This window comes from Lactuca saligna, chromosome 7 (genome assembly GCF_052625555.1).
Source record: "Lactuca saligna cultivar CGN05327 chromosome 7, ASM5262555v1, whole genome shotgun sequence".
NCBI lineage: Eukaryota > Viridiplantae > Streptophyta > Magnoliopsida > Asterales > Asteraceae > Lactuca > Lactuca saligna.
Genome location: NC_136423.1, coordinates 127,261,075 through 127,333,163, shown reverse-complemented (window position 1 = coordinate 127,333,163; position 72,089 = coordinate 127,261,075). Strand labels below are relative to the sequence as shown.

General features: G+C 39.1%; 4 pseudogenes; all 4 read right to left on the bottom strand.

Moving 5' to 3' along the window:
• Positions 1 to 43,138: 43,138 nt before the first annotated feature.
• Positions 43,139 to 44,000, bottom strand: LOC145007215 (miraculin pseudogene; annotated as a pseudogene).
• Positions 44,001 to 45,396: 1,396 nt separating this feature from the next.
• Positions 45,397 to 46,008, bottom strand: LOC145005387 (miraculin pseudogene; annotated as a pseudogene).
• Positions 46,009 to 47,624: 1,616 nt separating this feature from the next.
• On the bottom strand, positions 47,625 to 48,212 carry LOC145006264 (miraculin pseudogene; annotated as a pseudogene).
• Positions 48,213 to 50,218: 2,006 nt separating this feature from the next.
• On the bottom strand, positions 50,219 to 50,808 carry LOC145006025 (miraculin pseudogene; annotated as a pseudogene).
• Positions 50,809 to 72,089: the final 21,281 nt, after the last annotated feature.

Here is a 72,089-nt window from a genome sequence, read left to right as displayed (position 1 = left end):
AATAAGAACATAACGCCGAACCAAACAATATAATACTAGTATCCCGGTTAATTCAAGATTGTTCTTAGTGGTATCAAGGAGTGGATGTAGCCTGATCAACTACATTCTCTCCAAGGTATAACTAACACATGTTCTGATTAGATCGCGATAGCTAGGGAATCAAAAACTATACCCCTTTAGCACCAAAAAGGAGAACATCCATTAAGTCTATGCAATAGTGGTAGAGTCATAGGATAACGATAATTTATTCGTATACCTTCTCCCAGTCTTCATGGAGGGAGAGCAGCAGGGCATTCAGTTTCATCGAGTTCTAGTGGCCCACGGGAAGGTCAAGGATGAGCTAGAGGTAGATCAAGGAAAGGCACACGACATTAGACCTAAAGAGGAACAGGATGAATACGTGATGGTTGATCTCGATTATGATGAGTTGGACCAGGAGCCAGATGAAGAAAAGGGTGTAGAAGAGGCGTGTAGTGAACCTCACCAGTTGGAAGCCCCATCAAATTTCCGCATGTTTCAAGGGGTGGATACAGACTACTTACGTGCCCTCGAGGAGGCAGTTATCAGCCTGAAGGTTCAACTCATCATGGCCAAGGCGAGGGTTGTTCGAGCCGAGCGAAAAGTAGAGGCAATCACCCAAAAGGCTGATGAACTGGCTGAACTTCTGGTGCGTCACCTCGATGATTGAGTGTCGTCGTCATCCTTAATAATAGGACCTACACTACTACCTTCTAGATAGGTCCCACCGTACGAGGGACTAGTTATACTCGTCTTTAGTACTAGTACTAGGATCTATGTTATGTACCCCGACTCTATGTTTAAGTGACTACACTACTCATAGAGCCGTTATGCTGTTAAACTAGTGCCACTCATGTATGCTCTTACGAGCAAAATTTTCATATATCAAATGCGGATAATATTAGTAAACTTTTACGTGTTTTGTTATGATATTACAAATTGCTATGCAATGAGAATCTATGATTGTATGCTGAGTTGTAGAAGTACTTAAACTCGTACCATGCACCTAGTCAGTAGGATCACAACCTCATAGAAACCCCAAACACTCAACATCTTTCCGTTTCACGATAGAAAGATGCCTCGCCGACCTACTCGCGGAAACCCTGGACCAACCCCACCCGAAGCTGACTCCACTGCATTCTAGGCGGTCGTATCTGCCGCGGTCACCGCAACTACGACACAAATTCACCAAGGGAACAACGGAAGAGGCAACGGGCAAGGGGCCGGGAGTTCGAACAACGGAATGAATCAAGGACCCGCCAAAACGTGTACCTACAAGGACTTCACAAACGCCAAACCACGAACCTTTAACAGTACTGGAGGAATGATCACCCTAAAGTGATGGATCGAGAAGGTGGAATCGGTATTCGAGATATGCGATTGTGCCGAGGGGATGAAGGTGAATTTTGTAGCCTGCACTTTTGTTGATGAAGCACTCACCTGGTGGAACAGACACATGGAAGCCATGACACTTCCTGTAGCCAACTCCATGCCGTGGACAGAAATGAAATAAATGTTGATGGCTGAGTACTGCCCTCGTGGTGAGATTCAGAAAATGGAACAAGAACTGTGGAACCTCACTGTACAGAATGTTGATATCGATGCCTACATAGCAAGATTTAGTGAACTATCTCTGTTATGTCCGGGCATGATCACCTCGGGAGGAAAGAAGATCGAGCGATTCATCTGGGGACTAACCTCTCCGATCCAAGGAAACGTGATAGCTGCAGGTCCCGAAACTTTCGACAGTGCTAAGAGATTGACGAAGAAGCTGTACGACCACAACAACAAGAAGGGTGAGTGGCCAGCGGAGACTGAGGCCAAGAAGGAAAGTGATGGCAAGAAGGGGAAGAACAACAAAAGAAAGGGGCGTCAAGGCTCTGAGACTTCCAAGAAGCAGCAGACAGTGGCGATCAATGTTGCCACCGCGCAAGTTCCAGCTACACCACATGCTCCAGCCTCAGCTGCTCCAAATGCTCCTAGACCTTATTCCAGTAATCTTCCCAAGTGCAACAAGTGAGGTTTCCATCATAATGGAGAATGCAAGGAGCTGCAGTGCACCAGTTGCAATCGGAAGGGGCACACGACAAGGTACTGCAGGACTTACCCTCCTCAAAATCAACAACAGGGAAGCAACAACAACAACAACAACAACAACCGCAACAACAACAACACCAACGCTGGCGGCAACAATGCCGGACCTAGCCACACCTGCTACGGTTGTGGAAGGACTGGGCATTTCTGTCGAAACTGCCCCTACAACAACAATCCCGGAAATGGAGGAACCGGAAGAGTGTTGGCTATGGGTCAGGGGGAGGTGATTTAGGATCCCGCTGTTGTTACCGGTACGTTTCCCCTAAACTACACATATGCATACATCCTATTTGACATCGGAGCGGAGCAAAGTTTTGTGAGCAATAAGTTTAAGCATTTGTTAAAACAACAACCCCAGAAGCTCAATGAAACCTTTACGGTGGAAATGGTCAATGGGAAAACTGAATCCACTGGGGAAATCTACATCGGATGTACCCTAACTCTAAATCAACACGTCTTTCAAATAGACTTGATGCCTGTTTCTATTAGGAGTTTCGATGTGATTATTGGCATGGACTGGCTAAGCCCCCACCATGCTGAAATTATGTGTCACGAGAAGTTCGTTCGCCTTGATCTTCCTAATCACGAAACCCTAGTTATTTATGGAGACAAACCTAGCACGAACCTCCGCATCATCTCGTGCATCCAGGCACATAAATATCTACGAAAGAAAGATTTGACATTTCTGGCTCACATAGTGGATAAAACCAAGGAAGAGACTAACATTCGAGATATTCCAGTAGCACGTGAATTCCTAGACGTATTTCTTGAAGATCTTCCTGGAGTACCCCTAGAGAGACAAGTTGAGTTCCGAATTGATCTCGTTCCAGGAGCAACCCCTCTCGCTAAATCGCCCTACTGGCTAGCTCCTGCTGAAATGCAGGAATTGTCCAGTCAACTCAGCGAACTCCTGGGCAAGGGATTCATCCGACCTACTTACTCGCCGTGGGGAGCTCCGGTCCTGTTTGTCGAAAAGAAAGACGGATCTTTTAGGATGTGCATCGATTACAGAGAGTTAAATAAACTCACTGTCAAAAATCGCTATCCACTCCCACGAATCAACGATCTATTTGACCAGCTCCAAGGAGCTAGTTGCTTTTCTAAGATAGATCTACGGGCCGGATACCATAAACTCAAAGTCCGGGAAGAGGATATTCCAAAAACCGCTTTCCGAACTCGTTACGAACATTATGAATTTGTCGTAATGCCCTTTGGTCTAACAAATGCCCCTGCCACATTTATGGATCTGATGAACCGAATCTGTCGACCATTCCTCGAAAACTTTGTTATCGTCTTCATTGACGACATCCTAGTCTATTCCCGAAGCAAAGAAGAGCATGGCCAACATCTCCGACAAATCCTAGAAACCCTGCGAACTGAAAAGCTATACGCAAAACTCTCCAAGTGTGAGTTCTAGCTCCGTAGTGTGAATTTCCTAGGTCATGTTGTTAGCCAATATGGAATTCATGTGGATCCCTCTAAGGTCAAAGTTGTCGAAGGATGGGCAGTCCCGAAAACACCCACGGAAATCTGCCAATTTTTAGGTCTAGCAGGCTATTATAGGAGGTTCATTCAAAACTTCTCTAAGATCACCAAGCCACTTACCTAACTTACACAAAAGGGCATACCATTCAAATGCATGGATAAACAAGAAGTTGCATTCCGAACCCAGAAACAAGCTCTCTGTAGTGCCTCGGTACTATCTCTACCGGAGGGAACGGAAGATTTCGTGGTTTACTGTGACGCGTCAAATCAGGGTTTATGTTGCGTTCTCATGCAGCGTGGAAGAGTGATAGCTTACGCATCCCGCCAACTAAAGATGCACGAAGTGAATTATACAACCCATTATCTGGAATTGGGAGCCGTGGTCTTTGCTCTGAAGATTTGGAGGCATTACCTTTATGGTACGAAGTGCACCATCTTCATGAACCACAAAAGTCTCCAGCATATCTTGAACCAGAAAGAGTTGAACATGAGGCAACGAAGATGGTTTGAATTATTAAACTATTACGAGTGTGAAATCAAGTACCACCCAGGAAAGGCCAACGTGGTAGCTGACGCATTGAGCCGGAAGGAGTACTCTAATCGTCGTGCAAAAACTCTCTCAATGACCATCCATTCCCACTTAACCACTCAGATTGGGGTAGCCCAGTCAGAGGCCATGAAGACGGAAAACAGAGCAAGCGAAGCATTACGCGGAATGGAGAAGAATCTAGAGGTAAAAGAGGACGGGGTATACTACTTCATGAACCGTATTTGGGTCCCTAAACTCAGAGGATTTAGGGAGGTAGTCATGAATGAAGCTCACAAGACACGATACTCCATCTATCCCGGCTCAGACAAGATGTATTTGGATATTAAACAACACTATTGGTGGCCTAACATGAAGGCGGAAATTGCCACCTATGTTAGTAAGTGCCTTACTTGTGCCAAGGTAAAGGTGGAGTACCAAAAGCCCTCAGGGTTATTACAGCAACCGGTAATCCCTAAGTGGAAATGGGAAGGGATTTCTATGGATTTCTTAACCAAGCTACCCAAGACGTCGGATGGACTAGACACCATATGGGTAATAGTCGACCGACTGACGAAATCTGCCCATTTCCTGCCAATAAAAGAATCCTACAAGATGGAGAGATTGACACGTTTATACGTTCGAGAAATCATTAGACTCCACGGAGTACCATTGGCTATTATCTCGGATAGAGACAGTAGGTTCACCTTGGAAAGGAGTCATTCGTTTCAGGAAACGGGGAAAATTGAACCCACGATACATTTGACCTTTCGAAATCGTTACTCGAATAGGTCCAGTGGCATATAAACTGCATCTACCGGCAGAGCTAAACGGTTTACACCCCGTGTTCCATGTCTCTAATCTAAAGAAGTGTCTATCGGATGAAACACTCGTCATTCCCCTTGACAAGATTGAAATCAATGAGAATCTCTTGTTCGTTGAAGAACCGGTTGAAATCATGGACAGGAAGGTGAAGTGTACTAAGCAAAGTCGCATCCCGATCGTGATAGTACGGTGGAACGCGAAGCGTGGGCTAGAATTCACGTGGGAACGTGAATATCAAATGAAGCAAAGGTACCCTCACCTATTCTAGCATTCTCAAATCTAGCTTTCAAACAGAATTTCGGGAGGAAATTCCCTCTAACGGGGGGATGATGTCACAACTAGAAATTTTTTTCCTTGTAACTACAACACTTAAGTAAAAACTTTGAATCAAAAACTTAAGAGCATGTAAGATGCTTACTTTATGACAGCAAAATTTCAATCAAATATACCATACAAGCATTACAAATAGTCAACAAGTAATTGGAAACCCTAGAAGTTCTTGTTTAGGTCCATTTTGGACTAGGACTTCCTTATTCGGCCCAATGGACCAATAAGCTTCCAATTTGACTATCTTGGGCTTAGAATCCTTAAATGGGCTCTACTTGGACCCATTTCCATCTATTTCAACATTTTGGGCCATATTAGGCCTAGAATGAAATAAATTAAATATTATGAACCATTATGGACCATAATTAACCTAAACTAGCCTATTAAAGTATAAAAATCACACTTATATTTTATAGGGCCAACAATCATTCAACCTAACTCTAATATGGGCTTAGGGGCAATAAAGCCCTAAAATCTCCTTTTTCCTCTCCAAATCTCAGCCCAAGCCCAAACCCAAGGGATGAGGAGTTGACTTGTGAGATTGCCACCTCATTTATACATCCCATACCTCCATGCATGGACCAACATGCATCTAGGTTAGTCATCTCAACTCCCTCTCTCTTCTTCTTCTTCATTCTCGGCCGAGAGCTCCCAAACACACACACTTCATCCACTTTTTGTGTAGCAAACTCTCTCAAGGAACACCCTCACCTTTCTTCATCAAATTTTCGAGACTTAAGAGCTTTTCAAAGAGATTTTCCACAAGAATCATCATCTAAGGTAAGTTTATACTTAAATATATGATCTAGGTTCCTTGTTATATCAAACATATCATCTTAACTCATGTAAATTTATGGTCTAACTCCCTAGAACCATCTAAGTTCCAAAACCTCCTCAAGAAGTTGCTAGAGCCAAAAACAACATCAAACTTCTTCCAAACTCCTTCAAAACCGAAACCCAACTCAAGGTAAGCTTCATACCTCCTATTTTTTGGTTTTATAAGTTTTGTGGGGGGGGGGGGGGGGGAATACAAGCAAATGTGTAGATCTATGTGTATATGTATGCTTTGTGTGATTTCTATGTTTATATTTATGTTCTTATGTGATTGTGGTGTTGGATCTAGTCAAAAAGTCCTTAAAACCGAGATTTCCATTAGGTTGTATGAAATTAGTATAAATGATTTTATTACATACAAATCATTTCTAGAAAAATAACCAAGTGGTTAATATGAACTTCTTTGGACCAAAAACCCATTTTTGGACTCAAAATGTTAAAAATATAAAATTAAAGGGCCCAAAATGACAAAATATGAATTCTGATGGTTGAGATGGGACAAAACAGTTTCAACAAAGTATTTTCTGGAAATATACTCTTTTGAAGGATTAAAATGTAAAATTTTAAGCATAATGGGCCAAAAATGAACTTTTCAGCCCAATAAACCCAAATTGCGAGATTTTCAAAATTGAGGGGCTGAAACTGTACTGTTCTGTAAAACAGGGGACTACTAGTGCTCCAAGTCCATTTCAAGGGTCAAAAATGCTTTTCATATATAAAAAGGACCAAAGATGCAAAAAATTTCTATTGTGGGCCAAAAGTGTAAAAATTGCGAAAAATGAGGTTTCAGCCGAGAAAACTTCATTTTGAGGGACTAAAACTGTTTTTCAAATAAATTTGAGCCGAAAAATACCTTTTCAACAAGTTTTGATACTAAAGTGTCAAGAAAAATGGTTTAAGGACTGAAATGGAAATTCTATTATACAAAGGGCCAATATTGTAATTTATCTAAAAGAAAGGGGTTGCAAAAAGAAAAATTCAAGTGTTTTTAAACAATAAATCTGTTATGATAAAATACTAGTATCACGACTACCGGTGAAATATAATACACCTTCAACACCAAAATCGTTATCAAACGAACTGATTCGGTCTCGAATCAACAACGAATCCAAAATTAATAACACCACGATACTTCAATACACACGTGGAAAATTTCGGGAAGTCGATACATACGTGGGAATACACCAGACATCGATACACCATCTTTGGGCCCGAAAGTTTCAAATCGTGCTTGTTGGGCCTAGCTAGCCCAATGACATGATCTTTACGCCCGAAGGAAACTCGCTTACATGTCGTTGGGTCTTATATGACCTAATTGCGTGTAAAAGGACTTTCAATGGCTTTTGTGCTGTTGGGCCCCAAGGGTTCTTTGGTACTGCTAGTAAAGTCGAGAATTCACAAATGCGAGTCGGGCCAAGGGCCCTTCGCATTCACGATAGCCTTGAACGACTTATGGAAATATCGGGGGCTTCACACCCTCTTTTCTCCTCGGTTGTGGGGTTATGAGAAGTCAGGGTGGTTGGATTAAGTGAATAGTACGGATGACGCCTAAGGGATCGTTTGTATAGTTGTAAACTAGTCGTTTTCATTAATGCGTGTTTATAACAATTCACAACCCATAATTAATCCGATGTCACCTGGAATTATCGAATACACACGTCGCAACGGTATAACAACCATATAAAATGCGTAATTCAAAGTATTAGGAAAACATCAGGTTTTCCTAGGGTTTTCAATTCATACACCTACGAGATGCATACCAAGTATAACAATTCTTTTTACATTTATAGAAACAAACAAGCATACTTACGGATCTTCACACTTTTTATACAATACTCTTTTTCAGAAAATATCGGATTTTCTGGTGGTTTTCAAAACAATACAAAACATTATATTTCAAACATTACTTTTGAACTCACCAACATTTCATATGTTGATGTTTTTCAAAATGCTTGTATTCTCAGGTAATAGGTAAATCGAAGGGAAAAATGTACTCAGTGATATGTTATTGTTTGTTTAACTAGTATCGAACAATCTACTTTTTGGGAATGTAATGTTTTGAAACAATGTACTAAATGTAAACACTACCAGTTGTACTATTCCAATGCATGGTGATGAATGATGTTATGTTTCATGTATATTCATTGTGATGGTATTCAATTAAGTCACAACAGCCCTTAGACGTTTCCGCTGTCTGGTTCGGGGGTGTGACAGTTATCTAATGCCTTAGCAATTTTTTTTACATAAATCTACTATTTCTAGGCATGAAAAACACTATTTCATGATAATTTTTGGAACTTTTAAACTACCATACACTTATGGAAAAATATTTGAATTTTAGAAACAACATTTGAAACAGGCGGGTTTTAGTAGAAGACTACCTTTATACTAGTAGGAAATATGGGATTTTCTAGGAGTTTTCAAACATCTACAAACAAATTCATTTAAAATTTATACAAACATTGACATTAAATACTTATGAACTTACCAGCTTAAATGTTGATCTACTCTTTCAAATCTACTTGTATTTCTCAGGGATTCAGTAATACATGTAAACTTCAGCTTTTGGAGAAGTGATGCTAAGGCGTCAGTTTTAAACTCATTTGGTCATCATATTGTAATTTGTTTTTGAAACAAGTATTATCCAACAATGTAACTCTTAAATTATATATGTGATGGTTGTGTTTACTTTCTTTACTATGTATTCAACTATTACGATACTACATGAAGTCATCCACCCTCGAACGATTCCGCCATTCTAGTTTGGGGTTTTGACACCTGCCTCTCTGGAGGAACTCCGGGTAACTCCTCCGGAAGCACATCAACAAACTCTCTGAGTACCGGAACCTATGAAACTGAAACATATTTCTTGGCCCGCGTATCTACCATGTACGCTAGGTAACCCGCACACCCGTGCTGAATGTACTGTCGAGCCCTGGCAGTTGAACAAAACCCTGATCCCAACCTGGTGCCCTCGCCATAAACGATCAGTTCTCCCCCACTTAGGGTTCGAACTACAACTCGCTGACACTCAAAATCTATCATGGCACCAAACCGGCTAAGCCAATCGATCCCTACGATTACGCAAACCTCACCCATGGGAATCGGTATCAAATCTATCGGAAAGGACACTCCAAAGATATCCAACCTGCACCCCCGATAAACCGAAGAAGCAGAAACTCCGTGTTCATTGGTGATAGAGACTCGCAACGGACACTCTATCTCGCCTACTGGCGCACTGAACTCCTTACTAAAACCCTAGGATACGAAGGACCGAACCACCCCCAAGTCAAATAGAACCAAAGCAGGCAATGAGTTTACTAAAAACGTACCTAAACACAGGTACAACAGATAAGCATAACACAGACATAATAAATGAGATAAGGAAGGGAAACATAACAGCAACACATCTGGTGTTGCCACTAGCCTCCTCCGTCGTAAGCTGGAAGGCACAACCCTGAGCCTTCGGAGGTTCAGGGCACATCTAACTTTCTTGGTCAGAAGGACATGAACATGTAAAGAAACATCTTTCCACATCGGGGACCCACCACATAGCCTTGATATGGTCCTAGGTCCCATCAAAAGTAAGGGCTTTGTGTTGTCGAAGTCCCTATACTATTAGCCCCGACTGGCTCCCACTCCTCCTCCTGCCACTATTATAGCTGATGTAGCTGCCGCGACAGCCGTCTCCGCAAGGGCTACATATCTATCATCAAAGTACTCAATCATGGAGGACCTAATAGTCCCAAACAACTCCAGTATCTGACCCCAGATAATCTCGACTACCTCATCACGGATGATCTCCCTGATTCGACTCTCTATCAACACTAGCTCCTCCTGACTGATAACCTCAATGGTTACTGGGGCCTCCTGATCACCCTGCCCTGATCCCGATCCGGATCCCGACACGAAACGCCTCGTAACCACCGTACTGAAAAAAACAACATGAAGATATCACATATCCCGCACAAATAACTGGTAGCTAACTCCCAATCCCAACCCTAGTGGTTGTGACTTCCTTGCTACGCATATGGGTCCTGTGCTTTCAGTAATACAGGTAAACTTGCCAAGTCGGTGCCTCCACTAGTCCTTGGCCCCGAGCCTGAGCAGGTTCAGGGCACATCTAACTTTCTTGGTCAGAAGGACATGAACATGTAAATAAACATCCTTCCACATCGGGGACCCACCACATAGCTTCGATACGATCCTGGGTCCCATCAAAAGTAAGGGCTTCGTGTTGTCGAAGTCCCTATACTATGAGCCCCGACTGGCTCCCACTCCTCCTCCTACCACTGTTACAGCTGATGTAGCTATTGCGACAGCCGTCTCCGCAAGGGCTGCGTATCTGTCATCAAAGTACTCAATCATGGCGGACCTAATAGTCCCAAACAACTCCAGTATCTGACCCTGGACAATCTCGACTACCTCCTCACGGATGATCTCCCTGATTCGATCATCTGTCAACACTGTCTCCTCCTGACTGATAACCTCAATGGTTATTGGGGCCTCCTGATCACCCTGCCCTGATCCCGATCCGAATCCCGACACAAAACGCCTCGTAACCACCGTACTGAAAAAACAACATGAAGATATCAGATATCCCACACAAATAACTGGCAGCTAACTCCCAATCCCAACCCTAGCGGTTGTAACTTCCTTGCTACACATATGTATCTTGTGCTTTCAGTAGTATGGGCCCATACTACCTTCCACACCTACCAATATTTGTCTCATGTATCACCAAAACACCCTAACAATATACATAAACATAGCAATGCTCAATCCTCATTCCTAGAGAAAGGCTAACTGTCTCACAACTGACCTACCGGTCTCACACAACCCACTCATCCATGAAACTTCCACCAACCCTGCAGCACTAGTGTATGCTTGCCATATATAACGTTAGACCCAATAGACTTTCGAATATCCAATCCTACCCTAAGCTCCCAATCAAACAAGAACAGAACATCAGGCTAAATCAAACATTCTAAGACTATAAGATCTTAATTATGTATAACCGTGATGCATACACTAAACATCTACAGTAATGATGTCAATTTCATATGAGGAAATCCCTAGGCTATCAGGCATCATATAATTAGGCAATCCTATCCTGCAATTCTTGAAGATCCCTAGCCTAGTACTAGCATGCTGTTCTAACATATCATAATATCAAATAACTGTATGGTATTTTGGGGTCTTCTGACTGGCTCCGATTGATTGTTCATCCTGCATCCTCCTTTACTTATTTTGAAAAGCATTTTAGAAATAATTTTGAAAACCTTTCCTTGATTTGAGACTGGATTCATACGAATGTTCCTCTAATTCACTCAAACCAAGGCTCTGATTGGCCTCCGCACAAAGCAGATAAGCCTCAATCGTCAAACAAATATGTGCACATATATATAACAGATAATTACATAATAGTCTATAGACAACAACTGATCTACCATAGCCTACCACATAGCACATAATACCATCCTATCTATCAAGATACCGATCTAATAGATCAACACATACCACGTAATATTAACCTACCCTCTAGGATATCGATCTAACAAATCATACGAACATAACATAACCAAGTAACAATCCAAAGCCTCGACCAAGGTGCCTTAGACCCTTGAGTATAGTTAGGATAACTCACCTTGCGACTGCCGACTGGAAATACAAAGCTCAACTCTTGAATCATTGCCACGAAGTCCAACACCTATAATCACCATAAAGCCCTTTTCCATAAATTTAAAAATTCACCAAAATATCCCCAGAGGTCAATTGGTCAACCCTTGGTCAAGTCAACAGCCCATGCTGACCTGACTCGTCTAGTGCAGTTCACCGACTCTTCAAGTTCTTCCTAAACTCGATAAGTCGTGAAATCCTTGATTGACTCATTCAGTTTCCTTTTAAGTCACTGAGTTCGTGTGTGTCCAAAGGTTGGGAAAACCCTAGCCGACTCACCGAGTCATAGATTAACTCGTCGAGCCCAAGGCAATCTTCATCGGACTCGCCGAGTTGTTCATCAACTCGTCGAGTTCATGAACATCTTTATATAACTCGCCGAGTCGACCTTGCGACTCGCCAAGTCCCTTTAATCCTTCATCCATACATATGCTTTTCACGCCATGCAAAGAATCCATATTGCAGATCAACAAAGATTGAAACTTTATGAAAAAGAAGGTATAAATGAGTCTAGATCTAAGATTGCAACGTCAGATCTTGACCCAAATCGGATATCCACTCCAAAACCCCAAAAAGGGATCTAAACCCATAAATGATCTAACCAAAGGGGAGTCAAGGTAACAACTAGTTATTTTCAAAACGATACCAAGACAGAGAAGATTCTGGATCTACAACAACCCCTTGCTTCACACCTCTTGAACTCCAAACTCTTTACACCAAGAATCTTCTTTCAAAATGTGAAGCACACAAAATTAGAGGGAAAGCACAAATTAGGGTTTCTGAATCCGAGGGATGCAATAATAGAGGCTTGGGAGAATAAGGGTCCTTAAATAGGGTGCCAATCCCCGAAATTTAGGGTTTCATCTGCCAGCTCCTACTCGTCAAGTCCCTCATTGGACTCGGCGAATACGTTACTAACACACGCAGACCAACCCACTGCTACTCGACGAGTAGAGAAACCAACTCCTCGAGTAGACCTTGAAAACAAGAAAATTATTAATTTAATTCAATACCTGAGTATCGAGGGGTTACAAAAATACTGAATATACATTTATAATCTTATCTTTTTTATGTTACATAGATCTAGTTGTGTGAAGCAAATTTTTCATTTACATGTATTTAGTATTATATTTTTTTTGACGTATACCATTTCATTGGTTAAGTAAAATAAAAAAACCAGCAAAACCAATATCGTAAAATCTTAGAATAGTTTCATTTTTGGCGATTAGTTCTCGTTAGGTGGCCAACGATTAGTTTCCTCTCGTGTGATTCTATGGTATTTTTTTAACGTATATCATTTTATTGGTTAGTAAAAAAATTAAACCATCAAAACCAATATAAAAAATTTTAAGAATATTTTTTATTTTTTGCGATTATTTCTCGTTAGGGGACTGGCGATTAGAATCCACTCGTAGGATTATGTTGTAATTGTCCTGTATGACTATTAATTTCTATTAATTACTAACACGTTACAGAAATTATAGATTTTCACAAATATGTAATATTTCTTACTTAATATCATTGGATTCCATTTATATATATATATATATATATATATATATATATATATATATATATATATATATATATATATATATATATATATATATCGAAAATTAATAATTTAAGTCACTTATGTATAAGACGCATCATAATATAAAATAAATAGATGTTATACTAGATATAAAATAAAATAATAACACATGGTATATGCAAATAATAAAATGGAAAGAAAAAATTTAAGAATCAACATTCATTATAAAAATTATAGATTTTGTTGTAACATTCATTATACAAATTTAAGAATTAACATTCATTAACACATGGCGATTAGAATCCACTCGTGGTATTCTGTTGTAATTGTCCTGTATAACTATTAATTTCTATTAATTACAAACACATTATACAAATTATAGATTTTCACGAATTTGCTATATTCTTAGTTAATATCATTATTTTCCATTAATGTTTCTCTTTATATATATATATATATATATATATATATATATATATATATATATATATATATATATATATATATATATATATATATATATATGTTGAAAATTAATAATTTAAGTCACTTATGTATAAGACGCATCATCATATAAAATAAATACATGTTATACCGAATATAAAATAAAATAATAACACATTGTATATGCAAAATATAAAATAGAAATCACAAATTTAAGAATTAACATTCAATAGAGACTAATATTTTCAACTACTTGAGATTTTAATAAAATATTTTGTACATCATATAACATCAAAGTTATATATTTATTATTTTGGTCGAAACCAACTTAAAACATTTTTTAAGTTGAAAAATACATCTAACATTATAAGTTCATCCTTCAAAATTTCATGTTTTCTTATTAAATTATTCAAGTGTAGATTGACTTGGGTTTTAACAACGACATGTTTGAATTAAATCTATTTTTTCTTTAGTTAAATATGTTATAAACATTATTAACTAAATAATAAATATAAAGAGAAGCTATTTAACAATTAGAATATCATAGTTGATATATTAATAGAAACCGTAATTTGCAATATAAAAATCATAGTTTTAAATTAATATTTCCTAACGTGATTACATAAATATTGGTATACACCAAAGTTTGTTACACTTTTCAAGATAATATTAGAGGAGACCTTTAAAGGTCAATAAGAAATTATACCAACATTGTTTGAGTGTCAAAACATATTGATGAAAATCAAAAATTGATGAGGGGATTGTGGCATTTAGAGAGAAAGAGATGGAGGAAAGGGGATAGGATGTTAACTTTTTTTCTATTTTCTTTTAGGTGCTGAAATATTAAATAAAATGAAAATAAAACAAGAAGGAAAAATCAGGTGTTAGGGTCTGTTAAATTTTTTAGGAACCTAAATTACACAAAAAAAAATTATATATTTTTGAAAAAGCTGGGCGTCGAAAAAAAATTGGACAGGAAGTGCACCGTTTTGTGATCCAATTAGAACATGTTTTCAGTTTACTGTAAATAAATGTCAATTAAACCTTTATTTGATATAATGGCCATGATCATTTATTTATAATTAAAATACATGTATATTAAAATAAAACCATTTCTTGTGAAAATAAAAATAAATAAAATAAAGATATAAAATAATTTTGCCTTCTTAAACATAATCTTAAAAGGCACTTCATTAATAGCCAGACGTCTACTTCCATTTTTAGCAATCACAACACCAATATTTCCACAAATAGTCCTGCCAAAGTCACATCCTTTCAGGTAGAAAACAAGCTTGTAACCATCCTCATACTTTTCTATCTTAAACCAGTTATTGATGGTTTCCTGACTAGGGTTTCCTGCTACTCCATAACCAGTTGTGATAAGTTGTCCATCGTACTCCTTGAGATTCCAAACATCCGACTGAATTCAGGTCGATGCACCAAGGAATATAATGTTTAGATCTGTTGATTCTCGAATGACACCTTTCTTAGGGTTTACCGGTGTAAATGTTAGTGGCATGCCATTATCTAATTCTTGATTGGCTTGGACAATGTCAAGTGGGCATGACTCATTTCTCGTGGAGCCATGTGTAACACCACCACCCATTCCTCTGATCACGGGCAAGATGTCGTACTTTGTACCAGAACGCACCTTGTGCCCATCAAGGTCTCGAACTTGAGATGGAGATGGTTGGCCCATTGAAAGGGAGATTATGGAGAACATAAGTAGTAACAAAATTTTCATCTTGGTTGGTTGATTTTATATAGCCTTATTGATAAATTTGAGGTGTGGTTTAAGTTTGATGGAGATAACACTATTTATAATGGGGAACAAATCGGTATGCATTTGGGAATGGTTATAGGCTACACGTAACTGCTTAGACAAGTCAGACAATCCAATCTCATTAAAGCTATGTGTTAATGTGCCAAATATATTAAATACAATTTGACCACATAATATAAAGCCGATTGGGTTTTATAAATGCACTATGGTCAAAACGTTTTTAACGTATATCATTTTATTTCTTAGGTAAAAAAAATTAAACCATCAAAACCGATAAAAAAAATTTAAGAATATTTTTATTTTTGGTGATTAGTTCTCTTTAGGGGATTGGCGATTAGAATCCTCTCGTGGGATTTTGTTGTAATTGTCCCGTATGACTATTAATTTCTATTAATTACTAACATGTTATAGAAATTATAGATTTTCACGATTTTGCTATATTTCTTAGATAATATCATTATTTTCCATTAATGTTTCTTTTATATATATATATATATATATATATATATATATATATATATATATATATATATTGAAAATTAATATTAAATAACTTGTGTATGAGACATATCATAATATAAAATAAATACATGTTATACGAAATATAAAATAAAATAATAACACATGGTTTATGCCAAATATAAAATGGAAATCACAAATTTAAGAATCTTCCTTCATTCATACAGATGCTTTTCAGGCCCCTTACTTCACACCTCTTGAACTCCAAGAATCTTCTTTCAAGATGAGAAATACACAAAATTAGAAGGAAAGCACAAATTAGGGTTTCTGAATTCGAGGGATGCAATAAGAGAGGCTAGGGAGAATAAGTGGTCCTTAAATAGGGTGCAAATCCCTGGAATTTAGGGTTTCATCTAGTAGCTCCTACTCATCGATTCCCTCATTGGACTCGGCGAGAAGGCTACTAAAACACGTGGACGAACCTACTGCTACTCGACGAGTAGGGAAACCAACTCGTCAAGTAGACCTTGAAAACAATACAATTCTTATATTAATTGAATACCTAAGAATTGGGCATTAAAATTCTCCCCCACTTCAACTAGACTTTGTCCACAAAGTCTGCTGCGACGAACAATTTCGGATAGTGCTCCCGCATTTCTACCTCTGGATCCCAAGTCCACTCGGACCCTCTCCAATACCCCCACTGCACCTTTACTAAAGGTATCTCCTTGTTCCGTAGAACCTTCCTCTTCCTCTCCAGAATGGCCACGGGCCTCTCCACATAATTCAGGTGCTCATCAACCTGAATATCATCCAACGATACTACCACCTCCTTATCCATAATGCATTTTCGCAACTGCGAAATGTGGAAAGTGTTGTGGATCCGACTAAGCTCCTCTGGTAGCTCTGGCCTGTAAGCCACCTTGCCAACTTCGGCAATGATCCTGAACGACTCGATGTAACAGGGACCCAATTTCCCCTTCTTCCTAAAGCGGATCACAACCTTCCATGGTGAGACTTTCAGGAGTACCCTATCGCCCACCTGAAACTCCAACTCAAGTCGGCGTCTCTTAGCGTAACTCTTTCGTTGACTCTGGGCGGTCTGCAGACGCTGCCTAATCTGCTGAATCTTCTCGGTAGTCTGCAATACTACCTCTGTCCGACCTATCACCCTGTATCCGACCTCACCCCAACAAACTAGGGTGCGATATCTCCGTCCATACAACAGCTCGAAAGGTAGGACGCTAATGTTGGAATGCTAGTTGTTGTTGTAGGCGAACTTTGCAAGCGGTAGGTGGGAATCCCAACTCCTACAGAAATCAATGAAACACGCCCTCAGCATATCCTCGAGGGTCTGAATGGTACGCTCGCTCTGACCATCTGTTTGCGGATGAAACATTGTGCTAAAGTGCAATCGCATGCCCACCTCCTCGTGGAACTTCTGCCAAAAACGAGAGGTAAACCTAACATCCCGGTCGGAGACAATGGAGACCGGAACCCCATGGTGAGCCACGATCTCGCATACGTACACGTCAGCCAACTTCTTGGCTTATGAACTCTCCCATATGGCCAAGAAATGGGCATTCTTGGTTAATCAATCAACAATGACCCAGATGGCATCAAACCCCTTTTTCATTCTCGACAACTTGGCAATAAAATCCATAGTGATCTGTTCCCATTTCCACATGCGAAGCTCCAGGGGTTGTAGCTTGTCGTGCGGCCTCTGATGCTCGACCTTGACCATCCTACAGATCAAGCACCTCTCGACATACCAAGCGATTTCTCGCTTCATGCACAGCCACCAGTAGCTCAAACTCAAATCCCGGTACATCTTGGTGGCCCCCGAGTGTATAGAGAAGTGATAATTATGAGCCTCCTCTATGACTATCTGTCTGACCCCACCAAACATCGGAACCCACACCCGAATGCATCAGGTTAATAATCCTCGGCTATCCTGCACAAACTGGTTATTCTCACCCTTGATCCTTTCCAACTTCCAGTTCTCATGCCGCATGCCCTCGACCTGAGCATCTCTGATCAAACTCACAAGCGGGGAATCCACTGATATCCTCACATATATCATTGGGGTAGAAGTCCCAGCTGACTTGTGGCTCAGAGCGTCCGCCACCACATTCGCATTACTAGAGTGGTAAAGGATCTTGTAATAGTAGTCCTTGACTACATCCAGCCACCTGCGCTGCCTCATATTCTGGTTCGGCTGATCCATGATATGTCTCAAGCTCTTGTGATCCATGTAAATGGTACGACGGACCCCATAAAGGTAATATCTCCATATCTTAAGGGCGAACACCACCGCCCCCAGCTCTAAATCATGCTTAGGGTATCTCGTCTCATGCGGCTTCTACTGCCATGATGCATAGGGTATCACCCGTTCCCTCTGCCATGAGGACCGCCCTAAACCTATGATGGATGCATCACATAACACCACAAAATCCTCAACTTCCTCCGGGAGTGTCAAAACCAGAGGCTCAGACAACCGCTAATGGAGGGTCTCAAAAGCCTTCTGCTACTCAGGGCCCCACCAAAAAGTCACCCCTTCCTTGTCTGAAGAGTGAGGTGTACTGCTATCTTGGAGAAATCCTGAATGAATCTCCGGTAGTACCCTACCAATCCAGGAAAACTCTTGATATCTGAGGGAGATTTCAGAACCTCCCACTGCCTAACTTCCTCGATTTTGGCCGGGTCGACAAAAACCCCATCCTAATTAACGAGGTACCCGAGGAAATGGACCTCTCGTCACCAAACTCGCACTTCGAGAACTTGACGTATAACCGCTCTCATCTCAAAACTCCCAACAACTCCCTAAGATACTCCTCGTGCTGCTCTCGAGTCTTGGAATACACCAAGATATCATCTATAAACACGATGACCGAGCGATTTAGCATCGGTCTGTAGACCCGGTTCATCAGGTCCATAAATACTACCGGTGCGTTGGTGAGCCCAAACGACATCACCACGAACTCGTAATGACCATAATCTAACAAAATGATTTTCAAACAAAAATTTTCATTTTTATTATTAATAAAAACACATGTCTCAACATTAATTCTCAAAAACTCAATACAAGTTTTCAAAACAATTGTTCAAATCCAGGATCCACAAATATAACTCCAAATCCCAAGTGTGTGTACAATCACACCGGTGCCTTCCCGCGATCCTCTGGGGTACTTGAAACACATAACACATAACACAGTAAGCATGAATGCTTAGTGAGTTCTCCAAAATACCACATCCAACAATTCGCCACTCGAGGCTATACTCTATACAACCCTTTGGTCAGTGTGTCACGATGCGACCCTCTAGTCCCGTAGCTCGTTGGACCCTCCGGCCCGGTCTGGTTGGGCCTTTTGGCCTCATAAATTGTTAGACCCTCCGGTCCGTTCTAAATGGCACATAGCATATAAAATCACAATATACATAATCTCAAACAAACACATATGACCTTCCGGTCGACATATAGATACTACCTTAGGTAATGTACAGTTAGAAGACTCACATCGGTAAACTCAAATGATCTCGAACTCAAAACACTAATCTAGCCTCCACCTAATCATACACAAAAATTATCTCAAATTAATAATGGTTCTCAAAGGCTAGCTGATACCTCATATGCTCTTTCAGAAGGGTAAAAGACCATTCTACCCCTCCAATGGTCCAAAAGTCCACTTGTTGAGTAAACCCTAAAAGTCAATGAAAGTCAACCCTAAGGAGTACGCGGCGCGTACTCGATCCCTACACTGGGCGTACTTGACCACTATGCAGATTATAGACTGATTTCACCCTACGCCCCGCGTACTGGGATTTATGCTCAGGGTATGTCCCAGTTTCACTATTAACATATTTATGGTCTTAATCAGTTAAGACCTTGGCTCAAAATACAAATCTGGACCCCCTACAGCCTCCTAATCCATAAAGTCAAGGACTTTACGCCCCTGCATGGCTGTAAAGGTCATCATCAACCAAAACACACCACTTTCTTCAATAAAGAGATCATATCTCATGCATGGCTTAGTATTAACGTCCAAGTTCGGATTTTTATGGATCTATAACACTTAATACACTGAATAAGGACATATCAAGGTATATGGAGCTCCCTTTGCTCATAAAGTCTCCACCTTTGTGATAAAAAAAACACTAGAAACAACCCATAATGCACAAATCAAAAAGATTGAGAAAACTTTGAGCTTTTTACCTCCAACTGATGCTCCAACCTCTGAAAAGCTCAGATCCAAGGCTTGCACACCAACTCTAGCTTCTTTAATGACACCTTCTTCTCTTCAAAGGCACACAAGAACACTACCAAGCTCAAACACACACACACACACAAGGTCTAAAATGAGGGTTTGGCATACTTAGGGCTTTGCTCTATAGAAATGGTGGCTAAAAGCAAGGCCAAAATGTTTCTTGTATAGGGATCACCCCCACAAATAGGGTTTCCATCTGGACCTAGTACGCCCAGCGTGCCGGGTAAACTCTGCATCAAGAACACGCTGATGAGTATGCGCAGCGTACTCTCCCTTACGCCCAACGTACTCAAAATCCACACTTTTCTTTCAAGGAGTAATTTTAACATCTTGGGGAAAGAAAAGGATCAAAGGAATATACCTGAATTTTGGGATGTTACAATTCTCCCCCACTAGAATCAGACTTCGCCCTCAAAGTCTTACTCCACAAATAACTTAGGGTATTGCTCCCGCTCTGGTTCCCAAGTGAAATTAGACCCCCTCCGGTGTTGCCACTGGACATGAACTAGATGCACTTTCTTGTTCCTCAAAACCTTCACCTTTCGATCTAGGATCGCAATCGATCTCTCGATGTAATTCATGCTCGCATCCACCTGAATATCCTCTAATGGTACTACCGATGTCTCGTCAGCCACACACTTCTGCAACTGGGACACGTGGAAGGTGTTATAGATCTGGCTCAACTCCTCAAGAAGCTCCAACTTATATGCTACCTTGCCAACCCTGGCAATCACCATGAAAGGTCCAATATATTGAGGCCCCAACTTGCCCTGCTTCCTAAACCGAATCACTCATTTTCATGGGGAAAACTTCAGAAGCACAAAGTCTCCAACCTAGAACTCATGCTCGGATCGTCGTCTGTCCGCGTAACTCTTCTGACAACTCTAATATGTTTGCAACCTCTGTCTAACCTGTTGAATCAGCTCGGTTGTCTTTGATACAATCTTCGTGCCACTCATAACTCTCTGCCCCACCTCTCCCCAGTATATGGGAGTATGACACCTCCTCCAATAAAGAAGCTCAAAGGGAGGCATACCGATGCTCGAGTGGTGGCTGCTGTTATAAGAAAACTCAGCCAAAGGTAGGTACGAGTCCCAACTCCCACCAAAATCCATAACGCATGCCTGAAGCATGTCCTTGAGTGTCTGAATCATCCGTTCACTATGTCCGTCTGTTTGTAGGTGGTAGGCGGTACTAAAATGCAATCGTGTTCCCAACTTGTCATGGAACTTCTTCCATAATCTAGAAGTAAAACGCACGTCCCAATCCGAAACTATAGACATCGGCACCGCATGCCGAGCTACCACCTCTCACACATAAATCTATGCTAGTCTCTCGACAGAAGAGCTGTTACTAATAGCATGGAAGTGATTGCTCTTCGTCAACCGATCCACAATCACCCAGATCGCGTCAACTCCACGTGTGGTCCTCGGCAATTTGGTGATAAAGTCTATCGAGATTTCCTCCCACTTCCACTGGGGAATCTACAAAGGCTGCAATGGACCATGAGGACATTGGTGCTATGCCTTAACCCGAAGGCAAGTCAGGCACCTCTCTACTAACAACGCTACGTCTCTCTTCATACAGGGCCACCAATAGTCTCTCTTCAGATCCAAATACATCTTAGTGGCCTCGGGATGGATCAAAAATATCAATCTATGCGCCTCTTCCATAAAAGTGCAACGAGCTCCGCCCGTATAAGGCACCCAAATCCGACCTCGAAAGGTTATAAGTCCATAGCTATCCATCACAAACTCAGATACCTGGCCAATCCCCCGCTCCTTCTTGCAGTTCTCTGGTCTCACGGCCTCCGCCTAGGCCTCTCGTATGGTATCCAACACCGGAGTCATCATTGTCATCCTCATGCATATATCCCGAATCGGGGCACTCTCCGCCTTGCAGATCAGGGCATCAACTACCACATTAGCCTTGCCCGGCTAACCCCAGAAAACACCTAATCTTGGTGGGGGATCTTGGCACCACCCACCTCAATCTTGGCCGGGTCGACCAAAATCCCATTCTGATTAACGAGGTGTCCCAAGAATTGGACCTCTCGTAACCAGAAATCACATTAGAGAATTTGGCATATATCCTCTCCAATCCCAATACTCTGAGAACCTCTCTCAAATGCTCCTCATGCTGCTCTCTAGACTTGAATACACCAAAATATCATCGATGAACACGATCACCGAACGATCCAACATAGGTCTGCATACTCGGTTCATGAAATCCATGAATGCTGTTAGTGCATTGGTGAGCCCGAAAGGCATCACCATAAAATCGTAATGCCTATAACGAGTTCTAAATATTGTCTTCTGAATATCCCCCTCACGAACCCTCATCTGATGATACACATACCTCAAATCAATCTTGGAAAACAAAGATTCACCCTGCAACTGATCGAATAGATCGTCGATCCTTGGGGGTGGATAACGGTTCTTGACCGTTAGCTTGTTCAACTCCCGATAATCAATACACATTCGATGTGAACCATCCTTTTTCTTGACAAAAAGGATCGATGCTCCCCACGGAGAGCTACTCGGCCGAATATATCCCTTTCTCAATAGCTCCTGAAGCTGTGAGAATAACTCCTACATTTCTGGCAGCGCAAGGCGATAGGGCGCCTTGGAGATAGGTGTCGCCCGTGGAAGCAAAACAATGTGAAACTCTACCTACCTCTCGGGAGGCACACCTAGTAACTCATTGGGGAAAACATCCGGAAACTCACTAACCACCGGAACCTCAACAATAGTACTCGGTCTCTCCATGACATCCCATGTATCCGACACATACGCCAGAAAACCCATGCAACCCTGATGCAAGCTTTGCCTCGCCTGAACAGCCGAACAAAATGCTGACCCAAATCAGGTACCCTCGCCGAATACTGTAAGTACTCCCCCACTAGGATTTCGGATGGTCACCATATGACGCTCACAGTCGATCACAGGCCCGAATCGACTCAATCAGCCCATGCCCATGATGACACAGACATCCCCCATCGCGATAGGCACCAAATCTATTGGAAACACAACTCTAAAAATCTCAAGGACACATCTACAAATCACATCAGACGCAAAAGCAGCATGCTCATCAGCTATGGAGACTCTCAAAGGTAAACTCAAGGCCTCACGTCAACTACTGATGTGCTGACTAAATGCAAGCGATATGAAAGACCGACTCGCACCCGAGTCAAACAACACTAAAGAAGGTACAGAACTCACAAGAAAGGTACCTAAACATACCACATATAAGCATCATATATATATATATATATATATATATATATATATATATATATATATATATAAGAATAAGTAAAAGATCACATACGAGCCACAACATCGGGTGCTATGCGGACCTCCTCCGCTCTCAATTGGAAGGCTCTACCGTGAGCCTTCGGTGCCTCGGCCTTTAGTGTCCGCCCATCTGAAGCCCGAGTAGAAGAGGGTGCAGATCCGTGCGCTTATCCCTGAATTAACTGCGGGCACTCGGCCTTCCGATGGCCAGTCTAACTACAATGAAAGGAAACTGAAAATCCCTTGGGGCAATCCCTAGCGATATACCCCTCCTTCTCGCACTTGTAACACACACCTGCTCTACAAGCTCCATCATGGCTCTTTCCGAACTTCCCACAAGTGCGACCCTTCTAACCTCCCGATCTCGCATCAACGGGCTTTGCCTGCTTGGCTGCCAGCAAAGACTGTGTCGGTTGTCTGTCCCTCCTCTGAGACTCCGCCTCCTCCCTTGCCTGACTCTCCAGCTGAATCTCCTTCTTCCAAGCATTTGCTTGGAGCTCGGTAAATGTTTGTTATGTCGAGTTCGCCATGAATTCATGAATGTCTCTCCTCAAAATACTCAGATATTGGCTCATACGTGCCTGCTCAGTAGATACATGCTCAGGGCAAAACATCACCCTCTCATGAAACATCTGGGTGATCGCAGTCACAGACTCAGTCCCATACTTGAGGGACAAGAACTCCTGGGCCAACCATTCCCTCTCCATCGGGGGAACGTACTCATCTCGAAACGTAGTGGTGAACCTCTCCTTAGTCACCACATTAAGCTCTACAGTAGAAAAATCAGTTGTCCTAAACTTCCACCAATCCTTCACTCCCAAGTGAAGCTGGTTCAATGCAAACCATACCCTCAGATGCTCCGGACAAGAACACGTGTAGAAAATCCCTCAATGTTAGAAATCCATCTCATCGCTGCTATCGGATCCTTAGTCCCATCAAACTCTGGTGGCTTCGTGTTACTGAACTCCCGGTATAGCAACAAGTCACCCCTTGTGGCCTAGCAGTAGCAATGGTTGTGGTGGCTGCAGCAATAGCAACATCGGTAAGAGAAGTGTACCGCTCATCAAATGTCTCAATCAATGTGGTCTTGATAGACCCAAACATCTTCGGTATCTCAGCCCGAATGGCTGCAGCCACCTCATTAAAAATTATCTTGCGAATCTCATCATCGCTAACACTACTACTCGCTAGAGTGTGGCGCTTACCCACCATGATGTCTCTGAAACACAACATAAAAGAAATTAGAGAATCGCTCGAGTATTGTCTCACTCGACTACTCAACCCTACTTGTTCCTTAGGACCCTAAGGATTCTTACTTGGGATGCTTGCTGATCCGATGTTTCCAGTAGTACGGACCCTATACTACCTTCCACACCACATCAACATTCACCCCCCAAGTCCTCCTCCTAGGATCCCAGATCGTAAGTACTTTGTATCTTGTTGAACGCAGGCTACCCTCCAGTGGACCTTTCATAAGCTCCTCTTTGCTACCTACTCACACTCGATGTACTTCATAGTAGTAGTAACTCCTAGGCTAAGGCATCACAAATCAAGCGACTATATTCATAAATATGAATACCCAGCTTACTCTAGCATGCATAACACATCTCACAATATCTCATAGCACATAATGTAATGGTATTTTAGGACATCACCTTCCGAGCGTTGGCTGAATGTACACGATGCTCTTTTCTACTCTTTTGAATCTTTTTCTCTTTTTTAGAAAAATTGTTTCTTTTGAAAACTTTTCTCAAATCCTCAGTTTGAGTTCAGAAATGCCCGAAGGTGTATCTGAATCCCTCAAACCAAGACGCGGATACCAACTTGTAACAACATGATTTGTCAAACCAAATTTTTCATTTTTATTATTAATAAAAACACATGTCTCAACATTAATTCTCGAAAACCTAATACAAGTTTTCAAAACAATTGTTCGAATCTACAATCCACACATATAACTCCAAATCCCAAGTGTGTGTATAATCATGTCGGTGCCTTCCCGCAATCCTCTAGGGTACCTGAAACACATAACACGTAACACGGTAAGCACGAATGCTTAGTGAGTTCCCCAAAATACCACATACAACAATTCATCACTCGAGGCTATACTCTGTACGACCCTCTGGTCAGTGTGTCTCAACAGGAACCTCCAGTCTCGTAGGTCGTTGGACCCTCTAGTCCGGTCTAGCTCGTTGGACCCTTCGGTGCGGTTTGGTTGGGCCTTTCGGCCTCATAAATCGTTGGACCCTCTAGTTCGGTTAGAATGGCACATAGCACATAAATTCACAATACACATAATCTCAAACAAACACATATGACCTTCTGGTCCATATATAGATACCACCCTAGGCAATGTATAGTGAGAAGACTCACCTCGGTAACCTCGAATGATCTCGAACTCAAAACAATGATCTAGCCTCCGGCTAATCACACACATAAATTATCTCTAATTAATAATGGCTCTCAAAGGCTAGATTGATCCCTCCTATGTTGTTTCAAAAGGGTAAAAGACCATTCTACCCCTCCAATGGTTGAAAAGTCCACATGTTGACTAAACCCTAAAAGTCAACGAAAGTCAACCATAAGGAGTACGCGGCACATACTCCTTCCGTACGTTGGGCGTACTCGACCACTATGCAGATAACAGGCTGATTTCACGTTACGCCCCGTGTACTGGGATTTATGCTTAAGGTACGTCCTAGTTTCACTATTAACTCATTTATGGTCTTAATCAGTTAATACCTTGGCTCAAAATATAAATTTAGACCCCTTACAGCCTCCTAATCCATAAAGTCGAGGACTGTACGCCTTTGCATGGTTGTAAAGGCCATCATCAACCAAAACATACCACTTTCTTCACTAAAGAGCTCATATATCATGCATGGCTCACTCTTAACGTCCAAGATCGGATTTTTATGGATCTATAACAGTTAATACACAATATAAGGATAGATCAAGGTATATGGAGCTCCCTTTGGTCATAAAGTCTCCACCTTTGGGACAAAAACCCTAAAAATAACCCATAATGCACAAATCAAAAACATTGATAAAGCTTTGAGCTTTGTGTTGGATAAGGTGTCTAAGTCCATAACTATTTCTGGTATGTACTTGACCCGACCCGGCATGGTTCATTTGGGTTGCATGGCACCATGCAATCGGATAGACTAAATGAGAGAAATAACACTTGGAGATTATTAATATATTATAAGTTCTAATATATTAATAATATTATTTGATTAGTTTGATCAAGAATTAATTAAGTGATCAAAAGATAACTAATTAAATATATGGGTTGATTATGTAAATCATCCATATCTTGTATAGTGGGCTAAAAGGCTCCATGGACTATCAAGTTGGGTTCCACCCATAGGATGCTCCATGGGAGTTACAAACCCATGGGTCATGGAAATGAAGAGTCATGACACATTAGGGTTTAACCCTAGATATGTCAACACTATATAAGTAACATGTTCTCCACCCAAAATCGGCTACACTAAGAAATAAGAGGGCTTGGCCGATTTTGAAGAAGTGTGTATACTCTCATAAGTTCTTCCAAGAGCATTTGGTGTTGTGTGAAGCATTTGAGGCATCACACTTGGGATGCTAGGCTCACAAGGTTTCAAGGAACACAAACAACAACAAGGTAAGTTATTCTATCTATACTTTATATTAAAATTGTTCCCCATGTATGCTAGATAGGAATATAACCTTGGAATTCAACTTTGCATGACAGTTAGACAAACATAGATCCAAGCTTATTAGGGTTGCATGTACACTTAGGAAGTGTTAGAATGCTCAAAACCCATCAGTGGTATCAGAGCCTAGGCTTGTTTGCTCTTATTTGTGCTTAAAAGTTGAAAAACAGAATCGGAAATTTTGCTGTCTGCGAATGGACTCGTCGAGTCTATAGGGGGGACTCGTCGAGTCCATGAGTATCTTCAACCAACTCGGCGAGTCAGTTTATGCACTCGGCGAGTAGGGTCGACTGAGTGCAGAATTTCGATTCAGTTGCTGGAAATGAATTAGAAACATTACCCTAAACTGTTTTGGTAATTGAAAACTTGTTTTTTGGTGGTGTAATGTCTTTGCTAATTCATTTACAACAACTAGTTATCAAAATTACAAAGTTTTAAATGTAATTTTTGATAGTGTTCATATTCATGTTCTTGTTCTTATGATGTTTTAGATGATCATAGGAATTATTTGTAACCTATGTGGTAGATTAATTCTTAATCATAATGTGTTTTAATGGAGTCCATAACTTATCCTTAAGTTATGGAAAACCAAGAGTCACACTTGAGTTAAAACCATTAAGAAAACACAAGAGTTAGAAAAAATGAAGAGTCTTCATTTTATTACTCTATTAAACTCATAAGTTACAAGAAATGAAAAGTTTTGAAAGTTACAAAACTTGCCCTCAAGTTTTGGAACAAGTAAAGTTAAGTTAAAACTTTAAGTTCCAACCCCTAGAATTTTAAAAGTTAAAATTCAACCCTTATACTTATATTATGATGATTTAATAATTATATATATATATATATATATATATATATATATATATATATATATATGTATAAGAATAAAGTCGTCTTACCGCTAGTACGCCTCATTCACGAAGCCGGTCTATAAGGTGGGTATAAGGTTGTTGCCTATAAAATGGTGACTTAATGGGTGAATATTCTCACCCACCGCTTGCTTGGCTGGTGGAGGGTCGTTAGCCGAACGGGTAAGACAAGGACTTATAAATTCTCATTCAAAGTATGATGAATATAATAAAGTAACTAAATGTTTATTAAATTCCCAATCTTAGTTACTTTAGGAAAAATGTGAATAAGGTGCTAATCCGTGAAATTACACTTTACACTTTGTCTAAGTCGTTGGTGGAGCGTGTGTGGTTAACCGGCACACTAACTTGGACTTAACAAGGTAGGTAAAGGGTGACTTAAGGTTTATTATAGTATCGGTGGAGCGTGTGTGGTTTACTGGCACATCGATTGAGTGATAAACTTTAAGGGTACCAAGTGATTTGCATGGTTACTTCACACCTCGTTTTGTGATCCTCGTCATCCCAGTCACAAAACCTGGAGGGCACTCCCGGGATTGAAACATGCCTTTGAAAAGTTCATTGGATCTCAAAGAATCTAGGAATTTCTAAAACCAATAAAAACTAAATATCTAATATTTCGGTTTTCGTGGTGGAAATTGGTGAATCGTCATTCACCTACCTTTCAAATATGGTATAGCTTAGATTACGGCATACCTCTTCTAAGTTATATTATATTGTGATTGGATCCTAGCCTTAATATTACATTTGGGTGTTTTATTAAGGACTCTCTTAAATCTATACTAAACTTGTCCTTCTCTTTCAGATGTCTTCAAATAATGCTTCTGGCTCGAATCCTAATGGCTCCTTTACTCTTATGAGTTTGTGTGGGAAAGTCACCTTTGATGGATCCAACTTCAATAAGTGGATCAGAAACATCAGGATGATTACCCGCTATGAGGACAAAGAATATGTCCTTGACAAGGAGCTTAAGGAAATTGACGAGTCCACTGCAACTCCCCAGGAGATCGCTGACTTTCATACTCATGAAAGAGATGCAACCAAGGTGGCTTGCATCATGTTGGCCACCATGACAGCTGAACTCCAAAAGTCTTATGAAGACTTCTACCCTTATGAAATGCACCAAGATTTGATGGAAAGATACCATCAAAGTGCACGACAAGAGAGGTACGAAGTCATCTGCTCCATGATAACAACCATGATGAAGGACGGAGAGTCCATCACGAGCCACATGCAGAAAATGCAAAGGTATGTGGATCGTTTGCTGAAGCTCAATGTGAACTTCCCTGAGGAGCTTGCAATAGATATCATTTTGCACTCCTTACCATCGTGCTATGATCAATTCCGCATGACATATCACATGAACAAGGAAGAGGTCACCCTCAGCAAACTTCAGGGACTTCTCAAGACCGCAGAAACAGGTCTTAAGGGGAAGTCGGTTGCTATCACTCCTACTCCAGACTCAACTCTGGTCTTGGCAATCGGGCAAAGTCGAGGGAGGAAGAGAAAGAGATCTTCAAAGGGTACCAAGGCTCGGACCCTTGATGGCTCTTCTTCAAGTGGAACCAAGAAAGGTTTCATTACTCTTTCTTCTGACCCAAAAGAGGCTGAATGCTTCTATTGCCATGAAAAAGCTCATTGGAAGCGGAACTGCCTAAAGTACCAGCAGGATGTGAAGGATGGGAAAGTCAAACCCAACCATGCAGGTATTTACACTATCATTTCTAATAACTCACCCCATTCGAAATCTTGGGTCCTTGATACCGGTTGCGGTATTCATATTTGTTGTGACTTGCAGGGACTAGGAAGAAGTGAGAATGTGGAGCAAGGAAGAATAAACTTAATCATGGGGAATAGGAAAGCTACACCTGTCACCAAGATTGGAGTTTATACTTTATCGCTAAGTAGTGGGTTAAATTTAGATTTGAATAAATGTTGTTATTCGCCAGAAATGGCAAGAAATATTATTTCCTTTCATGCATTGTACAAACAAGGTTTCACCTTTTCGTTTGATAATGAAGTTGGTTCGATTAATGCTTTCTTTAATAATGTTCTTTATTTTAAAGCATTACCTTGTGATGGTGTATGAAGCTGTATCTATTGTAGATAACTTAGGAAATAATGTTTTGTGTATTGATTCTACTAATAATAATAACTTGGATAAAGCATCATTATGGCATTGTCGTCTTGGACATATAAGCAAGAAACGCATAGGCCAACTCCAAAAAGATGGAGTCTTGCAGTCGTTTGACCTAAAGTCAAATGATAGTTGCGAATCATGCTTACTTGGAAAAATGACAAAGTCACCCTTCACAGGCTCATGTGAAAGGGGTGAAGGTTTGTTGGACCTTATACACACGGATGTGTGTGGACCATTCAAACATGCCACAAGGGATGCTAATCGTTATTATTTGACTTTTACTGATGATTACAGTAGATATGGATATGTCTACTTAATCAAGCATAAGTCAGAGACTTTCGAGAAGTTTAAGGAATTTAAACAGGAAGTCGAGAATCAATTGGGCAAGAACATTAAGATGCTTCGATCCGATCGAGGTGGTGAGTATCTTAGTTCAGAGTTCCTTGACTATCTAAGGGAATGTGGGATTGTCTCACAATTGACACCTCCCAGGACACCGTAGTTGAATGGTGTGGCTGAGAGGCGTAATCGAAGCTTGTTGGACATGGTTCGTTCCATGATGAGTCGAGCTTCGCTACCAATCTCATTCTGGGGGTATGCCTTAGAGACTGCCACCCATATCCTTAATCTAGTCCCTACAAAGAAAGTTGCCAAAACTCCTCACGAGATGTGGACTGGTAAAGTACCTAAACTAGACCACATCAAGATTTGGGGTTGTGAGGCTTTCGTGAGACGCGAGACTCATGATAAGCTCGAACCCCAAAGCGAGAGGTGTATTTTCATCGGCTACCCATAGCAATCCTTTGGTTACCTCTTCTACAGACCTAGTGACAATGTGGTCTTTGTAGCAAGAAGAGGAGTCTTTCGAGAAAGAGAGTTTATAAGCCAAGGAGACAGTGGGAGGCAAGTTGATCTTGAAGAAATTCAAGAGTCAAGTGGTGAAGGAACTTCAAACTCTAGCCCTCAACTTCAGGAGGAAACTCCTGTTGAGCCAATTGACGAATCTGTACCTCTGAGGTGTTCCACGAGAGTTAGGAGTGCACCTGAGCATTACTATGGATTCCATATTACTGCAGAAGGTGAGACACTTATTAGTGATGAGACACTAGTAAGTCAAGATGACCCTAACAGCTACGAGGAAGCCATGGAAGGCCCCGAGTCTGCTAAATGGAAAGAGGCTATGGATAGAGAGATACAATCCATGTATGACAATCAAGTTTGGAACTTGGTTGAGAATGTACCAGGTCGAAAGACTGTAGGGTGCAAATGGGTCTTCAAGAAGAAGACCGACATGGATGGTAAAGTACACACTTATAAGGCTAGACTGGTTGCAAAGGGCTTCTCTCAAATTCCTGGAGTGGATTATGATGAGACCTTTTCTCCGGTAGCCAAGATTAAGTCTATTCGGGTTCTGTTAGCCATAGCTGCATTTCATGACTACGAAATTTGGCAAATGGATGTCAAAACCGCTTTCCTTAATGGAAAGTAGGCTGAAGATGTTTACATGAGTCAACCAGAGGGTTTTGTCAGCAACGAGTACCCTAACAAAGTGTGTAAGCTTGAGAAGTCCATTTATAGATTAAAGTAAGCACCTCGCAGATGGAATCTTTGCTTTGATGAAAAGGTCAAGGAATTTGGCTTTTCTAGGAGTGAAGATGAATCTTGTGTATATGTCAAGGCTAGTGGGAGTATAGTTAGCTTTTTGGTATTTTATGTGGATGACATACTACTCATAGGAAACGACATTCCAACCCTGTAGGAAGTAAAGTCCTGGCTTGGAAAGTGTTTTGCTATGAAGGACCTTGGTGAAGCTGCCTATATTTTGGGGATAAGGATCTTGAGAGATCGGAGTAAAAGACTAATTGGACATAGTCAAAGTACCTACTTGGAGAAGGTTCTGAAGAGATTCAGAATGCAAGACTCCAAGAAAGGAGAGTTACCCATCCAAAGTAGCGCCAAGCTGAGTAAGACACAAAGCCCTAGCACTGAGGCTGAGATAGCAGAAATGAGTCGAGTACCTTATGCTTCGGCTGTAGGATCGATCATGTATGCTATGACGTGTACTCGACCTGATGTAGCTTTTGCCTTGAGCATGGTTAGCAGGTTTCAGGGGAACCCTGGCAAGGCACACTGGACTGTGGTAAAGAATATTCTCAAGTACCTACGATGGACTAAGGACTGGGTCCTTACCCTCGGTGGGAGTGATGACTTGAGAGTTGTAGGGTATAGTGATGCTAGCTTCCAAACTGATAGGGATAATTTCCGCTCTCAGTCGGGCTGGGTCTTTACCCTAAATGGAGGAGCAATTTCTTGGAAGAGTTCCAAGCAAGAGACAGTGGCAGATTCTACTTGTGAATCAGAGTATATTGCAGCTAGCGAAGCGGCAAAGGAGGCGTTATGGCTGAGGAACTTCATTGGAGACCTTGGAGTTGTACCAGCTATTAAAGAGCCAATGGAAATTTTCTGTGATAGTGAAAGTGTTGTTGCCTTAGCCAAGGAACCAAGGGATCACGGGAGATCCAGACACATCGACAGAAAATACCATTTCATCAGACATCGGATCGAAGAAGGACTCCTCGTGGCAAAGAGGGTATCATCAGATGAGAATCCGGCACATCCCCTCACGAAGGGACTGACTCGGATTAAGCATCTCCAGCATGCTCGGAGCATAGGGCTGAAGGATGATATTAGATTTAGTAGTTAGATAATCTCGAAATTTGTAAAGTGTAATTGACATTTGATGATGAATAAAAGTGTTTTATTTATGAGTAAAGTGTTGCTATCTCTTGTCGATCGTTTACTATATTTCTTTTGCATGTTTTGACTTCCAGAATAATTTTGTTTGGTATAACATATTATTCAAACCTCCACAGTCGGTCATATGTCGGAAGTAGGTATGAATCAAGACTGTCATGTTTGGTTGTAGAGGTCTGAGACAAGGCTACAACAATCATGAGTGTTCATAAGTTCTGAGCATTGGACTCAACCCACGCTCACTTGAATCACTTCATGGAATTCTATCTCGAGTGATCGTGAGACGGTAATATCATATAAATCTTTAAAACTAGAGATATGATTTGTTACTTACAAGTTGGTTATGCATTGATTGTACGAAAAACGCATTGGTAACTCGATGTTATAAAATCGCGCTCTTATGTGTAATTCAATGAGTAGTAGAACAAACATATGAGTAGAAGTTTATCTGTTCCTTCTTGGATTAGAAGCTGATATCTGGCCCCTCGATGATTTTGTTTTGACCTATGTACCGGGCCTGGTCAGAACTAAATTGATGTGTTCAATGAAGTTCTTTGTCAAACAAATCGAAAATCGGGAAACAAACTGTTGGACAATAAGTAAGACATTGTTCCATGTATTTGTCCGACTGATATCTAGAACAGAGGATTATATGATCACTTATCTTAAATGGCGTACCATCATCTTCTCAGTTTCGAGAAACCTTGTAAAGAGCTACGATTGCCGATCAGTTCCTGAAGTCATACTTGCAGTAATAGTTATTAGACTTATCCAAGTGGGAGACTGTTGGATAAGGTGTCTAAGTCCATAACTATTTCTGGTATGTACTTGACCCGACCCGGCATGGTCCATTTGGGTTGCATGGCACCATGCAATTGGATAGACTAAATGAGAGAAATAACATTTGGAGATTATTAATATATTATAAGTTCTAATATATTAATAATATTATTTGATTAGTTTGATCAAGAATTAATTAAGAATTAATTAAGTGATCAAAAGATAACTAATTAAATATATGGGTTGATTATGTAAATCATCCATATCTTGTATAGTGGGCTAAAAGGCTCCATGGACTATCAAGTTGGGTTCCACCCATAGGATGCTCCATGGATGCTCCATGGGAGTTACAAACCCATGGGTCATGGAAATGAAGAGTCATGACACATTAGGGTTTAACCCTAGATGTGTCAACACTATATAAGTAACATGTTCTCCACCCAAAATCAGCTACACTAAGAAATAAGAGGGCTTGGCCAATTTTGAAGAAGTGTGTATACTCTCATAAGTTCTTCCAAGAGCATTTGGTGTTGTGTGAAGCATTTAAGGCATCACACTTGGGGTGCTAGGCTCACAAGGTTTCAAGGAACACAAACAACAACAAGGTAAGTTATTCTATCTATACTTTATATTAAAATTGTTCCCCATGTATGCTAGATAGGAATATAACCTTGGAATTCAACTTTGCATGACAATTAGACAAACATAGATCCAAGGTTATTAGGGTTGCATGTACACTTAGGAATGTTAGAATGCTCAAAACCCATCACTTTGTACCTCCAACTGATGCTCCAACCTCTGAAAAGCTTAGATCCAAGGCTTGCACACCAACTATAGCTTCTTCAATGAGACCTTCTCTTCAAAGGCACACAAGAGCACTATCAAGCTCAAACACACAGACACACACACACACAAAAGGTCTAGAACGAGGGTTTGGCACACTTAGGGATTTGCTCTCAGGAAATGGTGGCTAAAAGTGAGGCCAAAACGTTTCTCATATAGGGCTCGCCCCTACAATTAGGGTTTCCATCTGGACCTAGTACGCCCAACGTACACTATGGTATGCCCAACATACTGGATAGATTCTGTGTCAAGAACACGCTCACGAGTAGGTGCAGTGTACTCTCCCTTATACCCAGTGTACTTAAAAGCCACACTTTTGTGTTAAGGACTAATTTTGACAACTTGGGGATAGAAAAGGACCAAAGGAATATACCTGAATTTTAGGATGTTACACATTACGAATCTAAAATGTGGTCTTCTTTACGTCCTCCTCTCTGACCCAGACCTGGTGACATCCCGACCTCAAATCTATCTTGGAGAACCCTGATGCCCCCCTACAACTGATCAAAGGGTTCATCTATTCTCGGGAGAGGATAATGGTTCTTCACTGTCAACTTGTTCATCTCCCTTTAATCAAAGCACATCCGGTGCGATCCGTCCTTCTTCCTGACAAAGAGGATTGGTGCTCCCCATGGGGAATGGCTAGGTCGAATAAACTGCCTTTCCAGTAGCTCCTGATGTTCTGATGACAACTCATGCATCTCTGGTGGTGCCAACCGGTACGACGCCTTGGCGATAGGGGCCGCACCTGGCACTAGGTCGATCCTGAACTCGACTTGCCTCTCCAGATGCACTCTGAGTAACTCCACCGGAAACACATCAATAAACTCTCTGACTACCGAAACCTCTGAACTGAAACCTATTTCCTGACCCGCGTATCTACCATGTACGCTAGGTAACTCGCACACCCGTGCTGAATGTACTGGCGAGCCCTGGAAGCTGAACAAAACCCTGATCCCAACCTGGTGAACTCACCATAAACGATCAGTTCTCCCCCACTTGGAGTTCGAACTACAACTCGCTGACCCTCACAATCTATCATGGCACCAAACTAGCTAAGCCAATAAATTCCTACGATTACGCACACCTCCCACATGGGAATCGGTATCAAATCTATCGGAAAGGACACTATGAAGATATCCAACTCGCACCCTTGATAGAGACTCGCAATGGACACTCTAGCTCGCCCACTAACGCACTTAACTCCCTACTAAAAGCCTGAGATATGAAGGACCGAGTTTCCTCCAAGTCAAATAGAACCAAAGCGAGCAATGAGTTTACTAAAAACGTACCTAAACACATGTACAACAGATAAGCATAACACATACATAATAAATGAGATAAGGGAGAGAAATGTACCAGCAACTCTGGTGTTGCCCTGGCCTCCTCAGTCGTAAGCTGGAAGGCACGACCATGACCCATCGGAGGCTCTGCCTTAGTTGGTCTTCCATATGTAATCCTCAGAGTAGCTGGCGCTAGAGCCGGCACCGACTTGGTAGCTAGAAGAGGACATTGGGCCTTCATATGGACCACCTGGTCATAGTGATAACTAATTCTGACTCGAGAAGTTGGAGTCTACTGTCTACAATCCCTAGCCAAATGGACCTACTTGCTACACCGATGGCACCCACACCCTGATCGGCACATCCCTGAATGAGCCTTTTCGCAGTTTCCACAAGTGCAGCCTGGTTGTCCCCCAATCCTGGTATCGGCGGTGTTAGGCCGCTTCGGTGCCGGCTGCGACTGAGCTGGGGCCTGCCGCTACTCCCTCAACTGCAGCTCGATCTCCAACTCACATCGTATCGTGGCCTCTTGTAACTCCAGAAGAGTATCACATCATTGGGTAGACACAAACTGTCAGATATCGGTCTTGAGCATGCTTAGATATGGGTCATCTGAGCCTGCTTGGAAGAAAACTCTCAGCAAAACATCACCCTCTAAGTGAACATACGGGTGATCTCAGTCACCGACCCCCCCCCCCCCCCCCGCCCATCCTGTCTCAGACTCAAAAACTCTTAAGCCAATCGTTCCCGCTCAACCCTTAGAATGTATCGGGTGCAGAACATATCCTGGAACTGCTCCCAAGTAACAGCAGCTCTCTGCTCATCAAAATACGACCCTATTGTCAGCCTCCACCAGTTCTTGGCCCCGAGCCTGAGCAGGTTCAGGGCACATCTAACCTTCTGGTCAGAAGGACATGAACATGTAAAGAAACATCCTTCCACATCGGAGACCCACCACATAGCCTTGATGCAGTCCTGGGTCCCATCAAAAGTAAGGGGCTTCGTGTTAACGAATTCCCTGTACTAGAAGCCCCGACCGGCTCCCACTCCACTGTTGGATAAGGTGTCTATGTCCATAACTATTTCTGGTAAATAGTTGACCCGACTCGGCATGGTCCATTTGGGTTACATGGCACCATGCAATTGGATAAACTAAATGAGAGAAATAACACATGTGGTTTATTAATATATTATAATTTCTAATATATTAATAATATTATTTAATTAGTTTGATCAAGAATTAATTTAGAATTAATTAAGTGATCAAAGGAATAAATAATTAAATATATGGGTAGATTATATGAATCTTCCATATCTTATATAGTGGGCTAAAAGGCTCCATGGATTATCAAGTTGGGTTCCACCCATAGGATGCTCCATGGATGTTCCATGGAGTTAACCCATTGATTGAGAAATGAAGAGTCATGTTACATTAGAGTTTTACCTAATGCAACACACTATATAAGGACCATGTCTCTCCCCAAAATCGGTTACACTAGTGCTACACAAGAGAAACAAAAGGGCTTGGCCGATTTTGAGTGTGTTAGAGTATTCTCTCAAGTTTATACTTTGCATTTGGTGTTGTGTGAAGCATTTGAGGCATCACACTTGAGGTGCTAGGCTCACAAGGTTTCAAGGAACACTTTCAACAAGAAGGTATGTAATTCTAGCTATTATTTATTTTAGAATTGTTCCCCATGTATGCTAGATAGGATCATAGCCCTGGAAATCAACTTTGCATGATAATTAGACAAACATAGATCCAAGGTTATTAGGGTTGTATGTACACTTAGGAAGTCTTAGAATGCTCAAAACCCAACAATGGTATCAGAGCCTAGGCTTGCTTGTTTGATTTTTGTGCAAACTGCTTGAAAAATCGAGTTTTCTGCTTTCTACTCGTATGAACTCGCCGAGTCCATGAGGGGACTCGATGAGTCCATGACCAAATGCAAGCTACTCGTCGAGTCAGTTCATGCACTCGACGAGTAGAGGCTGCAGTTTTCAGAATTTTGGTTCTTGTTGCTGGAAATGGACTGGGAATATTACCCTAAACTGTTTTGGTGGTTTAAAACTTGTTTTAGTTGGTGTAATGTCCATGTTAATCCGTTTACAACAACAAGTTATCAAAATTACAAGTTTTTAAGTGTAATTTTTTTGATTCATGAAAGTGTTCATATTCATGTTCTTGATCTTATGATGTTTAGATGATCATAGGAAATATTTGTGACCTATGTGGTAGATTAATTCATGATCTTTATGTGTTTTAAAGGAGTCCATAACTTGTCATCAAGTTATGGAAAACCAAAAGTCACTTTGCTTTAATACCATTAAAAGAACACATGGGTTAGAAAAATGAAGACTCTTCATTTTTAATACCCTAATAAACTCATAACTTACAAGAAATGAAAAGTTTTGAAAGTTTACAAAACTTGCCCTCAAGTTTTGGAACAAGTAAAGTCTTGATTAAAACTTTAGTTCCAACCCTTAGAATTTTAAAAGTTAAAATTCAACGCTTGTACTTATAATATTATAAGTTAATAATATATATATATATATATATATATATATGTATAAGATCAAATTCGTCTTACCGCTAGTACGTCTCATTCACGAAGCCGGTCTATAAGGTGGGTATAATGTTGTTGCCTATAAAATGGCAACTTAATGGGTGTCCACTCTCACCCACCGCTTTCTTGACTAGTGGAGGGTCGTTAGCCGAACGGGTAAGACAAGGACTTATAAATTCTCATTAAAATTATGATGAATATTATAAAGTAACTAAATGTTTTATTAAATTCCCAATCTTAGTTACTTTAGGGAAAATGTGAATAAGGTGCTAATCCATGAAATTACACTTTACACTTTGTCTAAGTCGTTAGTGGAGCGTGTGTGGTTAACCGGCACACTAACTTGGACTTAACAAGGTAGGTAAAGGGTGACTTAATATTTATCATAGTATCGATGGAGCGTGTGTGGTTAACCGCCACATCGATTAAGGGGTAATTTATTAAGGGTACCAAGTAATTTGCATGGTCACTTCACACCTCGTTTTGTGATCCTCAGCATCCCAGACACAAAACTTGGAGGGCACACTCGAGATTGAAACATGCCTTTGAAAAGTTCATTGAATCTCAAAAGAATCTAGGAGTTTCTAAGAACCAAATTAAATATTTTAATATTTCGACTTTGGTGGAAATTGGTGAATCGTCATTCACCTACCTTTCAAATATGTTATTACTTAGATTGCGGCATACCTCTTCTAAGTATAATATATTGTGATTGGGTCCTAGCCTTAATACTACATTTGGGTGTTTTATTAAGGACTATTCCTATTTCTAAACTAAACTTTTCTTCTTCTCAGATGTTTGCAAACACTGCTACTTCTGACTCTAATCCTAATGGCTCCTTTTCTCTTATGAACTTGTGTGGGAAAGTCACTTTTGATGGATCCAACTTTAATGAATGGATCAGAAACATCCGAATGATTACCCGCTACGAGAACAAAGAATATGTCCTTGATAAGGATCTTAAGGAGATTGATGAGATAGTTGCTACTCCTCAAGAGATCGCTGAATTTAGGGCACATGAAAGGGATGCCACCAAGGTGGCACGCATCATGATGGCCACTATGACAGCCGATCTCCAAAAGTCCTACGAGGACTACTACCCTTTTGAAATGAACCAAGATTTGATGGAAAGATACCATCAAAGTACACGACAAGAGAGGTATGAAATCATCTCCTCCATGATAACAACCCGAATGAAGGATGGAGAACCCATCACGGGCCACATGCAGAAAATGCAAAGATTTGTGGACCGCTTGCTAAAGCTCAATGTGAACTTCCCCGAGGAGCAATAGATATTATTTTGCACTCCTTACCTTCATGTTATGATCAATTCCGCATGACATACCACATGAACAAGGAAGAGGTCACACTCAAAAAACTTCAAGGACTCTTAAAGACCGCAGAAAGTGGTCTTAAGGGTAAGGCGATTGTTACTCTTACTCTTACCAACACCGCCCCTGTCTTCGCAATCGAGAAAGGATGAGGGGAGAAGAGAAAGACCTCTTCGAAGGGTACCAAGGTTAGGACCCTTGATGGCTCTTCTTCAAGTGGAACCAAGAAAGGTTTCATCACTCCTTCTTCTGACCCAAAAGAGGCTGAATGCTTCTATTGCCATGAAAAGGGACATTGGAAGCGGAACTGCCCAAAGTACCAGCAAGATGTGAAGGATGGGAAAGTTAAACCCAACCATGCAGGTATTTACATTATCATTTCTAATAGCTCACCCAATTCTAACTTTGGAAATAATGTTTTGTGTATTGATTCTCCTAATAATAATAACTTGGATAAAGCATCACTAGGGCATTGTCATCTTGGACATATAAGCAAGAAACGCATAGGCCAACTCCAAAAGGATGGATTCCTGGAGTCATTTGACCTAAAGTATGATGATAGTTTTGAATCATGCTTACTTGGAAAAATGACAAAGTCACCCTTCACAGGTTCTTGTGAGAGGGGTGAAGGTTTGTTGGACCTTGTACACACGGATGTGTGTGGACCATTCAAACATGCCACAAGGGATGTTAATCGTTATTATTTTACTTTTACTGATGATTATAATAGATATGGATATGTCTACTTAATGAAGCATAAGTCAGAGACTTTCAAAAGGTTTAAGGAATTTAAACAGGAAGTCGAGAATCAATTGGGCAGGAACATTAAGATGCTTCGATCCGATCGAGGTGGTGAGTATCTTAGTTCAGAGTTCCTCGACTATCTTAGGGAATGTGGGATTGTCTCACAATTGACACCTCCCAAGACACCACAGTTGAATGGTGTGGCTGAGAGGTGTAATCGAACCTTGTTGGATATGGTTCGTTCCATGATGAGTCGAGCTTCGCTACCAATCTTATTTTGGGGGTATGCCTTAGAGACTGCCTCCCATATTCTTAATCTAGTCCCTACAAAGAAAGTTGCCAAAACTCCTCACGAGATGTGGACTGGTAAAGTTCCTAAACTAGACCACATCAATATTTGGGGTTGCGAGGCTTTTGTGAGGCGCGAGTCTCATGATAAGCTAGAACTCCAAAGCGAGAGGTGTATTTTCATCGGTACCCACAAAGATCCTTTGGTTACCTCTTCTACAGACCTAGTGATAATGTGGTCTTTGTAGCAAGAAGAGGAGTTTTTTGAGAGAGAAAATTTATAAGCCAAGGAGACAGTGGGAGGAAAATTGACCTTGAAGAACTTCAAGAGTCAAGCAGTGAAGGAACTTCAAACCCTAGCCCTCAACTTGAGGAGGAAACTCCAAATGTGCCAATTGACGAATCTGTACCTCTGAGGCGTTCCACGAGAATTAGGAATACACCCGAGCATTACTATGGTTTCCATATTACTGCGGAAGGTGAGACACTTATTAGTGATGAGACACTAGTAGGTCTGGATGAACCTAACAGCTATGCGGAAGCCATGGCAGGCCCCGAGTCTGCTAAATGGAAAGAGGCTATGGATAGAGAGATACAATCCATGTATGAAAATCAAGTTTAGGACTTGGTTGAGAATGTACCGGGTCATAAGACTGTAGGGTGCAAATGGATCTTCAAGAAGAAGACCGACATGGATGGTAATGTACACACTTATAAGGCTCGACTGGTTGCAAAGGGTTTCTCTCAAATTCCTGGAGTGGATTATGATGAGACCTTTTCTCCAGTAGCCAAGATTAAGTCTATTAGGGTTATGTTAGTCATAGCTGAATTTCATGACTATGAAATTTGACAAATGGATGTCAAAATCGCTTTCCTTAATGGAAAGTTGACTGAATATGTTTACATGAGTCAGCCAGAAGGTTTTGTCAGCAACAAGTACCCTAATAGAGTGTGTAAGCTTGAGAAATCCATTTATGGATTAAAGCAAGAACCTCGCAGATGGAATCCTCTCGTCGGATTCTGTGGTAATTGTCCCGTATGACTATTAATTTCTATTAATTACTAAAATGTTAAGGAACTTATAGATTTTCACGAATTTCCTTTATTTCTTAGTTAATATCATTATTTTCCATTAAGGTTTCATATATATATATATATATATATATATATATATATATATATATATATATATATAATAAATACATGTTATACCGAATATAAAATAAAATAATAACACATGGTTTATGCCAAATATAAAATGGAAATCACAAATTTAAGAATTAACATTCATTAGAGACTAATATTTTCAATTACTTAGGATTTGAATAAAATATTTTGTACATCAATTAACTTCAAAGTTATCTATTTGTTATTTTAGTCAAAACCAACTTAAAACATTTTTTAAGTTGAAAAATACATCTAACATTATAAGTTCATTCTTCAAAATTTCATGTTTTCTTTTTAAATTATTCAACTGTACCTTGACTTGGGTTTTAACCACTACATGTTTGAATTAATTCTATTTTTTCTTTAGTTAAATATGTTATAAACATTATTAAATTAACAATAAATATTAAGAGAATCTATTTAACAATCAGAATATCATAGTTGATATATTAATAGAAACCGTAATTTGCAATATAAAAATCGTAGTTTTAAATTAATATTTCCTAACGTGATTACATAAATATTGGCATACACCAAAGTTTGTTACACTCCAAAATCATTACACTTTTAAAATTAATATTAGAGTACTCCTAAATCATTACACTTTTCAAATTAATATTAGAGGAGACCTTTAAAGGTCAATTAGAAATGACACCAACATTGTTTGAATGTCAAAATATTTTGATGAAAATCAAAAATAGATAAGGAGGTGGTGGCGTTTACAGAGATAAAGAGATGGAGGAAAGGGATGGGATGTTATTTTCTTTTAGTTGCTGAAATATTAAGTGAAATGAAAATAAAACAAGAAGGGAAAATCATATGTTCGGGTCTGTTAAATTTTTGTTAAACTTTTTAGGAACCTAAATTACACAAAAAGAAATTATATATTTTGGAAAAAGTTGGGCGTCGAAAAAAAAAATTGGACATAATGTGCACCTTTTTGTTATCCAATTAGACCATGTATTCAGTTCACTGTAATTAAATGTCAATTAAATCTTTATTTGATATAATGGCCCATGGTCATTTATTTATAATTAAAATACATGTATATTAAAATAAAACTGTTTCTTGCGAAAATAAAAATAAATAAAACAAAGATATAAAATAATTATGCCTTCTTAAAGATAATCTTAAAAGGCACTTCATTAATAGCCAGATGTCTACTTCCATTTTTAGCAATCACAACACCAACATTTTGACAAATAGGCCTGCAAAGTTCACATACTTTCGGGCAGAACACAAGCTTGTATCCATCCTCATACTTTTCAATCTTAAAACAGTTATTGATGGTTTCCTGACTAGGGCTTCCTGCTACTCCATGACTAGTTGTGATAAGATGTCCATCGTACTCCACGAGCATCCAAACATTCGACTGAATGCAGGTCAATGCACCCAAGAACGTAATGTTTAGATCTGTTGATTCCCGAATGACACCTTTCTTAGGGTTTACCGGTGTAAATGTCAGTGGCATGCCATTATCTACTTCTTGATTAGCGTGAACAACGTCAAGTGGGCATGACTCATTTCTCGTGGAGGCAAGTGTAACACCGCCACCCATTCCTCGGATTACAGGCAAGATGTAGTACTTTGTACCAGAACGCACCAACTTCCCATCAAGGTCTCGAACTTGAGTTGGAGATGGTTGGCCCATTGAAAGGGAGATTGTGGAGAACATAAGTAGTAACAATGTTTTCCTCTTGGTTAGTTGTTTTTAGATAGCCTTGTTGATAAATTTCAGGAGTGGTTTAAATTTGATAGAGATAACACTATTTATAATGGGGAACAAATCGGTATGCATTTTGGGAATGGTTGTAGGCTACATGTAACTGCTTAGACAAGTTAGACATTCCAGTCTCATTAAAGCTAGGTGTTAATGTTCCAAATATATTAAATACTATTTAACAAGGTAACATAAAGCCAATTGGGTTGTATAAATGCACTATGGTCAAAACATTCTTAACGTATATCATTTTATTGGCTAGGTAAAAAAAATTAAACCATCAAAACCGATAAAAAAAAATTTAAGAATATTTTTATTTTTGGCGATTAGTTCTCGTTAGGAGACTGGCGAACAGAATCCTCTCGTGGGATTCTGTTGTAATTGTCCCGTATGACTATTAATTTCTATTAATTACTAACATGTTAAAGAAATTATAGATTTTCACGTATTTCCTATATTTCTTAGTTAATATCATTATTTTCCATTAATATATATATATATATATATATATATATATATATATATATATATATATATATATATATTGAAAAATAATATTAAGATACTTATGTATAAGACGCATCATAATATAAAATAAATACATGTTATACGAAATATAAAATAAAATAATAACACATGGTTTATGCAAAATATAAAATGGAAATCACAAATTTAAGAATTAACATTCATTAGAGACTAATATTTTCAGTTACTTGGGATTTTAATAAAATATTTTGTACATCATTTAACTTCAAAGTTATCTATTTGTTATTTTAGTCGAAACCAACTTAAAACATTTTTTAAGTTCAAAAATACATTTAACATTATAAGTTCATTCTTCAAAATTTCATGTATTCTTATTAAATTATTCAAGTGTACCTTGACTTGGGTTTTAAACACTACATGTTTGAATTAAATCTATTTTTTCTTTAGTTAAATATGTTATAAACACTATTAAATGAACAATAAATATTATTAGAATCTATTTAAAAATCAAAATATCATAGTTGATATATTAACAGAAACCGTAATTTGCAATATAAAAATCATAGTTTTAAATTAATATTTCCTAACGTGATTACATAAATATTGGCATACACCAAAGTTTGTTACACTCCTAAATCATTACACTTTTCAAATTAATATTAGAGGAGACCTTTAAAGGTCAATAAGAAACGATACCAACATTGTTTGAATGTCAAAACATTTTGATGAAAATCAAAAATGTATGGGGAGGTGGTGGCGTTCAGAGAGATAAAGATATGGAGGAAAAGGATGGGATGTTATTTTCTTTTTCAATTTTCTTTTAGGTGCTGAAATATTAAGTGAAATGAAAATAAAACAATAAGGGAGAATCAGGTGTTAGTATCTGTAAATTTTTTGTTAAATTTTTTAGGAACCTAAATAACACAAAAAGAAATTATATATTTTTGAAAAAGTTGGGCGTCGAAAAAAATTTGGATAGAATGTGCTCCTTTTTGTGATCCAATTAGACGATGTTTTCAGTTCACTATAACTAAATGTCAATTAAATCTTTATTTGATATAATGGCCCATGGTCATTTATTTATAATTAAAATACATGTATATTAAAATATAACTGTTTCTTGCGAAAATAAAAATAAATAAAACAAAGATATAAAATAATTATGCCTTCTTAAACATAATTTTAAAAGGCACTTCATTAACAGCCAGACGTCTACTTCCGTTTTTAGCAATCACAACACCAATATTTCCACAAATAGGCCTGCAAAGTTCACATACTTTCGGACAGAACACAAGCTTGTAACCATCCTCGTACTTTTCAATCTTAAACCAGTTATTGATGGTTTCCTGACTAGGGCTTCCTGCTACTCCATGACCAGTTGTGATAAGATGTCCATCATACTCCTCGAGCATCCAAACATTCGACTGAATGCAGGTCGATACACCCGAGAACATAATGTTTAGATCCGTTGATTCCCGAATGACACCTTTCTTAAAGTTTACCGGTGTAAATGTTAGTGGCATGCCATTATCTACTTCTTGATTGGCTTGAACAACGTCAAGTGGGCATGACTCATTTCTCGTGGAGGCAAGTGTAACACCGCCACCCATTCCTCGGATTACAGGCAAGATGTAGTATTTTGTACCAGAACGCACCAACTTCCCATCAAAGTCTCGAACTTGAGTTGGAGATGGTTGGCCCATTGAAAAGGAGATTGTGGAGAACATAAGTAGTAACAATGTTTTCATCTTGGTTAGTTGTTTTTATATAGCCTTGTTGATAAGTTTGAGCAGTGGATTAAGTTTGATGGAGATAACACTATTTATAATGGGGAACAAATCGGTATGCATTTGGGAATGGTTGTAGGCTACACGTAACTGCTTAGACAAGTTACACAATCCAATTTCATTAAATCTAGGTGTTAATGTTCCAAATATGTTAAATACAATTTAACAAGGTAACATAAATCCAATTGGGTTGTATAAATGCACTATGGTCAAAACATTTTTAACGTATATCATTTTATTGGTTAGGTAAAAAAAATTAAACCATCAAAAACCGATAAAAAAATTTAAGAATATATTTATTTTTGGCTATTAGTTCTCGGCTATTAGTTCTCGTTAGGGGCTGGCGAATAGAATCCTCTCGTTGGATTCTTTGGTAATTGTCCCGTATGACTATTAATTTCTATTAATTACTAAAATGTTAAAGAAATTATAGATTTTCACGAATTTCCATTATTTCTTAGTTAATATCATTATTTTCCATTAATGTTTATATATATATATATATATATATATATATATATATATATATATATAATAAATACATGTTATTCCGAATATAAAATAAAATAATAACACGTGGTTTATGCCAAATATAAAATGGAAATCACAAATTTAAGAATTAACATTCATTAGAGACTAATATTTCCAATTACTTAGGATTTGAATAAAATATTTTGTACATCAATTAACTTCAAAGTTATCTATTTGTTATTTTAGTCGAAACCAACTTAAAACATTTTTTAAGTTGAAAAATACATCTAACATTATAAGTTCATTCTTCAAAATTTCATGTTTTCTTATTAAATTATTCAACTGTACCTTGACTTGGGTTTTAACCACTACATGTTTGAATTAATTCTATTTTTTCTTTAGTTAAATATGTTATAAACATTATTATATTAACAATAAATATTAAGAGAATCTATTTAAAAATTAGAATATCATAGTTGATATATTAATAGAAACCGTAATTTGCAATATAAAAATCGTATTTTTAAATTAATATTTCCTTACGTGATTACATAAATATTGGCATACACCAAAGTTTGTTACACTCCAAAATCATTACACTTTTCAAATTAATATTAGAGTACTCCTAAATCATTACACTTTTCAAATTAATATTAGAGGAGACCTTTAAAGGTCAATAAGAAATGATACCAACATTGTTTGAATGTCAAAACATTTTGATGAAAATCAAAAATAGGTGAGGAAGTGGTGGCGTTTACAGAGATAAAGAGATGGAGGAAAGGGATGGGATGTTATTTTTATTTAGGTGCTGAAATATTAAGTGAAATGAAAATAAAACAAGAAGGGAAAATCATGTGTTCGGGTCTGTTAAATTTTTGTGGAACCTAAATTACACAAAAAGAAATTATATATTTTGGAAAAAGTTGGGTGTTGAAAAAAAACTGGACAGAATGTGCACATTTTTGTTATCCAATTAGACCATGTATTCAGTTCACTGTAACTAAATGTCAATTAAATCTTTATTTGATATAATGGCCTGTGGTCATTTATTTATAATTAAAATACATGTATACTAAAATAAAACTGTTTCTTGCGAAAATAAAAATAAATAAAACAAAGATATAAAATAATTATGCCTTCTTAAACATAATCTTAAAAGGCACTTCATTAATAGCCAGACGTCTACTTCCATTTTTAGCAATCACAACACCAATATTTCCACAAATAGGCCTGCAAAGTTCACATACTTTCGGGCAGAACACAAGCTTGTAACCATCCTCATAATTTTCAATCTTAAACCAGTTAATGATGGTTTCCTGACTAGGGTTTCCTGCTACTCCATGACCAGTTGTGATAAGATGTCCATCATACTCCTCGAGCATCCAAACATTTGATTGAATGCAGGTCGATGCACCCGAGAACATAATGTTTAGATCTGTTGATTACCGAATGACACCTTTCTTAGGGTTTACCGGTCTAAATGTCAGTGGCATGCCATTATCTACTTCTTGATTGGCTTGGACAACGTCAAGTGGGCATGACTCATTTCTCGTGGAGGCAATTGTAACACCGCCACCCATTCCTCGGATTACAGGAAAGATGTAGTACTTTGTACCAGAACGCACCAACTTCCCATCAAGGTCTCGAACTTGAGTTGGAGATGCTTGGCCCATTGAAAGGGAGATTGTGGAGAACATAAGTAGTAACAATGTTTTCATCTTGGTTAGTTGTTTTTATATAGCCTTGTTGATAAATTTGAGGAGTGGTTTAAGTTTGATGGAGTTAACACTATTTATAATGGGGAACAAATCGGTATGCATTTGGGAATGGTTGTAGGCTACACCTAACTGCTTAGACAAGTTAGACAACCCAATCTCATTAAATCTAGGTGTTAATGCTCCAAATATAATAAATACAATTTAACAAGGTAACATAAAGCCAATTGGGTTGTATAAATGCACTATGGTCAAAACGTTTTTAACGTATATCATTTTATTGGTTAGGTAAAAGAAAATTAAACCATCAAAACCGATTAAAAAAAATTTAAGAATATTTATATTTTGCGCTATTAGTTCTCGTTAGGCGATTGGCGAATAGAATCCTATCGTGGGATTCTGTTGTAATTGTCCCGTATGACTATTAATTTCTATTAATTACTAAAATGTTAAAGAAATTATAGATTTTCACGAATTTCCTTTATTTCTTAGTTAATACCATTATTTTCCATTTTTGGCTATTAGTTCTTTTTAGGTGGCCAACGATTAGTTTCCTCTAATGTGATTGTATGATATTTTTAACGTATATCATTTTCTTGGTTAGGTAAAAAAAATTAAACCATCAAAACCGATATAAAAATTTTTAAGAATATTTTTATTTTTGGCGATTAGTTCTCGTTGTTGGACTGGCGATTAGAATCTACTCGTGAGGTTCTGTTGTAATTATCTCGTATGTCTATTAATTTCTATTAATTACTAACACATTATACAAATTATAGATTTTCACAAGTTTGCTATATTTCTTAGTTAATATCATTATTTTCCATTAATGTTTCTTATATATATATATATATATATATATATATATATATATATATATATATATATATATATATATATATATATATATTGAAAAATAATATTAAGTCACTTATGTATAAGATGCATCATAATATAAAAATAAATAAATGTTATACCAAATATAAAATAAAATAATAATACATGGTTTATGCCAAAGATAAAATGGAAATCATAAATTTAAGAATTAATATTCATTAGAGACTAATATTTTCAATTACTTGGGATTTTAATAAAATATTTTGTACATCATTTAACTTGAAAGTTATCTATTTGTTATTTTAGTCCAAACCAACTTAAAACATTTTTTAAGTTGAAAAATACATCTAAAATTATAAGTTCATTCTTCAAAATTTCATGTTTTCTTATTTAATTAGTCAAGATCACATTGACTTGCGTTTTAACCACTACATGTTTGAATTAAATCTATTTTTTTTGTAGTTAAATATGTTATAAACATTATTAAATTAACGATAAATATTAAAAGAAGCTATTTAAAAATGAGAATTTCATAGTTGATATATTAACAGAAACCGTAATTTGCAATATAAAAATCATAGTTTTAAATTAATATTTCCTAATGTGATTACATAAATCTTGGCATACACCAAAATTTGTTACACTCCTAAATCATTACACTTTTCAAATTAATAATAGAGGAGACCTTTAAAGGTCAATAAGAAACGATACCAACATTGTTTGAATGTCAAAACATATTGATGAAAATCAAGAATTGATGAGGAGGTGGTGGTGTTCAGAGAGATAAAGAGATGGAGGAATGGGATGTGATGTTATTTTCTTTTTCTATTTTCTTTTAGGTGCTGAAATATTAAGTTAAATGAAAAAAAAAACAAGAAGGGAAAATCAGGTGTTAGGGTCTCTTAAATTTTTGTTAAAATTTTCAGAAACCTAAATTACACAAAAAAAATTATATATTTTGGTAAAAATTGGGCGTCAAAAAAAAATTGGACAGAAAGTGCACAATTTGATCCAATTAGACCATGTTTTCAGTTCACTGTAAATAAATGACAATTAAATTTTTATTTGATATATTGGCCCATGGTCATTTATTTATAATTAAAATAGATGTATATTAAAATAAAACTGCTTCTTGTTAAAATAAAAATAAATATAACAAAGATATAAAATAATTATGCCTTCTTAAACATAATCTTCAAAGGCACTTCATTAATAGCCAGACGTTTACTAGCTTTTTTAGCAATCACAACACCAATATTTCCACAAATAAGTCTGCAAAGGTTACATAATTTCGGGCAGAACACAAGCTTGTAAGCATCCTCATACTTTTTTTTATCTTAAACCAGTTATTGATGGTTTTCTGACTAGGGTTTCCTGCTACTCCATGAACAGTTGTAATAAGTTGTCCATCGTACTACTCCAGCATCCAAACATTTGATTGAATGCAGGTTGATGCACCCGAGAATACAATGTTTAGATCTGTTGATTCCCGAATGACACCTTTCTTAGGGTTTACCGGTGTAAATGTTAGTGGCATGCCATTATCTACTTCTTGATTGGCTTGAACAACGTCAAGTGGGCATGACTCATTTCTCGTGGAGGCAAGTGTAACACCGCCACCCATTCCTCGGATCACAGGCAAGATGTAGTACTTTGTACCAGAACACACCAAGTTCCCATCAAGGTCTCAAACTTGAGTTGGAGACGGTTGGCCCATTGAAAGGGAGATTGTGGAGAACATAAGTAGTAACAATGATTTCATCTTGGTTAGTTGTTTTTATAAAGCCTTATTGATAAATTTTAGGCGTGGTTTAAGTTTGATGGAGATAACACTATTTATAATGGGGAACAAATCGGTATGTGTGATAACTCAAAATTTTCATTCGGTCAAACCGTAAAATTCAATCACTTCATATTATAAGTCAATATCAGTTCTATTTGTTTTTAACAAATTTAAAGATTCGTTTGACTATTATAATAATTATTCTTTAAATGAACAGGTGAAAGAATGCGCCGTCTTGGGTCTTAAAATTTCTAAACCGCGATTACCATGTAGCTTAGAAGTTCACAGCCAAACTTTTATGTTTGGGCCGTAAACTCCCCTAAAAACTGTAAACTAATGCCTTAAGCATCAGTTTACTCCCCAATGTGTCTCATTCTTTCTTGCAACCTAAAGAGTAAACTCCAAACTCTCTCAAGTATCATCCCGGTTTTCGCCTGACTTCCTGAAAACGTAAGTGTTTCTCGACTTGATTATTTGATATAACATAACATCTAGTGATTATACATCCTTTAATCCATCCATTTATGTGTTTTGACTAGTTTTCCAAAACACCAAGAACACACTAGTGTTCTTGGACTTTTAGTTCATTTCAAGCTTCCACAAAGTAAGTATTTCTATCCTAGAGTCATTTAAAGCTTGCTATACATATTAATATCAAAGAAAAGTCCCAAGAACACCATGGTTTTGGGAGGCTCCCAAAACCAACAACACTAAGAATAGGGCCAAAGTGGTGCCTTAGGGTGCCTAGATGTTTCACAATGCCTTAGGGACTTGTCTAGATCCATCCTTGAGGAGTTTATCACACAAAAAGCCCAAAAACTTTACATTTATATGTGTTTACGGTTTGGGGATCTCCAAAAACCATAAACACCCCAAAAGGTTTTTAAATGTCCCATATTTACTCCTAATGCATAGAATCTAACCTAGACTATTACCATGATGAGCTAAGGACTTGAAATCACCAAAATACCTAAGTCCATGATAGTTTAAGGTATTAAACTCATGGAGAAATGGTCCATAGACCGCAAACTCCATTTAGGAATGTTTTGATGCGACACAACACTTCCTAAGGCATAAACATGAAGTAGGAATACCTGGATTGGCTTAGAAAACTTCAAACATCAAATGGTCACAAAGGGGGTGAGCTTACGACCGTAAACCCAAGGGTTTACGACCGTAAATCCTTTTGCTAGTGAACATAAAACCGTAAACTCCTTAGAGGAGTGTTCCTTGAACCCCAAGCACACTAGCCTTTCCTACAACACTTGGTTGCAACCCTTGTAATCTTTAACACTTGAAACAAAGTGTTACCATGTTATAGAGTGTGTTAACTTATATTATTAGAGATAAAGTGCCTACTTAGTTATATATATATATATATATATATATATATATATATATATATTGATTATATGAAAACTAGGCTCGTTGTGTGTGTACAAAGTCTCCACTTGTCACCTAGCATCGTATCCGACACTTCAATCCAATTCACTCACTACAGGTGAGTTCGTACCCCTAAATTAACCTTTTAATGTTTTCAAATGTTTATAAATACTTTATGGGGGGAATACAAGTGAAGTTACGATAGTTATTATCTCAATCACATGTGATTAATAACTATCGACAAGTGAATCTCTTACTTTCAAACTGTTTTACCAAACAGTTTTACTTCAAATTGTCTTAAAAACTCTTTTACATATCAAATGCTTTTATGAAACTTCTTTTATACTTTTATATTATCAGTTTCATGTATATGTATGTATAGTTATATAAGCAATGTTAAAAAGGCTTAGAAAGGTCTCCCCACCCTATTTCCTTTTCGCCATTGAGATGTGGTTTGGTGGGATATCGGGTACCCGTCTGAAGGTCATTTAAATATTAGTTATATATCATGTGTACATATATAATCATAAAGGTTCTTCCAGTTCATTCAGTACCCTTAGGTAGCAAGGGTATACTCCGATGTTCATACGTACAAGTTATATTACTAGTAAACTACCATAGGGGTAGTTTAGGGTCTTACTAATACTAATACTACAACAATGAATCATACAAAGAGTAGGTTCATACATGAGTCATAAATTATAGTGATGAGAAACAAACATAGAAGATAGTGATGAGAAACAAACTTAATACACAGTAATGAGAAATAAACATAATACATAGTTATGAGAAACAAACATAATACATAGTGATGAGAAACAAACATAATACATAGTGATGAGAAACAAACATAATACATAGTGATGAGAAACAAACATACAGGATAGACAAAGAAAGAACACACAATACAGCTAGCACATACATTACATATACATTACATTCCGTTATTTGAGCCATTAAACGGGTCACGACACTACCTGCCATGACCGTTTTTGTATCCAGAATCTCCTTAATTGTGGAGCGTATGAGTTTGCATATAGATCTATACTAGATTGACTATCCTACACCTTGTTGCTCGCTATAGTGGGACTTGCAAGTCTATGGGTGCCAAATGTCATTTCGTACGACGTCTTACATCGTCGTTATACTATTGAGTCGGTAGCAGGGTACAGGCTGATCACATGGTACTTTAAATAACAATTGGTTTAAGGTAGTTAGTACAACAGTAGTTACTTAATACAACACTACAGTACTATAATATTTTCCTATTACATTCACTTCGTGAACATTCACACGATGCACGGTAATGTAAAAACTATATTTTTGGTTAATGATACTCGGATTTGGGAAAATACACTCTTACAAGAGACACACACACAGTTACGAGATGCCTTGGTATAAGGCTACTTTTAGTAGGAAACATAGGGTTTTCTAGGATAATTCAAACAAATACAAACTTTACAAAACTTATACATTACATCTTACAAATGCTTTCATACAAACACATACACTAATATACTTATGATCTCACCAGCTTTAAAGTTGATACTCGCTTTCAAAATAACTTGTATTCTCAGGTCACCACTAGACAGGTACAGGTGTCGAGCTTTTGAGAAGATGGAGTTCGTTCAAGACTCATCTTTTATTTTGATATGTATATTTTTGGTGTCTATAACTTTGACAGAACACACATGTATGAAATTATACTATTAATGCAATGGATGATGTTGTTGCTTGTTTACTACTATTCATTGTTGTGATACTGTACATGACGTCCTCCGCCCCAGAACGTTTCCACCGTTCACGGTTTTGGGGTGTGACAGATTGGTATCAGAACATTGTTTATAGTGAATTAAGTATATCAACCCATAAAAGATATACAGACTATAAATACAATGGGACTAAAAATACTCTGACCAAGAATTTATACTTTAAATAATAAAATATTTAATTAAGTATACGTGCCTGCATTCATACTAAAATCAGTGTCACTAGGACAGTACAAAAGAATTACAATTGTTGGGGAACACAGGTGGACTTAGAGACATATAGTCAAAACTAGCAAGATATAGCCTGATCAACTATATTATCCGAGGGTTGACTAGCATGTGCTTAAGTGTAGTTTTGTGGTTGCAAAAAGTCTAAAATCTTACCAACAATACCACAATGAGAACAGTAGAACATAACATTAAACTTAAAATACTATAGGAGTATTTGGTGTTACTATAGGTACTTTATACTTGAGAACTAAAAGGGATCTTCATTACTAAGTTGATAGTTGCTAACTTGATACACTAAAGCTATATGTAACTAGGATATTATAGACTTAGAATCTGTGAAAATTTTGCTTTACCCCTATTCTTTATGAATTTGGAGTTAAGGTCACTTATTCAAAGGCCTATCCTATTTCGATTACATATAACTGGTATGCACTTCACAAATAGTGATGTAACTAATGAAGATTTTCTAAATAATTATCTAAATAGTTCATCTAATAATTATTTTCATACCCCAATTCTCGCGTAGATAACATGGTTGGACTCCATCCCCACGACAACCAGTACCTTCCGAACGAAGTCATTGCTGGATGGTTTGGAGAAGAACCAGAGAATGATCATACGATTCCTTTGAATGATCACCATGATGAAGACCTCACAGATGATGGTAACTCCGAACCCAAGGTTGAGAACCTACCCCCGGTAGCTCCCATTCCAAATCCTAACCCTCATCTAGCTTTTCATGGCCCGACGCTTCCATGGGTCGAATGTTTGGAAGCATGGAGCAAATATCAAGATCAACCTATGCCGTTTAATGGAGATTGAAGCTTCTACAACGTAAATGAAGGGAGCACAATAGATAGAGTTCTACCAATCCTGATCATTAGAGTTGCCCGAAACGAAATTAAGGGCAGGATAGCTCTACGTCGTATCGCGGAAGTTGACACCAATGGAGGGATGCATATCCTTCGCACCAACAGCCTTGAACATGCTCATGAGAGATCTGAGAGAGACCACGAAACCCTGCTGCAAGCACTAGCTGAAACCTGAGCCGAAGTCATAGAGCTACGAGTACGACAGAGAGTATACAAACGATACCTTCTTGATATGGAACGTCAACTGGCTGAACGGAGAGTTCACTAGAGGGATGACCATTTCTAGTAGTAGATGCTTTACTTTATTTTCCTTGTTAAAAGGAATCGTTTTTCTGTCTATGCCCTATGTGGCATTTTCTATGAAACCATCTTGTACTGTAAGTACTTTAGTTAGGCCTTTATTCTATCAAGGACTATCTACTCTGGATATGATGTAAGACCTATTACAAGGTCATTTTCCCAAACTTTTACATCATGAATATCAAAGATAATGACAGTCCGCTAACTTCTGTGTCGTTCCTTATTCAAATACTCTCATCATACTTTCATTGGAGTATATCTGAAACATGCTTTAGTCAAGTCATTGGACTATAGCAATTTAGCTCCAGAGACATTTCCAAGTCTCTTTTAGTGGTTGGATCATGTTATTCACCAACCAACGATAACTCGGCTTGAACGATAAGCGTCTAGAGACCATTCTACGAACTTACTTCCACTCATTACTAGGATTTCATCATAGGGATATAGGTCGAACCTTTACGAACATACTTCTATTCTTTACTAGGACTGCATCATATGGATGTAGGTCGAACCTTTGCGAACATACTTCTATTCCTTACTAGGACTACATCATAGGGATGTAGGTCAAACTTTCGAGAACATACTCTTACTCTTCGTTTGAACGAGCAAAGTACAACTAGGGTCAACCAGAATCGCTCACAAAATCCTTATCTTTCGTGTTACAGAATCATGTCGTCATCCGGAAACAATCAGCCGAGCAACGAAACCCCTATCCTCCATATCGACGCCGCTACATTACAAGCTGTAGTAGCAGCTGCTGTGACAACTTTCCTTACACACATCAACTCAGGCAACACAAGCAAGACTGACAAAGGAGTCGAGAGTTCCGATGGTAGTACCAAACCGGGAAACCAACAAATGGCAACAGTCATGCACTTGCAAAGCCGTAAGACCTTTGAAGAAGAGACGATATCGTCAAGCCCAAAAGGAGCGCAAGAGATCCCAAAGACTTTCCATGCCATAGCAGCAAGTGGCAACTCTTGCATAATGCTTTAGGAGGCAATTTCCAAAATGGAGTAATAAGGAAGGCACTCGCGTCCACGTAACTCTGGCTAAATACCTCACTCCCACCACCAATGCTAGTGCTAACCAGTCATGCCACCAATGCGGTGAGATAGGGCACTTCAAGAAGGATTGTCCTATAGCAAAGAACTCCGGTGCGGACGACAGAATTCTAAGGATCACTGCCGCAGGGGAGACTACTCCGGACACACGTTAATGTAATTAAGGCGTTTCGTTGTAACAGACTTATAAACCATCCAAAACTAATGCAACTAGAGTCTTGACTTTTGCGAGATCCTGTCAGTAAAGGGATGCTCGTGCTGCGTATACTTGTCGTTTGTAGTATACCTTATTCGCAAAAATAGTCTTGTAGTAAGTCTAAAGTACTGTAACTATGTTGATGGTTGCACGGTTGTGTTTTGTCTGTAACGCCTTATGTTCAAATCTAATGTCTTTAATTTCCTTATGTTTCCGACATTATCATACAACTAGATTCAATCTGATCCGCACAAAACCAGCTTCATACGTACATCTATTTCTTCGAAATCGCCTTCCAGCGAAGCCGTCATATCATAACACCGAAGTACTCATGCATGGAGTACCTCATAGTTCTTTTCCTTTCCGAAGAAATCCCCGAAGTACCACTCATACATTACATCAAGTTCAATCCAAAGATCCATACGGTTGATCTGTCGCTGAAGAATGTATACATAGGGGTGACATATAATCAAGGTTCTACAAGTTTAGAATTAATGATTCCACTTTAACTTCTTTTTCCTTGATAGGATGTGAGCTTAAAGAGGAATCCGTAATGTTGGGTATATGGTGTTGCGTCTTAGGCTCGTCTTTTAGCCCTATTTTGTATCCGATATGGGCGTGTCCATCCGTGATTTGTTTGTTAGGGTTTGAGTATTAATAGAAGCTTGCATGCATCTTTTTATACAGTTTTTTGAGTAGATTTCACGTCTTGTTTTTTAAGATATCTTTTGTAACCCTAGAATCATCTACAGCGGAAGTTCTTAATTGAGCTCTGCTGAGGATTGAGTAATCTAATCATTCGACTCATTCAGATCCATACTTGTGTTTTATCTCATTGTTTTTATGTTCATTATTTACCTGTTACAAAGATCTAATCGATCAAAGAGTTCTTATAACTCAACAATTGGTATCAGAACGGGAGGTTGTGTAATTCATGCACATCTCTTCTGTGAAAGAAGTTATTAGGGTTTGTTCCGCATTAACTGATATTTATTGAGTTGTCACTCCATAATTGACGTATCTCATTACTTATTTGTTTTGCCCTAATATTATATATTACAAGTCTGATCTTTCAAACATGTTAAACGATCAAGCATGGACGATTCTCAATCTAATTCTATCAACATCTCAAATAGTATTGGATCAACAACAAAGATTCCTATTCTTTACGCTCAAGATTACGAAGTTTGGGCGCATCACTTTGAAGACTACGTCATCGGATCTGAAGACAATGGGTATCTTATATGGGAAGCTATTGTGTCAGGACCATTCGCAAACTCAGGAACATCTAGAATCATTAAAACTCAAAACGAGTATAATGATCTGTTAAAAGATGTTAAAGATGTTTCTCAAGACGAAAAGGAAAAGTTTCAGTGCAACATTAAAGCATTGAGACTGATCCGATTCGCTCTTCAATCTGATACATTTAGGTTGGTGAGTTCCTGCAGTACCGCTAAAGAAATCTGGGATAGGCTGCGAGAGCTATATTCCACAGATGAAGATTTGGAGCATTCTATTCAGACCTTGCTTTTGTCTGAGTTTGGTGAATTTAAGCAGAATTCTGATGAAACTGTTACTCAGACGTTCAATCGCTTCAATCATCTTCTTAGCAAGATGATCAAACATGATATAGAAAGGAAGCTGATTGAACAGAAAGTCACCTTTTTGAATGGCCTAAGATCTAAATGGAGAGCTGTTGTGGCTACAGTCAAAGCTCACGAGCAGTTCAAGTCTTATTCGCTGGCAAAGCTGGTGGGAATTTTGAAATCCCAAGAAAAGATTGTCATGCAAGAGAAGAATGTGGTCTCAAGTTTGGGGTCCTTGGCCCTCCTATCTAAAAGCAAAAATGTGGTAGAAGATGAAGATCTGAACCTAGAAGACTATGATCTTACTTCTGAAGATTATGCAATGATGGTGTCTAATCCGAAGAGGTTCATCAAGAAGAGATTCCCTACCAATAAGAACCAAAACTGGCAGGGAAGCTATAGTTCTGAAAAGGTTAGGGAGGAGCCAAAGACAGGCACCAAAGAAAGAGGCGAAAGTTGAAGAAGATTCAGGTGTGAATTGCTACTATTGTGGAGGAAAGAACCACTATGCCAAAGACTGCGTTCTAAAGAAAATGGCAGAGAAGGATGAGGAAAAAGATGAAGAGGCCTTGTTGATGAAAAAGTTGGAAAAGATCAAGAGAAAGAAAGCTACTGCTAACCCTTCAATGAATGCTTTAATTGTGCAGCGTTCGGCAGCGGATGATGAGTTCGGTGGCGTGCAGGTCTGGTCAACCGACTCAGAGGATGATGAGGTCAGGAAACCATCTTATGGAGAGGCATACATTGCAAGAGGTGAAGAAAGCGGTGGGAAGTGTTTGATGGTGACAGATGCATCTCAAATGAGGGGATACAATACGAATGGTGGGAATGAAGACTCCAAGGAGCGAGAGGACCTATGCTTCACAGCAAAACCTCTCAGCGTGCAGATCAATGAGCTAGATGAATTGATCAAGAAGGTACAATCCGTTTTTGATTCATTTAAAGTCCCACAAAATTCGTATGAAAAAGAATTAAAAAACTTAAATTCAAGAATCTCAAATCTAGATAGTAGTTTAACTCAAACACGGGTCACCAATTCTAACCTAACTGACTAAATAAGCAGGGTGTCTTCCAAGAGTGAAGAACGGAGGATGTGGATAGAGCTGAAGGAGTCGGAGCTAATTAAATCCAAAGATGAAAACATTTATTTGTAAAGAGACAATTTAAAACTTTTGAAACAGAGATATGTTTTTTGTTTAATTGCTAAACGTCTTTATGCTAACATCACTCAACTTCATCTGAACTGTGAAATAGGGCAGAAAATTCATCGCATGATTTTGCCCTTCCTTGAGTTTAAGGAGGATGAAATCGATGCTGAAGCATATAACTGCGAAAGTGTTGTATCGTCTGATGATGTGAATCCCACTTACATGTATGGTCTGGACAAAATAGAATCTTTTATAAAGTCCAAGGACCATAAGGACATGTTGAAAAATCTTTTGGATGAAAACGATAAGCTGAAACTAAGGACCGAAACCATACAAAAATTTGACTCATTGAATGCCAATTTAAATTCAGAAAATAAAATTGATGTTAAAAATGCATCTGAACTTAATGAGGATGATGGTATGAGTGTAATTTCTGTAGAAGATGAAGTCGACTATTCTGAGTTTGTCAAGAGAGAACACGAAAACCACAAAAATCTTATTTTTGAAAATTCTGTGGAGTTCGCTCGTTTGTCACAAAAATAAGTCCGCGATTCATAAAGAAAAGGCAGTGGTATACCAAAAGGTGAGAACTACTCCAAATCAGGTGTATAAAGTTACAGTTGTAACCGAACATCAAACAGCTGAACTCACTCCCATTGTAAACGAAGATAACGCAGATGGCTGCGATGAGTTCTTCTGGTCTGCTCCTATAGATAATGCCAATGAAACAGTTGGTTTATCAGAGCGAACGTCCTAGAAAACAAAAGGAAGATATGTACCAGAGCCGCTAAACAAGCCTAACAACTTTGACGTACCAAGTACCAGTGGCACTAAAGAAATTCCTGTAGAAGAAGTCACCTCCACAAACGAAACATCATCTATAAAGAGCGAACCTGTTGTTCAAAAGCCAAAACAGAAGGCGAATATTCACAGGCAACCCAGACAGGTGAAAAATCAAAAGCAGCAGAGGAATCTTAGATACAAGAAGAATCTCTCAGAGCGAAAACAGTTCTGGCGATCTCAAAATGCCCATTTTTCTGATCATGACAGGAAGTCAGAGAAAAGAGGAATCAGACCGCATGAAAGTATTAACAACTGAAAGGAAAGGAAAGGTTCAGAGAACACCAGCTACCGAAAGCATAGGTTCGGTTCCAAGAGCAAAAGTTACCAAGGTTCAAGGTTCAGTCTCGCTAATGACCACAAACAAAAGGGTCACCTAGAACCTCAAGTCAAGAAAACTTCTCAGTCTAAATTCTCTCATTCTAATTCTTCTCAACCCCATTCTAAATCCAATTATGTTCAAACTCAAAATCCAAAATCTTCAACAGATTTGAAAGGAAAATCGAAGGTTTCCTCGGTCAAGAGTTATCAAAAGCATTCCAAACCGACTGTAACAAATCCCAATAAAATTAAAGTTTTCACTATTAAGAAGAAAGATGAAACAACTTTAATAAAAAGAACATATCTCGTTGACATTTCTCTTACTATTCCTGTTCCTGTGAAAGGCTCACGTGGACCCAAGAAACTTTGGGTTCCTAAATCTGCTTGATTTTTGCAGGTTATCAGTGACGAGCAGTTCGACGAAGAATGGTATATTGACAGTGGCTGCTCACGTCACATGACAGGAAGGAAGGAAGAGCTGAGGGAATTTCAATCACTTCCAAATAGCGGGAATGTCAAGTTCGGGAACAACTCATATGGCACGATTAAAGGTTATGGGATGATAACAAATGGAGACTTCACGATTAGAAAAGTTGCATACGTTGAAGGACTACAACATAATCTCATCAGTGTATCTCAGCTTGTTGGAGGTACCGGTCTTAAAGTTTCGTTTGATGATGAGGGTTCGGAAATAATAGAGAAGAAAATAAAAAGAGTAATTCTCAAATTGGAGCGCAAAGGCGAAATGTTTCCTCTCAATCTCAAACCTATCAAAGGAAACCCAGCTATCTGTCTATTATCCAAAGCACATTCTGACGAAAGCTGGTTGTGGCACCGAAGGCTCTCCCATCTCAATTTCAAGGATATTAACAAACTTGCCACAGGAGGTCATGTTAGGGGTCTTCCATTGCTCAAGTTTGATCGAGAACATTTGTGTGCTACGTGTGAAATGGGGAAGCAGAATCGTCAAAGTCACCCATCCATCTTAAACACTAAAGTCGTTGAACCACTTGAGTTAATTCACATTGACTTGTGTGGTCCATCTTCTATCGAAAGCATTGGCAGTAGCAAGTATATTCTTGTTATTATTGATGACTTTTCATGTTTTACATGGGTGTGCATTCTGAAGCATAAATCTAAGGCTACTCTCAAGCTGAAGATGTTTATCAAGCAAGTTAAAGTGCAGCTGAGGAAAGTAGTCCGCAACATCAGAAGTGACAATGGGCTGGAATTCAAAAATAAAGAATTTGAAGACTTTTTAGCAGAAAAAGGAACCAGTCACAACTTCTCAGCTCTCTACACCCCTCAACAAAACGGAATTGTCAAAAGACGAAACCGATCTTTGTGTGAGGCGGCCCGAACCATGCTAAGTTTCGCTTCTTTACCATTATATTTCTAGGCTGATGCTATTTCTGCAGCATGTTTCATGCAGAACAGGTCCTATCTCAACAAGCATTTCTCTCTTACTCCTTATGAGATCATCAACAACAGGAAGCTGAACGTTAAATTCTTCCATGTATTCGGCTCACGATGCTTCAGCAGTTCGACGTTAAAGCCAATGAAGGGATTTTTCTGGGATATTCTCTCACTTCAAAAAGCATACAGGGTTTTAAACAAGCATTCAAGAAAGATTGAAGAAACGTACTATGTGACTTTTGATGATAGCTACATCAAGAAGCTGAAGGCCACGGAAGAACCAGTTGGAGAAATCTTCTTTCAAACAGGCCAAGTCAAAGCCTCGATTGCAAATTTGTTTGAGCAATTTGTGGGGTTATTCGATGAACCGGAGAAGGCTTCTCTCTCAGAAGCCTATGCAACAAACAACAAAGTTGACCATCTGAAGCAAATCGTCGATGAAGCTGCCAAACGGCTGGGTGAAGGAGAATCAGCTCCAAATAAACCTTCTCAGCACAGTGCTTCAGTTGAGGGGGAGAATCCGTCATCTTCAAAACAACCAAGTTCACAAGTTGAGGGGGAGAACTCTTCTCCACCTGCACCCGAAGGTACTGTAGCTCCCGAAAGCTCTACTGCACCCAAAGGTACTGTAGCACCCGAAAGCTCTACTGCACCCGAAGGTACTGTAGCACCCAAAAGCTCAACACAGCCCGAGAGCACAACCACACCCGAAAGTCCTATAGCACCAGAAACACCAGCCACACTGGAAAGCTCATCACTCGAGGGGGAGAATGCTGATATGTTTTATAACGATGCCAGTCAATCTAAATTAGAAGAGATGGTGAACGCTAAATTGGATCCATCCTATGATCCAAATTACCCTCCTCTTGTCAAATGGACTATAGATCATCCTGTTTCACAGGTTGTGGGTAATGTCTCTGAAAAGGTGTTGACCCGATCTCAACTGAAGGCAAAGGAAACTTCTTTATTTTCAAAAGTAGAGTTTTGTATGTTTAACTCTTTCATCTCAAAAGTTGAACCAAAGATAGTAAACACCGCTCTTGATCACTCTGATTGGGTTCAAGCTATGCAAGACGAACTTAATGAGTTCGAAAGAAATAAAGTTTGGCATCTCATTCCAACTCCTCAAGATGCCTCGGTTGTTGGTCTCAAATGGGTCTTTAGAAATAAAATGGACAAGGAAGGCAATGTAATAAGAAACAAAGCTCGTCTAGTTGTGAAAGGATACTGCTAGGAAGAAGGAATTGATTACGAAGAGACTTTCACTCCAGTTGCAAGGCTGGAATCTGTTCGAATATTTCTTTCCTATGCTGCACACAAAAACTTCGAGGTCTACCATATGGATGTAAAATGCGCTTTTCTGAATGGAGAACTTGAAGAAATGGTTTACGTGGAGCAACCTCCTGGTTTTGTCAATGAAAAGTACCCAAATCACTGTTATATTCTGGACAAGGCAGTTTACGGTCTGAAACAAGCACCTAGGGCCTGGTATGAAACGCTAACTAAGTTTTTAAAGATGTCCAAATTCAAACAAGGTTCGGTTTACCCAACCTTCTTTTGTAAGAAGGAAGGTAACCACATTATGATTGTTCAAATCTATGTCGACGATATCATCTTTGGCTCAACGAATCCCAGCTTAACAGCTGAATTCAGAAAGCTGATGGAGACTAAATTTGAAATGAGCTCAATGGGTCCGATTAACTTTTTCCTTGGTTTAAATATCAGACAGGGACCCGAAGGCATCTTTATCAACCAGGAAGCATACACCAAAACTCTTCTTGCCAAATTTGGCATGATGGGAGACTCAAAGGTCAAAGTTCCAATGGCATTCGGCACCAAACTCACACCCTCCTTAGAAGAATCAGCAGTTGATATTACACTGTACCGCCAGATGAGTGGGTCCTTAATGTACCTTACTGCTAGCAGGCCTGATATAATGTTTTCTGTATGTTATTGTGCTAGGTTTTAGGCAAATCCTCGTGAACCACATATGCTTGCAGTGAAAAATATACTCCGGTATCTGAAACGAACCACCTCCCTCGGTCTATGGTATCCATCAAACTCAGGCTTCTTCGTTCAAGCCTTCTCAGATGCAGACCTTGGAGGATGTCGTTTAGACAGGAAAAGCACCACAGGAGGCTGCCAATTCCTTGATGGGAAGTTGGTCAGCTGGCAGTCAAAGAAACAAACATGTGTTTCTCTTTCTACAGCCGAAGCAGAGTACATCGCAGCTGCCTCTTGTACATCTCAAGTCATTTGGATCCAAAGCCAGCTCCGTGATTATGGACTCAACATGAAAAAGATACCACTATATTGCGATTCAGAAAGTGCAATTAGGATCTGTCATAACCCAGTGCAACACTCCAAGACCAAGCATATATCACTGAGGTATCACTTTATTAAGGATCATGTGGAGGATGGAAATGTCGAAATTCACTTTGTTCGAACCACTGATCAACTGGTTGATATCTTCACCAAAGCCCTACTTGAAGCTAGTTTCAATAAAATCCTTCAAGGTCTAGGAATGATGGAATCGGAGTCGGTACCAAAAACACCATCTCAAAGCTAACAATTGGAAGTGAAATAAACCGAACGCTCGGTCTATTTCGGGTTCGGTCCCATTGCACATGTTTTCGCTCAATCTCAAAACGGTGTTGTCTATGGTTGTATAATTATGTACAGTTGTTTTCTAAAATCCAAAAATATTTTTTGGAACCGAAATAAACCGAGCGTTCAGTCCATTTTGGGTTTGGTTCAAATTTTTTTTTGTTTTTATTTGTTTTTGTTTTGTTTGGTTTTTCTCTTTTCAAAAATTTCAAATCTCCAAAAATATTTTCTTTCTTTTTCTTCTATTCTTGTTTAAATATCGATGGGGCAGGTATTATTCTCACACTTTATACTAGTTAAGCGTCCCTAGAAACATGCTGCTGCATGTTGTCCAAAGCCTCAACTGATTTTGAATAAAGCCTTAATGACTAGGTATATACAAACCTTGTCTTCCCAATTAGGCTGCTACATTTATTCTAATCATGAGCTACCTCACTCTTTTCTCATATGGGTTAAGAGTTTACTGCTTGGTCACTATTTTTAGCAGAGGTACTTTGGTTTCTTTTCACCACCTCAAATATTTTTCTCCATCATATTTCGGTCCCATATAGTAACCCTTGAGACTCTCAGAAATAACCACTGAGGTTTATGGTTACACAATCTCTGTGTTTATGATCTTAGCCTTGTGTCACTACGTGCTAAGTGAAACCCTAAATTCAATACCTAACATGCATTGACGGTAAACAATTACATTTGTAGTTGTATCATGAAATCTCTTTCCTTTGTGTGATTCTTATGAAATTGTTAATCACCATGACATTTCTTCCCTTAGAATCCAGTTTTAATCTTTTGAGATTTCACAAACAAACATCTCCAACAAGTCACTATACATACATCCCAACCTACTTGTTCAACAGACCACATCAGTCTCACAGGTACTTCATTTGGTCTCGATCTTATGTCAAGGTCCGGGATTCTAAACTGAAGCGAAAGCCACCCTTTTAAGCCTTCTCAAAAGATGCCTTTCAACACTTCTTAACAAGTGATTTATCGTAATTCAATGGGAATCCATACAGACACTTTAAAGTCTCTATTGACTTTGAAGGAAGAGATTCGTGCCCGGGATCCACTGTTTTGTGTCTACATTGACATCACATATCCCCACATAGATGTTGTTTTATTTCTTTATCATTTGTCACTCTATGCACGAAAATCTTTGATCTTCCAAAAGTCTGGTTCGGTTCCGTCCTTATCTCTTGTTTGGATGACAGCTATTTAACAGATAAGGTGCTGACTCAGCCGACAGAGTAACGGCTTCAATAGTGATTTGACGGGCGCGCATGCAAAAAGGAACAATATTCTCTCTCATGCGTAATCATCGGGGACGCTAACTGTCATTTTTCAATCACATCAAGCGCCGTTCCGAGTTCCGAGAAGATTTGGGGGCAAATTTTTCTCTCTCATCCATAACTGATATAAAGGGTTCAACCCCAGCCATTTCTTCTCTTCATCACACTCCTAAAACCTCACAGACAATTTTTTGCTACTGTTTCTCTTCTTCCTTGAAGCATTCAACAATGGGAGATTCCTCCTCCTTCCATGAAACCTCTTCCCACTCAACCATTCTTCCCATCCGACCACAACAAAGCCTTGTCATAGATCTCAACCCAATATCCTATGATGCATTTATGTATCCGATAGTGGAGTATCTTAAATACTCTCCACTCATTCTTGCTCTATCAAAGGTTGAAATCGTTCCAATGGAGTGCCTTTCAAAGATTTTCTCCACCGCCCACTACGACAAATCAGTTGATTGGATCTACTTCGACATTCTGGACAACAAATCCTCTATCTCCAAGCAGCGCTTTTGTTGGCTTCTAGGGTTTGAACCTGAAGAATCAAGGGTTAACCCTGATTCAATCACCATGAGTCAACTCTTCTCCATGTTTTATAACATGGGATACACAGAAATCCTTACGATGATGTCTAAATTCAAGAAGTCATGCCTTCCTCCTCAATGGAACGGATTTTTCACAATCCTCTTCAAGGGTTTATCTGAAAGAAGTCCAGGTTCTGACGGGGCCAGTCGATTATTCATGACTATTCTTTATGGTCTGTATACTGGAATCAATCTTGATTATGGTTCGATTTTGTGGCAACAGTTGATCCAAAGCCTTGGCTCCTCCTCTCGGCATACTGAAATATCTTATGCCAGGTTTTGGACGATCGTCACCAAATGGGCCATGGACAAATATCATGTCCCTATAGTGGCCAACTCTCCTCTCTCCTCAATTGGTGTGTTTCATACCACCAAGATTATTGTGACTGATTCCTCCAAATTTATTTTTGTTGGATCCATTCCAGAGTCCATGTCCGCCGGTGTATCCAAGGAGAGCAAGATCTTCAAAGCTTACAAGGAGTATCCCCCTTCAGGACCGAGAGAGTTGACCCCTGAGATGATTCAGTCCATTAACGGCGCAAACAAACTGGCCACAAGGGGGAAGAAACCAGAGAAGGGGAAAATAAAGAAGGTTGCAAAAGGGGTGAAAGGTCCTACCCCTAATAAGCGAAAGTTGTCAAAAGCGGCCCTATCTCCTCCACTGAAGAAGAAGAAAACACAACCAAAATGTAAACTGGTTCTTGCTTCTTCGAGTGATTCCGAAGCTGAAAGTTCAGACTCTGAAGAGTCGATCCGAGGCGACTCTCCTCCCCTTTCTCCCATTCATGAGGTACATATTGTCACTGAACCTATCTCTTCTCCTCCTATTACCACATCTATTTCCATTCCCACCATAACCTCCTCTATTTCTATTCCCCCCATAACTACCTCTACTACCATTCCACCCACAACTATTCCTATACCACCACCCATTTTCTCCGACGCCACTACAACAACCACTGAAGTTCGAACCAACGTATCTGATACGGGGGCTCATATTTCAGCACCAGAACATACCCTTACACCCGAACCTACTTCAGCACCCGAACCCACTTCCACTACCGAACCATCCGCTACACCCTTATCTCCCACTCACTCTGCTGAAACCGAAACCTTTCTGGGAGGGGAAGATATGACCTTCGATTCCATCTACTACAACCCCTACCAAGTTCAAAGTGATGATGATGATGATGATGCTCCTATCACCAAAAATCACATCAAGGAACTCCATGAGAAGATTGATAATCTCGTGGCTTCCTCCTCTACCTCAAAATCTCACATCTCGGAGGCTGTCATTAAGGGGATGGTGGAAAGTTTTACCAAAGCACATGAAGCCTCAATTAGCTCCAATGTTGCTGCTATTGACAACTCTACAAAGGCTTGTGTTGCAGCGACCGAAAAAGTCGAAAAACTATTTGAAGACGCTAACATTTTTCTGGAGTCTTTGCAGGGGGCATCCGAAACTAATACCAAGAAAATTCGCACGGTTGTGGAGAAGCTGGTCACTTCACTAGAAACAGAAAAACAACACTTTGCCGGATTCCGTCAAACCCTCAAAGAAGACAATCAGTCCTTTCAGTCTTCTGTTGCGGATCGTCTACTCAGCTTCCAACAAACTCTTGCCGCAGACTCTACTGCAAAGGATGAGCTTGCTCGTAAAACTTCTGAGCTCCATCTTGCAAGTCATCAGCTCTCCCAAGCAGAGAAGGAGATCGATTCTCTTCGGTCTGAGAAAGTTGTGGTTAAGAGTTGTGTTTCGGATGTTCACGGGGCTCTATCCAACATCATTGAAGCCCATGATCCGATTCTTAACTACTCAGTGAGGCGCACTCTTGCAGAGAAGCTTGCTCCCGCCCTTGCCTTGCTTAGCCGAATTGAAGGGATTCTTGAGCAGGAGTAACATTCAAAACAAGGGGGAGAAATGAAGGCCACAGCTCAATCACAACCTCCTCCGATTCCTAAAGCTCAATCACTCCCAGTTTCTTCACTAGTTCCTCCGAGAGCACCCAAACCAACAATTGTTCCTGCATCAGGTTTGAGTGCTCAATGCAAAGACAAACAAATTATCAATGACAGTGATTAAAGTGAGGACCAAGAACCAATTGTGAGCATTCTGAAGAAACAGGCCAGGGATAAGGAGCTTGATGAAAATGCTAGGATTGCAAGAGAGGCTGAAGCCAATGAGAGGAAGGTAAAGGAGGCTCATGATCTCCTTGAAAGTAGAAAAACTATATTTCCTCCTTGGACTCTTGAAGAGTTTGTTAAAGAAGCTATCGAGTCCCCCATCACTCTTTGGCTTGAACCTATGATCTCCTTGGACCGGGTCAATTCGGTGGATTCCCAATTACATGCCCTTGACCAGAAAAGCTTTTATCTTCCATGCATTCGCCCACATAGCTGAAGTTCCTCATCCTCACCCGAAGGTTGATAGGGAACTTATAGACTTCTATCTGAGGACAGCTCAACCTCAGTATCAGACGTGGAGTGCACAGAAGATTATCAATGTTCGGGTCCTCAAACCCGTTCGGTAGGGTAACTTCACTAACGTCAGATTCAAGGTCTTTAGGGGATCCGACAAAACCGAGCATGCCATCTCTCTAGTTGATCTTCCCAACTTAAATCCTCATGACTGGATAATCCTGCACACCATTCTTCTCGTCAATGAAATGGAATATGGTCCGATCATAGATCATTTCAAGAGGATGTTGGTGTGCTATATTTTGGAGGTTGCCAAGTTGGATCAAGAAGTTGCAAATGTTCTTAGAAAGAAGCCTACTATCACTCCAGTCGGTTCTGTAAGTGATTTAAATAGAATGCAGATGGGAAAGATTGACCCAAAATGAAACTCAGTCATGTTCACCAGGGCAGAAAATCAGAAATGCTTATATGCTTTGGCTGACAAACATCTTTACACCACTTCCTGCTTGGAGCATGTTCTGGGAATCATCAATCGGTGCAAGCAGAATTCGGAGAGTGATAAGAAATACTTCAACGACATGATCAATTGGTATATTCACTTCCGACAAACACTTCTAGATATTATTCCATCCCTGTTCAAGACCGTGAAGAAAGCCGGTACCGCAGGTGCAAGCAAGCCGAAGTGAGGTCTCGCCCCAATTGACGCAAATGGGGAGATTGTTGGGTATATGGTGTTGCGTCTTGGGCTCGTCTCTTAGCCCTATTTTTTATCCGGTATGGGCCTTTCCATCCGTGATTTGTTTGTTAGGGTTTGAGTATTAATAGATGCTTGCATGCATCTTTTTATACAGTTTTTCGAGTAGATTTCACGTCTTGTTTTTTAAGATATCTTTTGTAACCCTAGAATCCTCTACAATGGAAGTTCTTAATCGAGCTCTGCTAAGGATTGAGTAATCTAATCATTCGACTCATTCAGATCCATACTTGTGTTTTATCTCATTGTTTTTACGTTCATTATTTACCTGTTAGAAAGATCTAATCGATCAAAGAGTTCTTATAACTCAACAAGTAATTCGACTATCTTTTCAATCTTAATTATATACGACTCGTATACACGAGATGGTGATCGTTGAACCATGTATGAATTCTAATATGAACTTCAGTACGGAGAACTGCCCAAGACTACGAGTAATCGCATTGTCATGCGAACAAACTTAGAGTCCAGTATGACTCCTGTAACCAGATCGCCCTACAGTCTAAACACCTACGGAGATACAAGAACGGTCTGGACAACTTAGCGAACTACTCAGCAATAGAATCGGGAGACCAAGCTTCTCACCCTGGAGAGCTCCAATCTTATTCTTCCAGAAGTCGATGGATGGCATCATATGTACCTCGGCTATCGAGGACTCCGTCAAGAATTTCATTAGAAATCATTACCTCTGCCTCGCATAGATGAATCGGTTGAACAAACACAAGGAACAAGTTACCTTTCAGAAATGGACCCAGATGCGAATATCAGCAGTTTCGAGTGTTAGCGAAGGATGTCTCAAAGACTACCTTCCGAACTCGATGCAGACACTTCGAGTCCGTAGTGATACCCCTCGGATAGGACCAATACGCCCATAATATCCATGAGCTTAATGAGTAGGGTACGCCTTTCTTACTTGTATCAGTTCGTCATTCTCCTTGTAATGACATACTTATCTACCTCATAGTAAGAAGGAATCCATCGAAACATTACCCTTAAAGAAACTTTCGCGAAGTTCTCTAAACACGAGTTTTGGAATTGAAGAGTCAGATTCCTAAGACCCACTATTAGTGATGTGGGAATTCTTAAGTACTCTTTCAATTTATCAAAACCGTTGAGAATTTGTCTATACCGAAGACACCGATAGAAATTCGCCAAATGCTAGTTCTTGCAGACCTACTATCGTAGTCCATTCAGAACTCCTCGCAAATTACAGAAACCCTTACGACTTTGACCCAGCAGGGGGTGACCCTTGACTGGGAAGTTAAGCAAGAGAAACAACCCTTGGAATTCCAAGTGAGAGACCAAATTCTTTAGGAAGTCTCACTCTGGGGATGGATTAATACACTTCGTAAAGCATGGAAAGCTAAATCCAAGATAGTTAGGACCTCCGAGATTCTTACCAGAATCGGTCATGTATCTCACAAACTAGACCTACTCCACGAGCGTAGTAACGTACATTTTACACTTTGCGTCTCGATCTTGAGACCGTACCTTTCCGTCAGGACTCTCATAGGTCCACTCGATGAGATCGAAATTCACGAGACCCTCGCCTTTGTAGAAGAACCATAGTGACCCTCGACCGAGAGGTCAAGCGGACGAAGCAGCGCCGCCTCCCTTTAGTGAAGGTTCGTTGGGATACCAACCGAGGACCCGAATTCACTTATGGGTGCAAGAACCAATTGATTAGGAAGTTTCCACCTCATGACTCGATCATTCATACCTACTTCCTTACCTAAATTCTAATTTCGGGACGAAATTCCCTTCAACAAGGGGATGATGTGACAACTCGAAATTTTCATTCGGTCAAACCCTAAAAGTAAATCACTTCATATTATAAGTCAATTTCAGTTCTATTTGTTTTTAACAAATTTAAAGATTCGTTTGACTATTATAATAATTATTCTTTAAATGAACAGGTGAAAGAATGTGTCCTCTCGGGTCTTGAAATTTCTAAACCGCGAATACCATGTAGCTTAGAAGTTCATGGCCAAAATTTTATGTTTGGGCCGTAAACGCCACTAAAAACCGTAAACTCATGCCTTAGGCATGAGTTTACTCCCCAATGTGTCTCATTCTTTCTTGCAACCTAAAGAGTAAACTCCAAACTCTCTCAAGTATCATCCCGGTTTTCGCCCAATTTCCCGAAAACGTAAGTGTTTATCGACTTGATTAGTTGATATAACATAACATCTAGTGATTATACATCCTTTAGTCCATCCATTTATGTGTTTTGACTAGTTTTCCAAAATACCAAGAACACACACTAGTGTTCTTGGACTTTTAGTTCATTTCAAGCTTCCACAAAGTAAGTACTTCTATCCTAGAGTCATTTAAAGCTTGCTATACATATTAATATCAAAGAAAATTCCCAAGAACACCAAGAACAAGGTGTTCACGGTTTTGGGAGGCTCCCAAAACCGTAAACACCAAGAATAGGGCCAAAGTGGTGCCTTAGGGTGCCTAGATGCTTCACAAT